Source organism: Ambystoma mexicanum, chromosome 2q (assembly GCF_040938575.1).
Source record: "Ambystoma mexicanum isolate Mex_15411 chromosome 2q, UKY_AmexF1_1, whole genome shotgun sequence".
NCBI lineage: Eukaryota > Metazoa > Chordata > Amphibia > Caudata > Ambystomatidae > Ambystoma > Ambystoma mexicanum.
In genome coordinates this window covers 769,028,709-769,100,797 of record NC_090924.1, presented here as the reverse complement: position 1 = coordinate 769,100,797, position 72,089 = coordinate 769,028,709, and positions in this window count along the sequence as shown.

Genomic DNA, 72,089 nt, shown 5'->3' with positions numbered 1-72,089 from the left:
TTTGCATGCTTAGGGAAAATGAAATTTGGGCAAGATTTCCAGCGGTGGGTTAAGTTGTTATATACCAACCCTTCTGCGAGTGTGCTGACGAATGGCCTTATTTCTGAACCGTTTGAACTTCATCGTGGAACAAGGCAGGGTTGCCCTCTTTCACCGCTCCTTTTTATTATATCTATAGAACCTCTAGCGGTGAGTTTAAGGGCGGATGTACGCCTTCAGCCGGTAATTGGAAATGGTCGGAATAATTTGGTTTGGTTATATGCTGATGATTTGTTGATTGCCCTTCAAGACCCGGCTGTTGGTATTTCTTATTTGATGCAAGACATTCAATCTTTTTCCGTGATGTCGGGATATAAGATTAACTGGAGTAAATCTGAGATCCTTCCAATCAATGGGTTGTGTCAACGACATACATGTGTTCAATTTCAATTTAAGTGGTGTGCTGAAAAGTTGAAATATCTTGGCATATGGATTGGAGCAGATATTGTGAAGTTACCTGCCATTAACTTTGCTCAGATTCCTCCGACGCTAAAATCAGATTTGATGAGGTGGAGTCTCTTGAAGTTGTCGACATGGGGCAGAATCAACTGTTTGAAAATGAATCTGACTCCTCGGATAAATTACTTCCTGAGCATGCTCCCCATTAGGGTTCCAGGAACTTTCTTTAAGGAGATTAATGGGATTATGCAGAAGTTCATTTGGAATGGGAAGCCTCCAAGACTTGCAATCTGGAAACTTCAACTCCCATTGAAATTGGGGGGAATGAATTTGCCTAATTTCTCAGACTACCACTTATCTTTTTCCACTCGACATTTATGCAAAGTTGTTGACTCTGGAGATGTACAATCTGAGCATTTTGACCTCTTATCTTGGGAATGCAGTGCTGTTTCCCAATTAGACCCGAGAGCTCTGCTAACCACTCGAAGGAACAAATCAAGAAAAATCAGTGCCCTTACTTCGTTCTTACAAGACTGCTGGTGTGAACTCTCAACCCGTTTGGGTGCAGATCCATATTTGCATCCAGATGCTTCCTTATGGAATAATCCAGCCTTGATGTATCAGGGCAAAACTCTGTTTTGGATGGAATGGTTTGTGGCGGGTATCAAATACATTGGAGATTTGTTTGATGGGGAAAACTGGTTATCGTTCGCTCAACTTGGCCAGAGGTATGATATGACGGAATGCTCATTTGCTGAATATCGAAAGTTGAAGATTATTATTTCGGCTTGCATTGAGGAGCCACATTTAACTGCTCAGAGTCCAGCCTGGGCAGCTATAACTGTATGCCTCGGTGCATCTCACCCTGCTTCTACTATGTGTAGTATCATAAAAGCTACTCGGAAAGGTGATCCGAGATTACCTGCTCTGTGGGCGGAGGACCTTGGGGAAGATGTGAACTTCAGGTGTTGGCGAAGGTGCTGTGGAAACACTCGACTGGTGAGTTTGGACTGGTCCCTCAGAGCTTCTCAAACGAAGTTGTTGTTTAGGGCCTATTGGACGCCGGAGAAACTATTCAGGAGACAACTTTTGGACAATAATCTTTGCTGGAAATGTAAGTGTTCTAGAGGAACTCTGAGTCATTTGATTTGGTCCTGTCCTAAAACGATGCAGTTCTGGGAAAAGGTATGTGAGAGATTAAGTTTGGTCTTAAACATTGCAATCCCCATGAATGCCTCATTGTTGATTTTAGGCGATGATTCTCTTCTGGAGGAAGTTGACTTTGGTAAGAAGGTTTGGCTGCTACGTGCATGTATGGTCGCTAAAAAATTCATTTTGAGGTCCTGGAAATCGAGTAATTCTTTCAACATTGATGATTGGGTGGAGGAGCTTCTTACAATTTCGACATATGAAAGAGCTATTTACAAACTTTCTGATGACATTGACAAGTTTTGGGACATCTGGGGCTGTTTTCTTGACACCTATGGGTAAAAACTGAACTTTGATCTGGGACTATGTATGTACATCCTTGTGCACTGCTGTGTGTATGTCATTTATAGGATGTCCATTGGTTGTTTTATAATTGAATTATTGTATGGTTCATGTAATTTAATTTCTTGGTCCTTCTCTCCTACATTGGCTCTCTTTTTTCCTATCTCTTTCCTTTCCTTTTTTCTCTCTCTTCTTCTTCTACCGGTTCTATTTTTAGTACGCTGATGATTATTTTTAAATTGGTTGTGATACGTTGCTTATTTATTGATTGGCTGTATGTTTATTGGATTGTTCATGTTCATGGTTGTTTATGTAAAATAAAAACACAAGACAGATAAAAAAACCTATGAAATTCAGTGAAAAAACTTTGTTAAAGGGAAGTTATGGTTCAAAGTAAAACCGAAAAACCCCTGAAACTCGGCAGTTATGGTAAGATAAGCAACCATAACTCGCGACGCCACCGTGCACTGCTAACACTAACACCCAGGACATCAAAGATGACATCACAAATGTCATTGATGACATCACTGATGACATCACATGTGCATTTACCTTTCATGAAAAGTCTGTACAAGGCATTCTTAGTGTAATGTTAATAAAAAAAGTGTCAAAGATTATTGGAATAAATATCAAGTGCTAATCAGCGCATTAAGCTATGCATTGATATAAATAGCATTCTATTATTAACTTCAATCCAGTATACTAAGGTACTCATGTAGAAACATAGGCATTGTGTGCAGCATACATAATGGAGGTGCAATATTCATAAGCTTGCCATGTTGAATATCGAAATGATAACTGTTTTCATATTAGAGTTTTGCGTACAGTGAAACTTGTGATAAGTAGGTAATAAAACCCACTTACTACATAATTGCATTATTGTACACAAATCTCAAAGAGACAACACCACATACAAATATGAATATATACAAGGGAATTGAAGTAGGAAAAAGAAACAGCATTAGTAGCAGAAAGTGTTCATAACCTAACTGATTACCTTTATGGAGAGAAATGATTGCTCTGTTTCAAAGCTGTTACTTACCTATCTATATATATCACATGATGTGTCTGGACCCTAAGGAAAATAGTGTGAGTACAACATATAAAAATATGAGCATATACAGGGAAAGTACAGTAATAAAAAAACATCAAAAGTAACAGAAAGTGCTGATAAATCTACTGATAATTTTAATGCACAAAAAGGATTGCTGTCTTTCAAGGTTGTGACTTCTCCTATTTATATGTTTCATATGATATGACTGGACCATAAGGGAATTATTCTAAGAACATACTTGAAAGATAAGTCTACGAATATAGTAATTTACAATTTTTAGTTCCTGACTGTTACTGAAGAAAATCATGTGGCCTAGATATGTCAGGAAAGGAAAAAAAGGGAGAGCCAGCCATGTGATGTCATCAGTGATGTCATAAATGACATTTGTGATGTCATCTTTGATGTCCTGGGTGTTAGTGTTAGCAGTGCACGGTGGCGGCGCGAGTTATGGTTGCTTATCTTACCATAACTGCCGAATTTCAGGGGTTTTTCGGTTTTACTTTGAACCATAACGTCCCTTTAACAAAGTTTTTTCACTGAATTTCATAGGTTTTTAGTAGCGCAACTTAACCATAACGTCCCTTTAACAAAGTTTTTTTTACTGAATTTCATAGGTTTTTAGTAGCGCAACTTAACCATAACGTCCCTTTAACAAAGTTTTTTTACTGAATTTCATAGGTTTTTATTAGCGCAACTTAACCATAACGTCCCTTTAACAAAGTTTTTTCACTGAATTTCATAGTTTTTTAGTAGCACAACTTAACAATAATAACTTTGACTTTATGTACATATAATATGGAACATACTGAACCCTTTCTACTGAATTTGACTGTCCGCAAACATGTTTGGACAACAGTACCACCACCTAAAAACTCTGGGGAGGTATGTGTAATAGTTATATCATAACATAGGAACATTTAACAAATTCACAAAGCAGCACACATACAAAGTATATGTAGTAATACTTAAAAAATGTTACCCATATATGTAACACACTAACCATTCATGTAAATACAATATGTTTTAAAATGGAATATATCAAAAGAAGATAAAGTGGCTTCCACCATATTTACCTCACAGACGCTCCACAACCAACAGCAAGACCAGACGTATACACTACTGATTACATATCTAACCAGACATAGTAAGTGCACTTCTTTTTACTCATATATTTATAAACTTTCTATATTAGAAAAAAAAACATATTACTTTTTTGTTTTCTCACAGAAATGTGTAGTACTCTCGACTGGCTAGAGGAGCATTTCCCACGAGAGGAAATGTTAGAAAATAGTCCACCTAATGGTACACATTTTACTATATAAACCAATTAATAAATATTATTTTGTATACATTTAACATATACATTTTTTTTTAATTACAGACCATACAAAAATTCCGAGCATCTCACAACAACAATCAGAGGATATCACTCTACAGCAGATTAATCAAAAAATGGACGACCTTATGCAAAATTTTATGGATTTGAAAAACTTTGTGGAAAATTATGTGAAACCCCCAACAGCACACCATTGTCCAACCTGCACTTGTCCCCCCTCACCCTATCCCACGCAGTTAACCCCAAACCCTGTCTATGGACCAAAGCATTTTCGATGAGATTTCCTTCCCCTCTTCACCTGATCCCAGTTATCTAGAAATCCCTAATTCTCCTGTTTTTGTTTCCGTTTCTGCCCCACCTTCCCAGTCATAATTGTATATATATATGAAATAAAGTTACTTTTCTTATATTGTGTTGTAATTACTTTCATTTCCTTGTGATAAAACCAATTTAGGTGTCCACGGACACCGCGGTTGTTCGGAAATGTTCGTAAAGAAACGAAAATGTAACTGTCCTGTGGACACTACATCTGTCCGTAATGTTCTCATGCAAGTTCAAAATGTTCTAAGAACACTCGTAGTGTCCAGAAATGTTCGTAAAGAAACAAAAATTAAAGTGTTCTAAAGAACACTATATCTGTCCGTAATGTTTGCTATCAACTTAAAACTGTCCTAAGAACACACGCGGTGTCCTGAAATGTTCGTTTCACGTGTGACGCACTTTTAATTACTTCAGAACCCGAACAGTGTCCGTAGGACATCAATGCGCATGCGCTAACCAATCTCTGTGCACTTGGTGTCCTGCGGACAGGCGCTTCCTTCGCAGACTAGTTCGCAAACAGATCATATGACCGCGCCCACGCTCATCGTGTGTCCTGAAATGCGGACACTGTTCGTGTCCCCAAACAATTTAAAAGTACATTTTCAGTTAATTCATAATATTTTTCAATAAAATCTCACCATGCCACAAGTCCCACATAGCAATCTTAAGTTTCTATATACCTTTTGAAACTTTCCGATCCTTTTTTTGTGTTCGATCTGTCCGCGCACAGTGCGCATGTCCGCGGACCGCGCACAAGCACCCCTATAAAAGACCACGCCCAAGAGCTTATTCCCATTGTGTTTCTGGCTATTCTTCAGAACACAGTGATTTTTGCTGCCACCTGCAGACTACACCATCATCGACATGGCATCCTTGGCTGCTGAACTGCCACTTAGTGCTGCACCTGCTTCAGCACCACCACCACCCCCTCCACCACCACCACCTCCCCAAGGGCCTGAAGAGGGGAACAGGACTGAGGATGCAGAGGAGGAAGAAGAGGATGAGAATGAGGTAGAGGAAATCCCTACTACCCGCACTAGGCGTGAGTCTTGGGTGTGGCGGCTATTTACCATTCATGGGAATGGTCCTAAGGCTTGTGCGAATCATGTTACCTGCAATGAGTGCAAAATGATACTCAGTCGCGGGAAGCACGGTAACTACAGCTTTGGGACCACTACTATGAAGCGAGACCTGAGGTCATTTCACTCTGGGGCTATTCGCAGGGTTGTACCTTGCGAAGAACGTAGCAGGTTGATTTCCTCTACTTGATCCTCTGTTTCTGATCCTGTCACCACAAGGACCACCTCTGTGGGACAGCGTCTTTCTCAAGCTGCCTCACAGGCCATACAGAATGCTGATAACCCTTACCTTTCGAGGGTCACAGTTGTATGTATGTACTGTGACACAGTACTCTTTCGAGGGTCACAGTTGTATGTATGTACTGTGACACAGTACTCTGCAGGGGGGAGCGACTTCGGAGTGCTTTTGAGACTATCGTCTCAGAGCACGAGAAGACCTGCTCACTACCCAAATAAAATCCACTCTACATCTTCCTCTCTCAGCTCGCCCTTTCTTATCCCTGTGGTTGGTGTCCCCCCCTTTACCCTCCTTTACCCTCCTCTCCTAGTGTGTCCTGTCTGAAAAACCAAAATAATACAAAATTACAAAAATCAAAAAAAAATAAGGCTCTTTTCAGAGCCGCCTTTCCCAGTTAAAAAATAGAAGCGAAAATAAATGAAGCATGGCTCTTTGTATTTTTTAGAAGTCCGCGGACAGTTCGCGAACATTAAAAAAATTGGGTTGCTACTCCATCACAAACATTGTAATTTTCTCTGGAAAGAAGTGGTGGCTCTGAAAAGAGCCTTTGGGTGGTGTTTGTAAGTCAAAAATTGTAAATGCTTAACATCTACTTCAAAATCGTTGTTGTAATTCCAAAAAAGGTCGCAATGCATTTTGTACATTTCTCAGAAAAATCTGATTGCCAGCATAAGTAAGATGGACTCCATCTCTGCGAAAAATGTATGTACTACAAAACATAATATTTTCATTGTGAAAAGAAGACATGCCAAAATCTCTTAGAAAGCCACAAACAGCCTTATTAACATTGCGCCTTGCTTATTTGTGGACCAAATGAAGAAGAACGAAGCCACATTTCTCTCTGCGCAATCCGTGAAAATATCACTTGAGAATTAGGAAACATGTCCATAACCTTCCTCAGTCCTTCTTTCATAGCAAATTGCAAAAAAATTCCAGTCACATGTCCTAAACTGTTCCCTCCACAATGAATTACAATTATGTCTGGATGTTGCTCTGTCTCCAAAGTAGCACAGAGGGGTAGCAAGTCCAACCACTTCATTCGACGTACTCCATGCCAGTGTACTTCCACATGTGGGAATCCAAGATCTACAGCTACTCCACAGCTTTCTGCATGCACCTTCAACCAATGTATCCACGAATCTCCTAAAATCCAAACAATCTGTTTTCTGAAACACACAGCCATAGCTATCTTTTGTTCTCTCAGCAAAAAGAGTATCTGAGAAAATCTCTCCTGGCACAACACACCCACAAACTTTCCTGACCAATCCCTTTCAGTGCTTATTCTCATTTGCATGACTTCTGAACCCAAAAATCCCCGGATGTAACTCCCGATGTCCGGGAACTACCGCCATGTCCGCGGACATATCGTAACATGAACAGCCCTTCTACCATTTCCACTACACTCTCTCTGCCATTCCCTCATTGGATGTACCTCAAAAATCACATGACCATGCACCAATCACATTCAAGACCTCTACATCTAACTGCATCATCATAGATCAGCACTGCAAATGTACTCTGAATCTCTCTGAGTACAAGTGTCATATCATTGGCAAGCAGCATCTAACAGAAATACTGTACAAGTCTTCAAGATTTCTACTTGCAGCTCCATGCATATCCATATGCATGAACACAAACTTCAGGTATGCATATTTTCTGTATAGTAGATGACATAGCTCTCAACCATTTTTGTTTTACAGGCGGGTGAAATCACCCGATTTTGTTTTTGGCGGGTGAGACGCCCATTGGAATGAATGGCCGTGCAGGAGGCTTGGCGGGTGAGTCTGCCCTTTACAAGGCTTGTGACACCCGCCAAAAGCGTGTGAGTTGAGAGCTATGGTAGATGAACACATTTTCAAACAGACTTTTACCTTGTAAAATCTGTAAAATTAATTTACTGTACTTTTTTCAATTTCCTAAAATCAACTATCACTTATACACCTTTATACTTTTTACTTTCTTTATACACACACACTCAAATCATGTTAAACTAACATTTTTTAAATGAAATATATAGACTACATATATTCAAACAAAATTGCATGCAAACACAATCTATGTTTAAATCTTTATAAAAATACTTATACAATTTCATATTTTTTGTTTTTATTTATTTATTTACTTAATTACTTTAAATTAAACATGACATTGAGGCGCTATTACCTAGAACAGTTTACTTACAGAAATAGTGGTATTCACTAATATATTATAAATTTCACAAGACATAGTAAAGATATTTTATTTTTGCTACAGTTAGTCATTCAATACAATTTGTTCATTAAGAACATGTTATATGTACTGAACTGATGCAATGTATCTTATGTAAATAAATTAGTTTAATGGTTTTACAGAAGGCACTGAGGATTTCAATTAAAAAAATCAATATCTAAATTAAAAACAGTGCTATATACAAACAAAGTTACTAATTTGAAGCTTTTACAGTTGCAGTGAAGACCAGTTTCCTGAAAAGAAGCAGCCGAATTCGAAGAAGAAAGAAAAACTAAGAAGTTACCTGTTAATTAAAAAAAAAAAGTAAGTAAAATATCACCATAATATTTATATTATTAATCAAATATACTATAACATTAATACGAGCTATTTTGGTTTCTTAAAATAGAGATTTTGTACCATTTTGTCCAAAAATTTCCATGTCTTAAACAGCGATTTACAACCAGAATGGCCCACAAATTTCTATTTTTGGACACACAAATTAGCCAACTGAACCACTACAATTTTCATATTATAGAACAAACAACTGTTTTAATTGTATACATTAGATTTACTATTTGTACTTTTCCACACCACTAGCTTACTTTTTTTTTGTCATCTGAAACCCAGTTTAGTAACACATAAATTCAAGAATACCTATCCCTACTAGTTTTAGTTCCCAATGCACAATCACACACCATTACATACATCTTTATCATCTTACTCAAACACTCATACACACAGCACACATACATTCCAGAACACCCCAACCCATATCTTCTTTATTTTTTTTCAACAGACCCTAAAGAATGCCTACCAAAAGACAACTCCGTAGAAAGCAACGCAAAATTAGAGCAAATGAAAATAAAGGTGTCCAACATAAGCATCCATCTCTAGCAGAATTTGGAAAAAAAGTTGAAACAAAACAGCTAATACAATCATTTAGTGAAACACAAGAAGTTTCAAGTACAACAACTTCGCTTCCTCTATCAAAATGTAAAACAAACCAAAAAACAATTAACTGAAAATCAGCTATCAGTACAGATAAAACTACTTCTTCAAATTTTAATATAGTGCAAAGTAAGCATACCAAGAAAAGTATTTTAGCCAAAATATACCGTCACAAAGTCCTTCAAAATCTTATAAAAACAGGAGAGAAATCAGGTTCAAAGCTTAAAACCTATCGTAGGAAATTAATCTTAGAAGCATTGATGGACAGTGCAATTCTTCTCAAAAGAAATGTATTTATTTTACTGTTGAACAAAATGAAACCACTAACAAAACTAATAACTAAATTACAAAAAAGACTTCTCAATAAGCGAAATGTCAACAGAAAGAACTTCTTAAGTATCTGCGGAGGTGAATGGAATCACACTACGAGCACAGAACCATATTTTAAAGAAGAAGCGTACAAACAAAAGCAAACGAATACAATTGCCATAAATAGCAGTGGTCGAGGTTATGAAAAAGTGAATAATACCATAATGGAACAAGAAGTACTCCTTACAAAAATATGCCCTGAAAACTTAGAATTACCCCTCCATTCAACTGAATCAGAACATCTAGTGTACAAATGGCCATGCACGTCAATGTGTAACATTCCCAAACAATGTTTCAAATTTTTACACCAATTCCTCAATAAATATGTAAAAAGCAAAGACAAAATCAAAATTAAATTACTGCAAAATATAGATACCTGTCCAGTGCGCAAGTACACAGGACTACAAGGACATTCATTGGCCTGCATTACAGGACCTACTTGTAAAACCACTTTCCATGATATCAAAAGGATATCAACACATCATTCAACTATAAGAAATCTAGTCTATAAACTGTACTATGCTAAAAGTCCCGCTTTAGCACTAGCAAAGTTAAATAACATCCTTCTACATGGTACAACAAAAGACCTACTTGAAGAAATTCACTATATCCAGAAAAAATATTTTGGAAGTGAAAGCCATTTACAGAATGAAATAGCTTTAAACCAATTAAGCAACAATTCTACACATGGCAACATTTTGCTAAACACATACAAAAAAGAAATACTAAAATTTAAAAGTACATCAGCTGAAGTACCAAACCATGTATGTGTATGTTGCCGTAGAATTTTTTATAAAAGTAACAAAAAAACTGTGGACCTATCATACAAAATAGAAGACAATGAAGATTCTAAATGGTTTGAATTAGCTCTCTACCTTCTAGCAGAAAACAAATATGAAATAACTGAGCCCTTAATACTTTGCAGTTATTGCACTACAAAACTTGACAACAACCAAACTCCTTCACGTTCTATCACAAATAATTTGGAATTATACCCAGTACCAAAACCTCTACAACAACTTAATTTATATGAGAGCATCATAATTCAAACAGTACACCCATTTCAAGCAATAATACGCCTTCAACCAAAAACAGCAAAATTACCTCCCTCTGAATTGGTAAAAGGCATTCGTGGAAAAGTAGTTCATTTACCATTAAATCTAAAAGAAAATGTGCATACTCTAGGAGTGCAACGTCCAATGCAGCAATCTTTAATTATATTAGTAAATGGAGTACCTACAAAAGACAAAAAAATATGGCAACAGCTGGTAGATTTATATAAAGTTAGACAAGCCTTCCAATATCTTAAAGAGAATAATGAATATTACAAAGAAATTAATATTGAAGAAAACTTGAAAGATACAACTGAAATAATTCAAGAAACACAAGAAGCTGGTCAATTTGAGCTACTAGATCCTGCTACAATATCAAATACTTTAGACCATTATACAATTCATCCTTTGCACTGTAATGACACCGTACAAGATGTACTGGAAACTTACCAAATGCGTCAAACAAAAGGATCGCCAATCAGTATATGGGAAAAAAGTATAGAAGCATGTGCTTTTCCTCTACTCTTTCCTACTGGCAAAGGAGGAAGGTATGATGATAGACCTATTCAAATATCAGCTTCAGAATACCGCTCATTACGGATGTATTCTGAAAATCCCAGATTTAGACATAATGTAGAATACATATTGCACCTACTCTTTGAAAGTGAACTAGCAACTTTATGTTACGGAGTTGCACACATTAAAATCAGGATCACACTTTCAAAATATGACAGCTACACAATTATTAGAGAAAGTGCAACAAAAGGATGAGGTTTTACAATCAAATATTACAAATCTATTAGCAAATATGCGTGGTACTAAAGAGTACTGGTTTCGACGTCATGGAGATGTACGTTGTATGATCAGAAACCTTGGCCCACCCACTTGGTTTGTTACATTAAGTTGTGCAGAATATGCATGGGAAGATTTACATGATTTCCTACGCATATCAAATAAAAACAAAACAAACATAGATATTCTAACACCTGGAGAACTTTGTTCTTTGGATCCTGTTAATGTTTCAAGATATTTTCACCATCGCTTCATTGCTATGCTACATTTTATTTCTAATAAAACTGTTCCTCCCCTTGGAGAAGTGCAACACTTCTTTTGGAGAAAAGAATACCAAGCCAGAGGAACACCACATATCCACATGCTTTTATGGATTAAAGATGCTCCTAAATTTGGTCAAGACAGTGATGCCACTGTTTTACAGTTTATTGAAAAATATGTCACTTGTGAAATTCCATCAGAAGCCACAAATAGTGATCTTCGTGCACAAATTTTATAATTTCAAAGACACAAATGTGGAAAATATTGTCGTCGCAAATACAAAAACAAAGGCAAATACTACACCAAATGCCGATTTGGTTTCCCTAGACCAGTTTCAAATACAGGTCAAGTAAACAACCTCATGTCTTCAGTTAGACATAGTGTTAAAGGAAAGTCACCTAAAAATACATATTACATAAAAAGAAAAGAAGAAGAAAAATATATCAATGATTATAATGCAATCATTGCCCACTTATGGAATGCAAACATAGATGTGCAGTACAATGCAGACAATTCTACTGCAGTTGCATGATATGTCACAGCATACTTAACTAAAGCAGAAAAGACAGAGCTCCAAGACCTCTGGAATTACCTGTCATCAGATAAAACAGTATCTCAGAAATTATACAGCTTGGCATAAAAATGCTCACCCATAGAGAATGTGGATCTTATGAAGCAGCTGATCGTTTAACTGGTACTTCATTGTATGGTAAATCTGAAAATATAGTACGGCTAAGTCTTGGTCCAGCTAAATCTAGAAAAAGAGTTCTAAAATCATATGAAGATATAGAAACAATAGCCAAACATGATCCCAACAGCCAAGACATTTTAAAAAACAATTTATTGGACACATACTACCCAAACAGAAGTAATACTTTGGAAAACATGTATCTATACCAAATAGCCCAAAACTACACATACAAAAATAATATGAAACCTGATGAAAAAAAAGGTAAATATAGAGTGACAGACTGTGAAGGCAGCTTAGTTAAACTCGCTAAACCAAATTTAATTAATCATATCAAATTGTCATTGAAGACTCCTCAACATAAAGAAGTATATTACATGTCCCTGCTACAACTCTTCAAACCATGGAGAAAAGAAGAAAAATTACTAGATAACTATGACTCATATGAGGATGCTTTCAAAGCAAATGAAAGCACTATAACTGATGTAAACTTTACACAGTACAAAACAATGTTGCACAATGAACAGCAACATGAAGAAGAACTCCAAGCCCAACTAGATAAGGATACTCCTGACAGTAGTCAACCTTCTGTAACAGGAAGCCAAGAACCACTGGGAGAACCACTAATAACAAATGAGGCAGAATTAGCTATGATAGAAGTATAAAACACCATGTGTCAGTATGAAGATAAGGAAAACTTAACTATACTACAATCAAAACTAAACAATGAGCAAAGTAGCATTTTTCAAGAAGTAACAAAATAAATTGCACATGGTGTAAAACATGAAAATAAAGAATGTTCCTGCCATAATTATAAACCTATACTACTGTACGTCAGTGGTGAAGCTGGTTCTGGCAAAACATTCCTAATCAAAATCATTAGTAAGTTCCTTCAACAGTTGACAAACAACAAACTGTCAGCTGTTGTCACTGCCCCCACAGGTTTAGCTGCCTACAACATAGGTGGTGTTATATTACACCGATTACTACTATTACCAGTAGAACACCAAAACAAATTAGACTATTACAAACTTTCTGCAGAAGCTGAAATGGAATTACGCAGAGTATTGAAACAAATGAAAATGCTACTAATAGATGAAGTGAGCATGGTCTCCAACCTGATGTTAGTTTTGATTCACCTCAGATTACAAGAAGTGCTCAAAACAGACTATGAAGAGCTCTTTGCAGGAAAACACATTATTGTTTTTGGAGATCTGCTTCAATTAACACCAGTAAAAGGTGAACCTATTTTTAAAACTTTAGGGCACAAACTCTGCTGTAAAACTGTTGGCAGCATTGGAAATGTCAACCTTTGGCAACATTTCCAATACAGAGAATTAACAGAAAACATGCGCCAATCTGCAGATCTAACTTATGCCAACATTTTAAAAAGTTTGAGAGTTGGTATACTTTCTAAAGAAGCAGAAGCAACATTGAAAACCCGGCACATTAATGCACTTTATGGCGATAATGCATGTGCTACAGATGTTATGGAACAATTAGCCCTAAAAAAATGTCAATTGTATGGCCTTAATGCCAACTCTTGCAAGCTGTTTCAAATTCAATGAAATCATGCTAAGTAAAGAAATGCAACCAATAATGGAAATTAGCACCACAGACAACTAGATGTACATGGTATGACACTACCCATGTGTGACCAAGCCACAACAAGACTAAATAATTTAGAAAAATCAATCTCAAACACAGCAGGCTTAGGAAAGATGTTAAAATTATCCTTAAATTGCAGAGTAATGCTTAAACGTAACCTTGACGTGGACCAAGGACTAGTTAATGGAGCACTGGGTACAGTTGTTGGCTTTCAAACATACCCACTTGACAACAAAATTCAGTTTGTCAATATACTCTTTGACAAACTTTCAGAAGTAAAACGGATAGGACGCTCAACAGCTAGATTCCTTCTCTTCAAAGATATGTATGTACGCAGAGAACAATTTTCTCTAACTCTTGCATACGCAGTCACGATTCATAAATCACAAGGGCCCTCATTACGACCCTGGCGGAAAGTGACTGACCGGACCGCCACAGCGTAAATAGCGTTTCCGCCATTGCACGACGGAGCAAAGTGCGGCCCATTCCGACCCATCGGGCACGAGCACCACGGCATGGCGGAAGTGCAAAGTCCGCGATGGCGGAAATGACCCCAAAACGGCCCACACCGCCGCCGTACGGCGCCCTAGGTGCAATACCGCCACCCATCTTAGCGGACACCGCAGTGAGCGCCAACCGGAAAGTACGGTGACCGTAAATATACGGAAACGGAAGTAAAAACATGGGCCCGGAACGGGAAACATTCCGCCGTACACCTATAAAACCACAAAATCCACACAACCACTAAAAACACTACCCTGAGACACACCCCAACCCGTCATCCACCCTAGCGAAACCAAGAAAAATGGGATAAGTAGCGAAGAAAGCGTGCGACCGCAAGCGGCAGGTCCACTTCTCCCGTGAGGAACTCACCGTGCTAACAGAGACCCTCCAGGAGAATGCCGCCGCCGTCTTCTCCACGCAAATGACCAGGACGGCACTTGCGAACAAGAAGGCCATATGGGCTCTGGTGGCACAGCGGGTAAGTGCGGTGGGGACCGCACCCCGCAACCCACAGCAATGCAGAAAGCGATGGGACGACCTGCGGATACGCGTCCGTAGCATACTTTCTGCCAACCGCAACATTGCCACAGCCACCGGGGGAGGATCGGAATCACCCATCAAGTTGACCCCCTGGGAAGAAATCTGTGCCTCCACCATTGGAATGGAGAGCATAGAGGGAGTCGGAGGGATGGAGAAAGGAGTGCAGACATCCGAAGAATCAGGTAGGTGGCCCAAATGAAACAAAGCTAAATCCACAATGTCCAATCATGTGAAGTACCATGTGTCCACATAGTGCAACAGAAACACATGTCCAGGAGAACGTCCACACACATTGGCCTGATAGCGCACTTTAAAACTCACAATAAATACATAAATAATTAAAAACCCCAAAAACACCCACTACACGTGCAGCAGGCACACCCTAACTGCAGGCTGCCAAACAACTGCACCCTCACTCCACACACAAATGAAAGCACCTCCAAGGCCCCGACCCAAATCACCCTCAGGTACCACCCCAATGCATGTGATACAATGCCATTCCAATTCCCACAGACCCATTAATAACCCTCGCCCTCCTTTACTCCACCACAGGGTCCGATCCAAACGACGAGCTTCAGGACACCCCTACCAGCACACCTGCAAAGAGGGCCAAGACCAACGGCCAAAGACCCTCCACCTCAGCTGCACACATCAAGACACGGCAGCAGCACAAATCAGGTGGCAGCACAGAGGAGGGAACATCAACAGGCACCCCAGCAGCCAGCATGCCCACAACAGCAGCACCACAGGTCCCCCCAATGGATGCCACAGAAGGCACTGCCTCTGGTGGCAGCAGCACCATAGGTGACACCCCATTGATGGCAGCATGCTCCGACACAGAAGACGGGGATGTCGAAGTCAGATCCATCCATGACCTGTCCCAATCCCCCTGTCTGTCCCATCCCGTACAACATGAGGATACCACGCAGGGGCACCCACAAGACGACGACTGGCCATCCCCCACAAGCCCTGTGGCAGGGCAACATGAGGCGAACAGCCACTCTGTGACACCACCGCAAATGGCCATGGCCCAGCAGAGGCAACAGTCCCTCGACCAGTTAATCGTGCAACAGCAGCAACTGGCCACGCTCCTCAAGGACCATGCCGATGAATGTGGGGGCACTAAGGCAGACATAGAAACATCAACTGAGACACTTAGGGCAGAAATGGAGAGAAGTACAGAGACACTAAGGGCACAAATGGAGAGTAGCACCGAGAGCCTGAGAGTCCAAATGGAGAGAAGCACCGAGAGCCTGAGAGTCCAAATGGAGAGAAGCACCGAGAGCCTGAGAGTCCAAATGGAGAGAAGCACCGAGAGCCTGAGAGTCCAAATGGAGAGAAGCACTGAGAGCCTGAGGGGGGAACTGCATGCGACGTCCAAAGACGTATGTGCCGAACTTGCCGCAGTGCGCCGTGTGCTCACTGAGCTCTCACAAACCCTTAGGGACATGCATGGACGTGAGCAGGCAGAGACATCATCCGTTGCAAGTTCCGTCCAGGGCAGCCCCCAACGTAGATCTGGGAGGAACCTGCGCTCCACAGGCAGGGGTGCCCCTGATACCCGCAGAGGGGGCTTGCAATAGCGACTGCCCACTGACAATGAGCATCTTTGGACACTGGTGTTCGGGGGGGAGGTAGGAGGGTGGAGGGGGTGTGTTGGGCTCACTTGGGTGGCGGGTCGATAGGGTGTTTAACATGATATCACATATGCCATAAACAATGCACGATCAACCAATGAGATGTGTGGACAATGATCTTTGTGTACTAGGCCATCATAGGCGTACAGTCCATATTGTGCATGTACCAGACACACACAGTGCCACGAGTACCGTGTCCATGTGTCAGCCACCAGGCGTGAGTGCTAGAAGCATGCATCAATGAGATGTTGACGAATGTCACGGCCCTCCTGTGCCTCGCAGACTCCTTGAGGTGCTGCCACATCCCCACCCTCATCATGACCATCTTCAGGTGCTTGCAGTTCTGCGTCAGGGGGCATGGGCACATTTCTACGTACGCACATGTTGTGGAGCATGACACATGCCATGACCATCTTTGCAACCCTCTCATGGCGGTACAGGAGTGCCCCGCCAGACCTGCTGAGGCAGCGGAAACGAGTCTTCAGTAGGCCGAATGCCTGTTCAATGACTACACGGGTACGTGAGTGGGCATGGTTGTAGTCCTCCTCATGCTGGTCCCGTGGGTTCCGGACTGGTGTGAGGAGCCATCTCTTCAGTGGATATCCAGCATCACCTGTATGTGGACGATAAACGTATAATGTGGAATGCCATTGCTACGTACGCACACACCCCCCCCCCTTCCTGCCAGGTCATTGCCGAATCACATACCCCACATCATCATGCATGAAATGAGACTCACCGAGTAGCCAGGATATGTTCCCTGCGTGTCGCTCCATGTAGCGTGGTATTGTAGAGTTCCTCAAGACCATAGAATCATGGGTTGATCCAGGGAATCGGGCACAACAATGTGTAATGATCCTGTTGGAGTCACACACCATTTGTACATTCAGAGAATTAAATTGTTTTCGGTTGCGGTACTGGCCCTCCATGGCATGTGGGACGACCAATTCCACATGGGTGCAGTCGATGGCACCAAGGCAACCCGGTATGCCGCCAAGTGCATGGAATCCCACTTTTGTGTTGGTAATTTCCTGCTCCGAGCGTGGTAGAGAGATGTAGTCGTCTGCGTGCTGCAGGAGGGCATCGAGCACTTGCAATAGTGTCCGTGAGAACAGTGGCTGAGAAATGCCATGCAACTGTCCGACTGTGTGCTGGTAGGTGCCTGTGGCCAGGAAGTGGAGTACAGACACCACCTTCAGTAGGGGTGGGATGGCGGTTGGGCTATCTATCATGCTGACAAGGTCAGCCTGTGTCATGTCCACAATGGCGGCTATGTTGTCCCGGTCCAAACGGTAGAGGGTGTGGATCTGCTCATCAGTGAGGTTGAACGGATGTGCTCGGAGGCGTGGGATTGCGGGCTGCCTGCGTGGTGGTAGTGGCTGTGCTGGCGGCCCTTGCTGGCCCTGCCTTGGCCTCCTCCTCCTCCTGCGTCTCCTCCGTGCGGCTGGTTGTAGTTGGTGTTCGTCTTCTTCTTGGAGTTGGAGTACTTGCAGTGCTATCAGGTCCCCCAGGGCCAACATCGCGAGTCCTGCCGGTAGCATTTCGGAGTGGGTGTGGTTGTGGGAGGAGACTGGGTGTGCAATTTATGTGTTTTCAGGCTGTATGGCCTCCACCTGTGGTGATTCATTCCACCTGTGCAAGCTGCTCTCCCCTTTGGCCGAGCACGTCCCGCACACAACGCTGCAATTCGAGGAATGGCATCTTGCTATTGCAATCATGTATTTGTACCCGATGGCCGTGTAACATTGGTTGATATGTTCATTCGGCTATGGTCCCATTGTTTCACATACAATCTTTGCAGTCGCGAACAGACTTGTGAAGGGTCAGTGGAACGTAGTACTCGAGTAACGGTGGGCCCTCATGCATCACTGTACCGAGTTGCACCGACGGGCGGGGCGTCCCATTTGTGAGTGAAGGCAGTTGCCATTTTCACACACAGCCGCACTAGATGGATTAATTTGTGATTTCAAGCGGCCACAGATGCCTTTTCGACGTGATGTTGCAAATGAGGAATTCGAAGGGCGGCGCTTTCGGTTATCAGCTAGCGGCGAGGAGATGCCCACAGGTCTGACTGCAAATATAACGTTCTATTGTTCAATGTCCTTGAGACAGGGGCCATGGCGAGGATGCAATGATTGATATGAATAGTTTGGGATGCGCAATAGCGACGTGGGCGATGAGGCCGGACGTTCCCAAATACATGTTACTTCACAACACTGGAATTACGGGCTGGGGCACTGTGGATTTTGCAGGCTGCATAACGCACAGACTCAATGGATATTTCTAATGTTATGTGAGTAAATATTCAGGCGTTTTAATACCGGGATGAGGGAATGATGAATGGATGCATGGGCAGATGATTTGATACAGAGTTTGCCATGTACAGGGCTTCTTGGAATCTGTCCGCCTCCCCTGCGCTATGTGATGCAGGGCTGCCATAGTGGGACCATCGTCTATCTGGCCTTGTTGAGCCCTCCCTGTCTCGACGCGCCTTCAGACACTTGTGTCCATGCACGTTAACAATCCCATCAGATGGATTCTGTTTTCACAGACGCATGCACAGGTACACTCGTTTGTGATGGTGTTTACACCTCGATATAGATAGTTATGAGTCGCAAGTGGTTTTGGGGTGGTGATGATCCTTTGGAGTGGGCTAGCATGCATATGGCTGTGGATTTAGTGTGATCATTGAAGTGAGTTGTTCGAATGTAGTTCTGATGGCCATTCTGTTCTTTTTCTTTTCTTTTGGTTGACAGGTATCTCCTCCCCTTTTGCCACTGCCATCTGTATGCCACTCCTGCAGATGGCTTTTACTCCCGACACCTGCTGCTTCGTGTTAATCAGTGGAGCAGCATTACGATCTTATGGGACGATCGCCAATGGGCCACATGCCCTTACGCAGTACTAGTGGCTCGGAGCAACATTTCGGCCTTTCAGCTGGACTAGTGCCTCCCCATTGGGACGGCCCTGCGGTTCTGTGCGCTTCCATGTTGCCTTTTCGTACGTGAATGTGGCTCTGTGTACCATGATGGAACAGGGCGTCACACAAGTAGTAGCTGGTCATTTCTTGCGGATGCAGCCCACAATGGTGAAATGTGTTTTGGAGTTCATGGCCTAATGGCTGTATGGGCTTGGTGATTTTGTTGTGCATTAAATTTCTATTCTGATATGGGCCGTGTAGCGTTCTTCTTTGCAAGTGATGTGGCATATTCCTATTTGGGGAGCGATGTATTGTGAGGAGATCTGCATTGGGTTCCAGCTTCGGAGTATAGTTGCGTGGTACTGTGCTGGGCGCGTTTGCCTACGAAGCCCAGTGAGGTCAGGGATGAGGGCTGCCAATATGACTGTTTGAATGATGTCATGCTCAGGGGCGGGGGATTAGGTTTTGTGTAACAGATGCCGGTCAGCCAGGTGGACTGGTGGAATGATGTGATTTTCGGAATATTGCTGGTCACAGGTGCCTGTGTTTGCGTGCGTTTCTTGGTGGGGGACTGTGGTCATGTCCATTGGAATGGCTTCTGTATTCGTGCCATCTGTGCCCTGCAGCTCCCATTGGCCCCTCTTGTGATTCTTTTGTTCGTTGGCATGCATGGGTGACTTGTACATTTCACTGGTTGCATTGTGACTTCATTGCACCTACGGGGAGTTGTACTTTGTGGGCAGGGAGCGGTGTACAGGCACTCAGTGGGGCCGTTTACGGTTGATTCGCGATGCCGTACTTCTCACCATGGCGGAATGGTACTTTCCGCCGTGCTTGATGGCGTTAGGTACATGTCCGCTAGGGTCGGAATTCGCGTACCCTTGCGCCATGGTGGTATTTACGGTTTGGCATGGCGCGCGCGCGCGCGTACTTGGTGCAGTTAGCGTTGGCGTTCACTACGGTGTCGCTAATGGCATCGTACTTTGCGGTGACGGGTCATAGTCGCACCGAGCGCTATTCGATGGCGGTATTGCATTTCCGCCATCGTTTTTCGATTTCCGCCAGGGTCATAATGAGGGCCAAGGTCTTACCCTAGACAAAGCAATGATAGATATTGGTAACACAGTCTTTAAAGAAGGCATGAGCTACGTAGCACTATCACGCTTACGTACACTTGACGGTCTATTTCTAATCAACTTTGATGCAAGTAAAGTAAACGCTGATATTCCTTGCATTTTAGAATATAATAGACTTCGCTCACTATACACTCCCCATCTAAACACATATTCTGTTCCACAAAAACTAAAACGTTGTAAAAGAAAACTAAATCAAACAGAAATGCAACAGGACGTCACTGCAAATCCTCCAAAGAGAGTAAAAGAAACTAATACTTCATCAAGTACCACAAACAAAAAAGAATCAATTAGAGAAAGTAAACCAGGTAATTCTTTAAAGAAGGAAGACAAACTCCAAAAAAAGCAGTTAGATACAGAACTACCTGGACCATTTAAATTCTCAAATATAGTTGGTGTAAGTTGCTATGCAAATGTAGCAATGAATATTCTATTTCAATTACCACCAATTGTTGACAACATTTACTCACACAGTACAGACCCATTGTGTTTGCAAATGTTAGTACTTCACAGAAATGCAGCAAACAATCCTGACAACACATATAGGCCCTCATTACGACCCTGGCGGAAAGTGACTGACCGGACCGCCACAGCGTAAATAGCGTTTCCGCCATTGCACGATGGAGCAAAGTGCGGCCCATTCCGACCCATCGGGCACGAGCACCACGGCATGGCGGAAGTGCAAAGTCCGCGATGGCGGAAATGACCCCAAAACGGCCCACACCGCCGCCGTACGGCGCCCTAGGTGCAATACCGCCACCCATCTTAGCGGACACCGCAGTGAGCGCCAACCGGAAAGTACGGTGACCGTAAATATACGGAAACGGAAGTAAAAACATGGGCCCGGAACGGGAAACATCCCGCCGTACACCTATAAAACCACAAAATCCACATAACCACTAAAAACACTACCCTGAAACAGACCCCAACCCGTCATCCACCCTAGCGAAACCAAGAAAAATGGGAAAAGTAGCGAAGAAAGCGTGCGACCGCAAGCGGCAGGTCCACTTCTCCCGTGAGGAACTCACCGTGCTAACAGAGACCCTCCAAGAGAATGCTGCCGTCGTCTTCTCCACGCAAATGACCAGGACGGCACTTGCGAACAAGAAGGCCATATGGGCTCTGGTGGCACAGCGGGTAAGTGCGGTGGGGACCGCACCCCGCAACCCACAGCAATGCAGAAAGCGATGGGACGACCTGCGGATACGCGTCCGTAGCATACTTTCTGCCAACCGCAACATTGCCACAGCCACCGGGGGAGGATCGGAATCACCCATCAAGTTGACCCCCTGGGAAGAAATCTGTGCCTCCACCATTGGAATGGAGAGCATAGAGGGAGTCGGAGGGATGGAGAAAGGAGTGCAGACATCCGAAGAATCTGGTAGGTGGCCCAAATGAAACAAAGCTACATCCACAATGTCCATTCATGTGAAGTACCATGTGTCCACATAGTGCAACAGAAACACATGTCCAGGAGAACGTCCACACACATTGGCCTGATAGCGCACTTTAAAACTCACAATAAATACATAAATAATTAAAAACCCCTAAAACACCCACTACACGTGCAGCAGGCACACCCTAACTGCAGGCTGCCAAACAACTGCACCCTCACTCCACACACAAATGAAAGCACCTCCAAGGCCCCGACCCAAATCACCCTCAGGTACCACCCCAATCCATGTGATACAATGCCATTCCAATTCCCACAGACCCATTAATAACCCTCGCCCTCCTTTACTCCACCACAGGGTCCGATCCAAACGACGAGCATCAGGACACCCCTACCAGCACACCTGCAAAGAGGGCCAAGACCAACGGCCAAAGACCCTCCACCTCAGCTGCACGCATCAAGACACGGCAGCAACACAAATCAGGTGGCAGCACAGAGGAGGGAACATCAACAGGCACCCCAGCAGCCAGCATGCCCACAACACCACCACCACAGGTCCCCCCAATGGATGCCACAGAAGGCACTGCCTCTGGTGGCAGCAGCACCATAGGTGACACCCCATTGATGGCAGCATGCTCCGACACAGAAGACGGGGATGTCGAAGTCAGATCCATCCATGACCTGTCCCAATCCCCCTGTCTGTCCCATCCCGTACAACATGAGGATACCACGCAGGGGCACCCACAAGACGACGACTGGCCATCCCCCACAAGCCCTGTGGCAAGGCAACATGAGGTCACCAGCCCCTCTGTGACACCACCGCAAATGGCCATGGCCCAGCAGAGGCAACAGTCCCTCGACCAGTTAATCGTGCAACAGCAGCAACTGGCCACGCTCCTCAAGGACCATGCCGATGAATGTGGGGGCACTAAGGCAGACATAGAAACATCAACTGAGACACTTAGGGCAGAAATGGAGAGAAGTACAGAGACACTAAGGGCACAAATGGAGAGTAGCACCGAGAGCCTGAGAGTCCAAATGGAGAGTAGCACCGAGAGCCTGAGAGTCCAAATGGAGAGTAGCACCGAGAGCCTGAGAGTCCAAATGGAGAGAAGCACCGAGAGCCTGAGGGGGGAACTGCATGCGACGTCCAAAGACGTATGTGCCGAACTTGCCGCAGTGCGCCGTGTGCTCACTGAGCTCTCACAAACCCTTAGGGACATGCATGGACGTGAGCAGGCAGAGACATCATCCGTTGCAAGTTCCGTCCAGGGCAGCCCCCAACGTAGATCTGGGAGGAACCTGCGCTCCACAGGCAGGGGTGCCCCTGATACCCGCAGAGGGGGCTTGCAATAGCGACTGCCCACTGACAATGAGCATCTTTGGACACTGGTGTTCGGGGGGGAGGTAGGAGGGTGGAGGGGGTGTTTTGGGCTCACTTGGGTGGCGGGTCGATAGGGTGTTCAACATGATATCACATATGCCATAAACAATGCACGATCAACCAATGAGATGTGTGGACAATGATCTTTGTGTACTAGGCCATCATAGGCGTACAGTCCATATTGTGCATGTACCAGACACACACAGTGCCACGAGTACCGTGTCCATGTATCAGCCACCAGGCGTGAGTGCTAGAAGCATGCATCAATGAGATGCTGATGAATGTCACGGCCCTCCGGTGCCTCGCAGACTCCTTGAGGTGCTGCCACATCCCCACCCTCATCATGACCATCTTCAGGTGCTTGCAGTTCTGCGTCAGGGGGCATGGGCACATTTCTACGTACGCACATGTTGTGGAGCATGACACATGCCATGACCATCTTTGCAACGTTCTCATGGCGGTACAGGAGTGCCCCGCCAGACTTGCTGAGGCAGCGGAAACGAGTCTTCAGTAGGCCGAATGCCTGTTCAATGACTACACGGGTACGTGAGTGGGCATGGTTGTAGTCCTCCTCATGCTGGTCCCGTGGGTTCCGGACTGGTGTGAGGAGCCATCTCTTCAGTGGATATCCAGCATCACCTGTATGTGGACGATAAACGTATGATGTGGAATGCCATTGCTACGTACGCACACACCCCCCCCCCTTCCTGCCAGGTCATTGCCGAATCACATACCCCACATCATCATGCATGAAATGAGACTCACCGAGTAGCCAGGATATGTTCCCTGCGTGTCGCTCCATGTAGCGTGGTATTGTAGAGTTCCTCAAGACCATAGAATCATGGGTTGATCCAGGGAATCGGGCACAACAATGTGTAATGATCCTGTTGGAGTCACACACCATTTGTACATTCAGGGAATGAAATTGTTTTCGGTTGCGGTACTGGGCCTCCACGGCATGTGGGACGACCAATTCCACATGGGTGCAGTCGATGGCACCAATGCAACCCGGTATGCCGCCAAGTGCATGGAATCCCACTTTTGTGTTGGTAATTTCCTGCTCCGAGGGTGGTAGAGAGATGTAGTCGTCTGCGTGCTGCAGGAGGGCATCAAGCACTTGCATTAGTGTCCGTGAGAACAGTGGCTGAGAAATGCCATGCAACTGTCCGACTGTGTGCTGGTAGGTGCCTGTGGCCAGGAAGTGGAGTACAGACACCACCTTCAGTAGGGGTGGGATGGCGGTTGGGCTATCTATCATGCTGACAAGGTCAGCCTGTGTCATGTCCACAATGGCGGCTATGGTGTCCCGGTCCAAACGGTAGAGGGTGTGGATCTGCTCATCAGTGAGGTTGAACGGATGTGCTCGGAGGCGTGGGATTGCGGGCTGCCTGCGTGGTGGTAGTGGCTGTGCTGGCGGCCCTTGCTGGCCCTGCCTTGGCCTCCTCCTCCTCCTGCGTCTCCTCCGTGCGGCCGGTTGTAGTTGGTGTTCGTCTTCTTCTTGGAGTTGGAGTACTTGCAGTGCTATCAGGTCCCCCAGGGCCAACATCGCGAGTCCTGCCGGTAGCATTTCGGAGTGGGTGTGGTTGTGGGAGGAGACTGGGTGTGCAATTTATGTGTTTTCAGGCTGTATGGCCTCCACCTGTGGTGATTCATTCCACCTGTGCAAGCTGCTCTCCCCTTTGGCCGAGCACGTCCCGCACACAACGCTGCAATTCGAGTAATGGCATCTTGCAATTGCAATCATGTATTTGTACCCGATGGCCGTGTAACATTTGTTGATATGTACATTCGGCTATGGTCCCATTGTTTCACATACAATCTTTGCAGTCGCGAACAGACTTGTGAAGGGTCAGTGGAACGTAGTACTCGAGTAACGGTGGGCCCTCATGCATCACTGTACCGAGTTGCACCGACGGGCGGGGCGTCCCATTTGTGGGTGAAGGCAGTTGCCATTTTCACACACAGCCGCACTAGATGGATTAATTTGTGATTTCAAACGGCCACAGATGCCTTTTCGACGTGATGTTGCAAATGAGGAATTCGAAGGGCGGCGCTTTCGGTTTTCAGCTAGCGGCGAGGAGATGCCCACAGGTCTGACTGCAAATATAACGTTCTATTGTTCAATGTCCTTGAGACAGGGGCCATGGCGAGGATGCAATGATTGATATGAATAGTTTGGGATGCGCAATAGCGACGTGGGCGATGAGGCCGGACGTTCCCAAATACATGTTACTTCACAACACTGGAATTACGGGCTGGGGCACTGTGGATTTTGCAGGCTGCATAACGCACAGACTCAATGGATATTTCTAATGTTATGTGAGTAAATATTCAGGCGTTTTTATACCGGGATGAGGGAATAATGAATGGATGCATGGGCAGATGATTTGATACAGAGTTTGCCATGTACAGGGCTTCTTGGAATCTGTCCGCCTCCCCTGCGCTATGTGATGCAGGGCTGCCATAGTGGGACCATCGTCTATCTGGCCTTGTTGAGCCCTCCCTGTCTCGACGCGCCTTCAGACACTTGTGTCCATGCACGTTAACATTCCCATCTGATGGATTCTGTTTTCACAGACGCATGCACAGGTACACTCGTTTGTGATGGTGTTTACACCTCGATATAGATGGTTATGAGTCGCAAGTGGTTTTGGGGTGGTGATGATCCTTTGGAGTGGGCTAGCATGCATATGGCTGTGGATTTAGTGTGATCATTGAAGTGAGTTGTTCGAATGTAGTTCTGATGGCCATTCTGTTCTTTTTCTTTTCTTTTGGTTGACAGGTATCTCCTCCCCTTTTGCCACTGCCATCTGTATGCCACTCCTGCAGATGGCTTTTACTCCCGACACCTGCTGCTTCGTGTTAATCAGTGGAGCAGCATTACGATCTTATGGGACGATCGCCAATGGGCCACATGCCCTTACGCAGTACTAGTGGCTCGGAGCAACATTTCGGCCTTTCAGCTGGACTAGTGCCTCCCCATTGGGACGGCCCTGCAGTTCTGTGCGCTTCCATGTTGCCTTTTCGTACGTGAATGTGGCTCTGTGTACCATGATGGAACAGGGCGTCACACAAGTAGTAGCTGGTCATTTCTTGCGGATGCAGCCCACAATGGTGAAATGTGTTTTGGAGTTCATGGCCTAATGGCTGTATGGACTTGGTGATTTTGTTGTGCATTAAATTTCTATTCTGATATGGGCCGTGTAGCGTTCTTCTTTGCAAGTGATGTGGCATATTCCTATTTGGGGAGCGATGTATTGTGAGGAGATCTGCATTGGGTTCCAGCTTCGGAGTTTAGTTGCGTGGTACTGTGCTGGGCGCGTTTGCCTACGAAGCCCAGTGAGGTCAGGGATGGGGGCTGCCAATATGACTGTTTGAATGTTGTCATGCTCAGGGGCGGGGGATTGGGTTTTGTGTAACAGATGCCGGTCAGCCAGGTGGACTGGTGGAATGATGTGATTTTCGGAATATTGCTGGTCACAGGTGCCTGTGTTTGCGTGCGTTTCTTGGTGGGGGACTGTGGTCATGTCCATTGGAATGGCTTCTGTATTCGTGCCATCTGTGCCCTGCAGCTCCCATTGGCCCCTCTTGTGATTCTTTTGTTCGTTGGCATGCATGGGTGACTTGTACATTTCACTGGTTGCATTGTGACTTCATTGCACCTACGGGGAGTTGTACTTTGTGGGCAGGGAGCGGTGTACAGGCACTCAGTGGGGCCGTTTACGGTTGATTCGCGATGCCGTACTTCTCACCATGGCGGAATGGTACTTTCCGCTGTGCTTGATGGCGTTAGGTACATGTCCGCTAGGGTCGGAATTCGCGTACCCTTGCGCCATGGTGGTATTTACGGTTTGGCATGGCGCGCGCGCGCGCACTTGGTGCAGTTAGCGTTGGCGTTCACTACGGTGTCGCTAATGGCTTCGTACTTTGCGGTGACGGGTCATAGTCGCACCGAGCGCTATTCGATGGCGGTATTGCATTTCCGCCATCGTTTTTCGATTTCCGCCAGGGTCGTAATGAGGCCCATAGTGTTTTTGGAATAAGACGACAATTGGACTACTGTGCTGGAATGGTGAAATTCACTATAAACTCACAGGAAGATCCACAAGAATTTCTAATGTACTTACTACAAGTACTGGAAAACAAAAACATACCTATAAATGAAATCTTTCAGATTTCATACATGTGGAAACATACATGCACTCTCTGCAACAATGTGACACAAGAAGAAATCCCCAATGAACGCTTCATATATATATCAATACCAAATTGTGAATCCATTCCATTTCAGCAACTTGTACAAAATGCAAACCATGGTAGATTATGCTCTACCTGCAATTCAGATAATTGCTCCACGTTAGTAATACAAACACATAGTAAATACGTAATACTAATGCTTCTACGTTACAATGCAGATGGTACCAAAAACAACTGCAAGCTGACTGGATTCACACATGGTCAAATATCACTTGGTAAGAAAACCTTCACAACAATAGGTATAATCTACCACGCAGGAGCCACAACCAATTCAGGGCACTACACTGCATATATAAAAAAGAAATGTGGATGGTTTAAATGTAATGATAGTACCATTACTCTAAAGCAGAGATTACCAGCAAATCTTACAAATGCTTATTTGATGTTCTTAAAACCAAAATTTGATAAATAAACTGTATTTAAACCTTTAAGTAAATTTGTGTTACAAAAATATAAACTGTTATAATACTCCAAAAGCTATCTAACTGCTCAAAGATTCTACAACAACTAATCAGATAAATGAATACCACTAAATAAGACCAAAAAATACACAGTTAGAATACGCCAATTGGTATCTAACTGTCCCAAAATTATAAATTTGTGTTAAAATAATATAAACTGTTAGAATACTCCAAAAGCTATCTAACAGCTCAAAGATTCTACAACAACTAATCAGATAAATGAATACCACTAAATTAGGCCAAAAAATACACAGTTAGAATACGCCAATTGGTATCTAACTGTCCCAAAATTTAACAATATCCAAATAGATAAATCAAAACCACTAAAATATATTAAAAAAATAGACAGTTAGAATACGCCAATTGGTATCTAACTGTTCCAAAATTTTATAATATCAAAACAAATGAAGAATCTGTTACTGCTCCAAAAAAAATACAACAAAGCAAAGTATAAAGCATTAGCCATAAACAACAAGTGAACACTGAAAACAAACAAACAAATAAACTGTAGCATAACAGAAAAAGGTTTTTTTTCAATCCAACATGGATTTTTTTTTCTCCCACAGACCCAATGATTTTAGCAACAAATACAGAAACTGAGCAAATTGCACAGTACTCTGATTTGTACTCTACTAAATATGAGGGTCGAAAAAAAATAAAAGTATATTGCTTATACAATGTAATAAGTCATTACAAAATACTAATACTAACATGCAATTTTCTTTTATCACAGAAATGAAGAAGAAAAACATGGACTCCCATTACTAGACCAAACAGTAAGTATACAATAATAAGGACAACCATAGCAGCATATCACATCCATAGTATCTAATACCTTTGTTCCTTATACATTTGTTTTTCACCCAAAGTTATAAGCAAATATGAATGTGATATGCTGCGGTGGTTGTTGCCAGGTCATCGAGTCTTGGGTGCATGGCCAAATGGCCATGCACCCAAGACTCTATGCCTGGCAACAACCACCGCAGCATATCACATCCATAGAGTCAAACATTTCAACTATGATCTATGGGAAACTTTTAATGTCCGCGAACAATGTAAGTGTTCTTAGAACACTTTGAACTTGCCAGCGAACAATACGGACACCGTTTTCAGGACACCCCCTACGAACATTTCAGAACAACACGATAGTTCTTAGAACACTTTCAACTTAACAACGAACAATATGGACAGCGTCCTAAGGACACCCCCTACGAACATTCCAGGACACCGGGAGTGTTCTTAGAAGCGTCTTCAGAACACCACCATCTTGTTTCTTTGCGAACATTTCAGGACACCGCAAGTGTTCTCATACATGCCAACATTCTGTGACCAAAAATCTGTAGGAATCTTAAAGTTTCAAAAATAGTCAGGCGAGGAGGTAATGATAGGAAAAGGGAGCGTCAGCAGCCCATTGTCATTGAATGAGCCCGCCGCCGCGGGTGCATTCGATGACAATGAGGCGCCTGCCACACCTTCTGCCATCACGCCAGCTCGGTGGAGCCCTTGAAAGACTCGCCGGAGTTGACGTGGTAGGGGGCTAATGGCGCCTTTTGTGAAAGGCACTCCTGCGGAGGGGCGCCCTTAGCCCACCGCCGTGGGCGCCTTTTACATCAAAGGCCTGCATGCTGCGCCTTCTCCCGCTATGCCAGCTCGGGGAAGTCCTTGAAAGACTCCCCCGAGTTGGCGTGGTGGGGGGCTAATCGCGCCTTTTGCCAAAGGCACCCGCGGCGGAGGGGCGCTTTTAGCCCACCGCCGTGGGTGCCTTTGACATTAACAGCCTGCATGCCGTGTCTTCTCCCGCTACGGCAGCTCGGGGAAGTCCTTGAAAGACTCCCCCGAGTTGGCGTGGTAGGGGGCTAATGGCGCCTTTTGGCAAAGGCACCCGCGGCAGAGGGGCGCTTTAGCCCACCGCCGTCGGCGCTTTTGACATTAAAAGCCTGCATGCCGCTCATTCTCCCGGTACGCCAGCTCGGGGGAGCTCTTGAAAGACTCCCCCGAGCTGGCGAGGGCAAAAAAAAAATGTAAAAAAAAAAGAAATTTTTTTTTAGTTTTTTTTTTTTACAAATAAAAATCGGTATTTGGTGTCAAAAAATCAGTAGGCGGTAGGACTGCTTAAAAAGCGGTATCCTACCGCCTAAATCGGTAGGATTGGCAAGTATGTGTTCTTAGGACACATTCAACTTGACAAAGAACAATACGGACAGCGTCCTCAGGACACCCCCTATGAACACTCCCCGGACACCGCGAGTGTTCTTAGAAGCGTCTTCAGAACACCCCCATTTTGTTTATTTGCAAACATTTCAGGACACCGCAAGTGTTCTTAGGACACATTCAACTTGACAGAGAACAATACGGACAGTGTCCTCAGGACACCCCCTACGAACACTCCCCAGACACCGCGAGTGTTCTTAGAAGCCTCTTCAGAACACCACCATCTTGTTTATTTGCGAACATTTCAGTACACCGCGAGTGTTCCTAGGACACATTCAACTTGACAGAGAACAATACGGACAGCGTCCTCAGGACACCCCCTACGAACACTCCCCGGACACCGCGAGTGTTCTTAGAAGCGTCTTCAGAACACCCCCATTTTGTTTATTTGCGAACATTTCAGGACACCGCGAGTGTTCTTAGGACACATTCAACTTGACAGAGAACAATACGGACAGCGTCCTCAGGACACCCCCTACGAACACTCCCCGGACACCGCGAGTGTTCTTAGAAGCGTCTTCAGAACACCCCCATTTTGTTTATTTGCGAACATTTCAGGACACCGCGAGTGTTCTTAGAACACATTCAACTTGACAGAGAACAATAAGGACAGCGTCCTCAGAGCAACCTCTACAAACATTTCAGGACACCGGGAGTGTTCTCAAAAACGTCTTCAGAACACCCCCATTTTGTTTATTTGCGAACATTTCAGGACACTGCGCGTGTTCTTAGAACACATTCAACTTGACAGAGAACAATACGGACAGCGTCCTCAGGACACCACCTACGAACACTCCCCGGACACCGCGAGTGTTCTTAGAACAGTTTCACTTTGCTTGCGAACAAAACGGACACATATTGACTCCTTAGAACACCCCCTAGTCAGTTTATTTAGAACATTTCAGAACACCTGTGATGGCCGCAAACAAATCGAACACAAAAAGAACGTCTAACACATAAAAAACACAACTTTCATCCTATCTCATACACTCCCACCCTCCCCAAACACTCCTACACACCAACACACTCTACAAAATACACATTTTGAACAAAGTTTCACCGCGCTGTCCGGGGACGTCCGCGAATCCAAGATGGCCGGCGCTACCGAAAAATCTGACGCGCTTCACGCTCCACGCCGTCCAATCAGCGAACACTTTGCATGTCCGCGAACATCACGCAAGACGATTGGCCAATCAGGACACTTTCCGTGGAGCGAACTGGGAAGTGTATCCGCAAACCGAACACAGATATCACTAATTTTTTTTTACCTACTTTTTGGTCATTTTAAAAAAACTACTGGACGGATTTTCACCAAATTTGCAAAAGCACGCTTTCGGGACCAAGCCGCTGCTCCTGGTCCAAATTTGGTGGAAATCCGTCCAGCGGTTTGGGCTGTAGGCGCGAGCAAAATTTTTTTTCCCATTGACTCTATGGAGAGTGAGTATAATGTATACAAATATGAGCATATAGAGGGAAGGTAGAGTAATAAAAATAAAACTATGAGAAAGTGCTGATAACCACAATGATTATCTTCATGCACAGAAAGGATTGCTCTCTTTCAAGCCTGTATCTTCCGCTATGTATATATTTCATATGATGTGACTGGACCCTAAGTCTACAAATATAGTACCTTTTCAATTTTTACTTCCTGACTGTTACTGAAGAAAACTATGTGGCTTCGATATGTCAGTAAAGGATAAAAAGGGAGAGCCAGCCATGTGATGTCATCGGTGATGTCATCAATGACATTTGTGATGTCATCTTTGATGTCCTGGGTGTTAGTGTTAGCAGTGCACGGTGGCGCGAGTTATGGTTGCTTATGTTACCATAACTGGCAAATTTCAGGGGTTTTTCGGTTTTACATTGAGCCATAACGTCCCTTTAACAAAGTTTTTTCTCTGAATTTCATAGGTTTTTAGTAGCGCAACTTAACCATAACGTCCCTTTAACAAAGTTTTTTTAATATCACGCAAACAATATACAAACATGCCGTGCAAAAACCAACTTCTACAGATGGCTTTACACAGAATGTTGCAAAGTAAGAATTTATGCTCGTTCACAGTGAAGGTCAGCTGCTTCCACAACTTCTACAGATGGCTTTACACAGAATGTTGCAAAGTAAGAATTTATGCTCGTTCACAGTGAAGGTCAGCTGCTTCCATTTTTTTCTCGGGCCCCGGAGAGGCTCACGAAGCGGACTATAAGGTTGTATTGTGTTTTGACCTTGACAGACAGAGATTGTGATGAAAGACTTCTCTTGAAAGAGTGTTGCTAAAACGTAAGAGAAGATGAAGATGAAATTTCTGAAACGAAACCACTTTTATATATTATATCACTATGCGAAAGATCGTTGGCACACGCGGAGTCGTATTTTGGGACTGCACCACTCGTAGACAATGGAAATTGCAATTATACTGTAAGTAACCCTTTAGATTACTTTATACCAAATATAATTACAATAGCGTAGCATTAAAGACCGCTCAAGTTGAACTTGTTCGTTGAAAGTGGCATAATGTTTTCTACCGCGCACTATCACCGCCGAATTGATCCCCTGGCGTTTAGAGGGCTCTGGAAAAGGCAGACGACACAGGGTGGGTTAATAGAAATAATTTAACCGGTCTATAGGCGGTCAAGCGCTCTACTCGCTGTGCCACTTCACTGTAGCCTGTCAAGTGGCACAGCGAGTACAGCGCTCGCTTTGACATCCGTGCACAGCTTGCTAACGCAAGTTTGAATCCCGGCAAGGCCAAACTCAGCCTTTCATCCTTCCGTGGTCGATAAATGAGCACCACACACCGTGGTTAATAATAAGCACTGCTTACATACCTCACGGTTCTTAGCGCTATATCAATGGGAAAATATTATTATTTTATTAACATACTCTGTTGCACTATCTTCGATAGCAAATATTTTCACGCCCTAATAAATAAAATGATGATTTTTAATGAAGATCGGCTGGTGAGACTAATTTATGTTTTTTAAAACAGGTACGTGGCCCCATTTTGCCTATGTCACGATTTACAGACTCCAGCGGATGGGGTCTTCAACTGCCAGGTGCAGGTCCAAATATGCAACTTCATGACCCTCACCATTTTATGGGACAATCGCCAAGGACCAATATGCCCTTACGCAGTACTAGCGGCTACAAACAACATACCAACCAATAGGGTAGTCTAATGGCTCGTTGTTGGAGCAACCTTCCGATTATCAGAGCGACCATTTACTGCTTTTATCATAAACCAACACCCTATCTACCACAAAGGAACAACGCGTGGCTCCAAATAAACTTTTGCTGATCGACAGCAGAGACAATAGCAAATCGCTGAATATTCACTAAACATTTCATGTGAAATAAATGTACTTTACCAAATGTACAATCCTGCTGTTTACTTTTAAACCACAGTTTCATATTCCGAATTATGGCGCACTGAGTTGTAAGCTGATCTAACACTCTCTGTACCGCACAGGAACATCGCGTGTCTCAACATGAACTTTTGCGGATCGACAACAAAGACGAATGCAAATTGCTGAATATTCTCTAAACATTTGATGTCAAATAAATGTACTTTACAACATTTACAATCTTGCTCTTTGCTTTTAAATCACAGTTTCATATTCCGAATTGTGGTGCGCTGTGTTGTGACATAATGTGTGTTGTCTTCCGGGTTCTGTGTAAAGTCGCGTAGTATGATATGATATGATATGGCATTTGTAACGCGCCTATACACAGGTGTTTCAAGGCGCGACGAGGCAGGGAGGGGAGGAAACAAGGGGAGACAGACAACGATCCTACTAGGCCAGGTGTCATTCAGATCGCGCAAGTGCAGGGGTGGGGGAGGGGGAAAAGTGCAGGGGGAAGGGGAGGGGGGAAGTGCAGTACAAGGTAAGTGGCGTAAGGTAATAAATAAATAGGGCCAGCTGGTGGCAAGTGCAAGGTAAGTGCAGAACAAGTGCTGGAAAAGGGGGGGGGCTGTAGGGATACAGAGACAGTCCCGCAGTGCAGAGGGGATTCTAGGGCATCAGTGCAAGTGGAGAGTGGCTGGGCCCAGGACCGAGGCCGTTAAGAGTGGTCCAGTTGCAGAATCAGTGCAGTTTCAGTGAAGAATATTAGCTGTTCAGCAGGGGAGAGGGAGAGAGAAAGCAGAAGCAAATAGGAAGGTTTTGAGGTGCTTCCGGAACCGGAGATGGTTCTCCTCAAGTTTCAGGGAGGCAGGAAGGCTGTTCCAGAGGGAGGCCCCTGCCGCGGAGAGAGATCTACCCCCAGCTCGTTGCTTCGAGAAGCGGCTGACCCTGAGGGAGTTGGAGGCGGATGAGCGAAGGGCTCGGGAAGGAAGATATTTGGGAAGAGAGAGTTGAAGGTATTTAGGACCAAGGCCCCAGAAGGCCTTGTGGACAATGCAGAGGGTTTTGAACTTTATCCTCGCAGCCACTGGGAGCCAGTGTAGAGATTTCAGTCCTGGAGAGATACGGTCCCTGGGCTTGAGGCCAAGGACAAGTCTCGCAGTTCTGTTCTGGATGAGTTGCAGAGGGCGGAGAGTGGAGGCAGGCAGATTATGATAGAGGCTGTTACAGTAATCCAGCTTCGAGAGAACCAGGGCTCGGGAGACAGTGAGCTTCTGGGGGAAGGAGAGGAAGGGAAGAATACCTCTGAGGAGGTGCAGCTGGTAGTGTGAATTCTTGGCGACGTCAGAAATATGAGGAGAGAAGGAGAGTGTGGAGTCGAAGATGACCCCAAGGTACTGGAGACGACTGGGCGCGTTTCATTACGCACCCTGTAACGTCACGGAGAGAGGCGGGGAATATGAATGCTTTGATAATATCAGGCTTAGGGGCGGGAGATATGATTTAGTGTCGCAAAAGCAAGTCAGCCAGGTCAATAGCGCCAGTCATAGGATTATCACATAATGTCGGCGCACACCAGCCGGATTTATCGTTTCTTTAGTGGCCAAAAAGTCGGTTGACGCCCCTAGGAAATTGTACTATTAGCGGACAAAAGGAGTGCTCTTAAAACACTTTCACCCTGACAACGAACAATACAAACAACGTTCTCAGAACACCCCCATTTTGTGTAATTGCAACCATTTCGGGACTCTGCGAGTGTTCTTAGAACACATTCAACTAGACAGATTACAATACGGACAGCGTCCTGAGGACACCCCCAGTTTGTGTATTTACGAACAATTACGTACACCGCGAGTGTTCATAGCTCATTTTTACCTTCCTTTCGAACAAAAATGACACATACTCCGTCCTCTAAACACCCCACCATTTAGTTTATTTACAAAATGTCAGAACAGCCGTGTTCTCCGCGGACAAATCGAACGCAACAAAAAGGGCTAGCACATAAAAAAACAAAACATTGAACCTATCTCGTACTCCCCCACCCTCCCCAAACACTCTTACACACCAACACACGGCACTAAATACAATTTTTTATCCACGTTTCACTGCGCTGTAGGCGGTCGACTGCGAATACAAGATGGCGGGCGCCACAGAAAATCTGACGCGCTCCACGCCCCTCGCCGTCCAATCAGCAAACACGTCGCATGTCCGCGGACATGACGCAAGGCCATGGGCCAATCGGGGTGCTGTCCGCGGAGCGAACAGGGAAGTCCGTCCACGAAGCGAACGCAGATATCACTAATTTTTTTGCCTTACATTTTGGTCATTTTTAAAAAAACTACTCGACGGATTTACACCAAATTTACAAAAGCACGCTTTTGGGACCAGGCCGCCGCTCCTGCCGCAAATTTGGTGTAAATCCGTCCAGCGGTTCGGGCTGTAGCCGTGCGCAAAGTTTTTTCCCATTCAGTCTATGGGAAAAAAAAAGTTTTGGGACCCCCCTATAACTTTTTCCCCCCTGGACGAATCTTCACCAAACTTTGCAAAACAATTCAGAGTGACCCAACTACTTTTTTTGCAAAGTTTGGTGAGGATCCGTCCAGGGAGAGCGAAGTTATAAGCCGCCCAAAAAGTGCTCTTCCTATGGAAACAGCAACTTAACCATAACTACATGGCCACTACCGTGGCCATGCAATATATATATATATATATATATACACATATATATGCAGAAGTTCTGCTGTATTGACAACAAAAGATGAGGAGCAATCTTCAGTGTCACCACGATGTACAAAACCAGGAATCAGAGTCCACAAAAGTAGAAAAACATAATTTGAATAGTGCATCATGCACATTTTAAAAGCCATACGTGTAAAATTCCCATAGGCAAAGATTGCCGAAAATTCATGGAAAAAACGTTGTTAAAGGGACGTTATGGTTAAGTTACACTAATCTATGAAATTCAATGAAAAAATGCTGTTAAAGGGATGTTATGGTAACCAGTAAAACAGAAAAACCTCAGAAATTAGCCAGTTATGGTAAGGTAAGCAACCACAACTCGCGCCACCAGTGTGCACTGCTAAGACAAAAACCCAGGACATCAAAGATGGCATCACAAATGTGATGTGGAATAATGAGGGCTCCGGACCATTATCCCCCATTCCAGCCCCTGCAATGGGGGATGAAGACCATTAGCACCCTGGGTTCCCAAAGTGGGAACCCGGTGTGATAAAAAAAATAAAGGATTTTTCTTCCTACACCGGGACACCTGAAGCATGCCCTTTCCATGGCAGCCTGCAGAAGGCAAAGAGAGAACCCTATGACTACATTACCACAAGCACATTTTTTTCCCTTTCAAACCTATTCCACTTTCAAATAACTTTACCACTTAGCTGGTCCCAGTTGAACATGGCCACTTTAACCCCATTTGTCGTCCCTCGTGGTCATGGCCAGTAGGCAGATTATCCAGGTCATTACCTTATGCCATGACCCATGCAATCTGGCCACTGCCCATGGCCACAGGCTATACCTCAGTCACCAAAAGTATATCACTATTGTTTGTACCAACATTATGACACTTGTCAAAATAAAATACGGGCACATTTGCAAAACCATGCTTTAAGGTCCTTGCCAATGCTCATTACATGAGTTTGCTGGAAATCTGCCCATGTTTTATTTTGTCAAAAGTGTCAACATGTATGTACATACAATAGTCATATAACTTAGCCCCCACTTGACAAAACCCATTAAGACTTTACACAAACATTCAAGGTTGGGCCTATAATCTTTCTGGAAACCTTTGTCCACATTCGTCAAATGCCATTTAAAAATGTTGAGACCCCCCTCTTATTTAGCCCGCTCTTGACAAAATCCCACCAAACTTTATAAAATGTATACCCAGATCTCAAATGTTTTTGCAAACTTTTGTGTAGATTCGTCAAATGGCACCAGATTTATAAGCCTTTAAAAGATTTTGTGACCCCTCTCTAATTTTGCCCCCTCTTGACAGAATCCCACCAAACTTTCCAAAACCATTCATAATTAGGTGTAGAATAGAATTCATGCAGTTTCATTGAGTGGCGCCAAAGTTATAAGCCATCCAAAAACTGCTTTTTACCAACCCTGTAACGCAGAAATAGGCATATATGTCCCCGAAAATCTGAAGTGTTCGCGAATATCACAGGACTGTACCCGAGTATCTGGAGTGTTCGCAGACTTCAAGGATTAAAACCACCCATTTTTTGTTGTCTTAAAGCCAAAAACCCATTGCATTCTCATCACCCCTCACCTCCCCAGAGATTGTTTGATAAGTTTGACAAGTGCAATGTTGTGTTTTTTAATATGTTTTTACCCCGATGTCTGCGGACACCGGCAGCTGTCCGTGAAGCCAACATGGCGGGCATTTGCAAAAATCTGACGCACCTCACGCTTTTCACCATCTAGGCCAATCAAATGTCCGTCCACGGACCAAACATGGAAGTGGGTCTGCGGACCGAACCCAGTTATCACTAATTTTTTGTACTTGCTTTTAGCCCGTTTTAAAGACGACAACTATACGGATTTTACACCAAATTTATAAAAGTACACTTTTGGGAAAAAATAAAAGGTTGGGACCCCATCTATAACTTTACCCTCCCTTTACGAAATCTCAACAAATGTACCAAAAAGGTTTAGTGTGGGCCATAGTCATTTTGTGCAAAGTTTGGTAAGGATTTGTCCAGGGGGAGCGAAGTTATAAGCCACCCAAAAAGTGCTCTTCCTATGAGTTCAGCAACTTAACCATGACTATACGGCCGCTACCGCAGGCCGTTTAATATATATATAAATACATATTACACACCCCGCGGTAGCAGCCGTGTTATTATGGTTAAGTTGCTAAACTCATTGGAAGAGCACTTTTCTGGCGGCTTATAACTTCGCTCCCCCTGGACGGATCCTCACCAAACTTTGCAAAAAAAGTATATGGACGGCTCTGAATGTTTTCACCAAGTTGGGCAATGTTTCGTGCGGGGGGGGGGAATTATAGAGGGGGTCCCAAAAATGTATTTTTTCCCATAGACTGAATGGGGAAATACTTTGTGCACGTCTACAGGTCGAACGGCTGGATGGATTTTCACCAAATTTGTGCCAAGTGCGGGGACTTGGGCCAGAAAGCATCCTTTTGTGTGGTTTTGGTGGAAATCAGAGCAGTAAATTCTTTGCAAAACACTGAAATGTACGTCCCAAAAAATGTGTGCTATCTGGGTCTCCGCAGACAGAAGTGTCATTGGATCGCGGTAGGGCGTGGTGTCAGAGAAGTTTGGACGCGGCCGGTGGTTGGCTGGAGGGAAGCATGCTGTGTGTCAACCTTTTTTGGGAAAGCCGCCATGGTGTATCGGAGGACAGTGCGGTGGCGGAAGGATCTGGGGAATGTACCGTACTCATTGTGTTGGTGGCAATAAGGGAGGGAATGGCTGGGGGAGTGAGAAGTGGTTTATATGTGACATATGTAGGGTGGTATTTTCTGTGTTGATTGGAGGCAGCTGTCATAACAGCCCCGTAGCTACTGCCACAACCTGTTTGCAGCAAACTCTTTTTGTGGTGAGTGGTGGCATGTCATTTGCAAATGGGGAGTGAATTGCACATCACATAGGTTGGGTGGGAGCGCGGGTGGTGGTGCACTGCGGATGGAATGCGGTAGTTGGGCACATGGAGGCATGCATGGGTGAACGAAGGTGCGGTGGGTCTGTGAAGGATTACACTATTGGGTGCATGGCCGAAGCCCGTAGCCAGTAGGCTGTAGGGCATGCACTGAGGAGCATAGGGCTGTAACATATACACCACAGGAAGGCATGTTTGAGTCTGCATCCGGTACAGGGTGGTGCTTGCATAGTGCAGTGTGAGCAGATTGGTTGTAGCAGCGTTAGTGCTGCAAACTGATTGTGGTAGGTTGGCAGTAACACTGTACTTTCTGATTGGGAGTGGGTACGCCTATAGTATGTGAATGAAAGTGTAGAGGAGTGCATGAGAGAGTGTTTTCTTTCCACATTGTGTTAACTGTTGCAACTTGTTGCTACATAGCTACATGGTGGTGCGCAGGTTGGGTAGGACTGCTGGTGGCAGTCGTGTGTATGTCGATGGTCGTAGTTGGTGAAATGCATGGTGGCATTACATTGCTGTAGGTGTGTTCAAGGCCTATGCTGTCTGCAGAATTGTTGAACTAGGCTGAATGTTGTGAACATGTTGTGGTTAGTGACACAATACTTTGTGAATGGCTGTGGGTAGAGGTGGTGGAGAATGTGGTATGTTTGTGCATTTTGTTAAGTGGGACCTGTATTCGTGATTGGGTGTTTTATGGTGTGGGGGAGTTGGGGTGAAGTGCTGCTACCTACGTGTGGCATGTTTGTGCAAAATGGTAGCTTCCCACATGGCCATTATGTTAACTGTTGCCATTTGTTGCTGTGTAGCACCATGACGGTGTACAGGTTGGGTAAGTCAGTTGGTGGCAGTGGTGTCTATGTGGATTGTAGCAGTTGCTGATATGGAGATATGCATGGTGGCATTACGTTGCCGTGAGTGTGTTCAAGGCCTAGACTATTTGATTCATGGCTGAAGGCCATAGGCCGTAGACCATGCATTCAGGCCTTGAGGACACGCACGGCAGTAATGCATTTTTCAATGTGCATGAGAGGGTGGTGACATGTAAGGAATGGTGTGGAGCACATTTAGGCCGTTTTGCAAACAGATTGTGGGTAGGTTGGCAGTGGCACAATACTTTGTGAATGGTAGTGGGTACGCCCATAGTATGTGATGGAAAGTGTACAGGGATGCAGGAGAGAGTGTCTTGTTTGTACATTATGGTAACTGTTGCAATTTGTTACTGCATACCTCCATGGCGGTGCCCTATGTTTTGTATGTGTCTGCAGTGAAAAGTCACTCTGTGTGGGCACTGGGTGCAATGGATGTATACTGTCAGTATGTTACAGGGTATGGTTGAAGGGCAGCTTATATCTGCTTGGATAGTGGATAGTGTGCTGTGTGCACAATGCTTGCAGCATGTTGTGTTTACGTTGCCATCCTTTGTAAGTGGAAGTGGGTAAGACAATAGTATGTGAATGAAAGGGCATAGGGGTGCCGGAGACAGTGCAATGTTTATACATTATGGTAACAGTTGTATGTAATGATGTGTATGTCCATTGTAGTGTCGAGGTTGATTAGGAGTGCTGGTGCCAGTGGTGCATATGGGGCCTCAATACCTTCAACTCTCTCTTCCTAAATATCTCCCTTCTCGAGCTCTTTGTTCATCCGCCTCCAAATCCCTCATGGTCAGTCGCTTCTCCAAGCAACGAGTTTGTGGGAGATCTCTTTCCTCGGCTGGGGCGTCCCTCTATAACAGCCTCCCTGCCTCCCTTAAACTGGAGGAGAATCCATCTCCGGTTCTGGAAGTTCCCCAAAACCTTTCTCTTTGCTTCTGCTTTTTCTCCTCCCCTCCTCTGCTTACCTCCTGGTTGTAACTGGAACTGCACTGGCTACCTGGACACCCTCTGATCTCGTGACCTTGTCCTCCGCCACCAGCGTTTCACACCTGCACTGCCCACCTGGCAACCCCCACACTTGGGGACTGTCTCTGTATCCCTACCGTCCACCTCCCAGCCCTTGACACCTGATGTCTGCACTTACCATGCGCTTGCAATATGCTAGCCGCTACTTACTTATTGTTATCATCTTGCCATGTACTGTACTGTACTGTACTTCCCACTCATTTGCGCAATTTGAAAGACACCTGGCCTAGTAGGATCGTTGTCCGTCCTCCCTTTGTTCCCCTCCCTTGCCTCATCGTGCCTTGAAACAGTTGTGTATAGGCACGTTATAAATGCCATATATCATATCATATCATATATCATATGTGCATAGTGGTAGTTGGTGATATGCGGACATGCATTGTTGAATTACAGTGGGGGGAATGTGTGCAAGGAGCAGACCCACTGGAGCATTGCAGATTTGGCAGTGTATGAGGCACAGGATGGTGATCATTGGAGAATGCGTTTGTAGCACTTTGTCGACGTGCTACAGCAGCACAAGTGATTTGCAAAGCGTGTATTGTGCATTCTATGGTTGTGGTGATAGTTGGAACATGCTACAGTATTTGGTAAGCGGCAGGAGATGGTGCGTGAGAAGTTGGGTAGTGAGGCCACAGGGTGCAGTGCGTATGTAATGTGAGTATGGAACTGGGTATGGTTGAAGGGCAATTTATATGTGGTTGGTTACTCTGCTGTGTGCAGATTTATAGAAGTAGGCCCAATGTTGTGAAGGTGGTGTGCATAGGTTGGCAGTGACACAATAGCGTGTGAATGGAAGTGAGTAGGGGTGGTGCAGGCTGCGCTATGTATGTGGCTTCTTCTAAGTATGACATGTTTTCGTGAATGTGTGTTTTATGGTTTGGGGAGAGGGGTAGAACTGCTGCTACGTATCTAACGTTTGTGCATAATTTTAGGTGTCCTCATGGTCGCTTGCTTGGATGTGTAGTGTTGCGGTGGGTGTGGAAAGGGTTGCAATGTTGTGTACATACCTAAAGGTGTGCTGGGGGTGTGTTAGGATGTTTGTGGATGCTGCAATAGTGCCTTCTTTAGCAGAAATTTCTGGTGGAGGGGCTTTGCAATCAAACAGAACGTGTACTGAGAGTGTTTAACTGTAAAAAAGGAGTGGTGTATAAAAAAGACAGTGTGCAATGGAGAGGTTTTGTATGTGATTGGTACATGCGTGTTGTGAAATGTGACTGCACCCAATCTGGGGAGTGCTACAGAGAGTGACCGTGCAAAGGGAAGAAGTATTGTCAGAGCTTTACTGGGCCGTGGCCCTCACTGTAGATGGGAAAGCGCATGTGCACATCATCCCATTATGAGCAGGGTGGAAATGGAAATGGAATTGTGGGAAATAGGCAATTAGGAGTTTAGGGCGTGGTTCATAGGAAGGGGCGTTACCATTTCATCACAATACTGTGTCGTGAGGGTGGGTGACATGGAGAGACGCACAGTGCTTATCGTCGGTGATACCTTTGTGCGCCATCTGCACAGGTGCTGCGTACAAAGAGGCATTGCTGGTAATTTCGGGTTGCAAGGAGTGGATGCTTTCTGGGCCTGTCAGGGTGACTGCAGTTTCGGCAGGATGGTTCGCCTTTGCAGATATGTGGCGTCTGTCACAAACGTGGACTGTGTCATGGTGCACTATGGAAGTGCACATTTGGGTTACATGTCGTGAGGATGTTTAATCCGTCTACTGATGAGGTTGTTGACCGCAGTGATGCCTATTTTTCCTACTGCTATGGTGGTTTTCTCATGCATAACACCAAGAGCAGTGTGGATCCATGACAGTGTCATTTGTACCCAGCTAGCCGTCAGAAGGTGTGTTATAAACAGAATTATGCGTTAGTTTATGCAGACTGCTGGCATGTTCTCCACCCACTATGAGATCATGAGGTCGCAAAATATGCAGTGGTTCCCTAGAAATGGCATTTATTTGAGCGCCATTGGCAATGCTGTTTTCTTTCACAATGTGCTAGAAGCATTGACCAGAATGTTGTAAAAATGTGAGGACAGGCAAACAGAAACTCATATAAAGAGAAAATACAAAAAAAAATTGCTCGCATGCACGTAAAAAAAAAACAATGAATAGAATTTTTAAAAAGATTGGAAGACTGAATCCCCTGCCTAGATTCATATTGTTTAGAAGCCCCCCCCCACCACCTCACCACCTTCACTATTACGAAAAGGAAGTGGATTACGCGGTACTTTCAGGATGGCACGTGTCACATCCTGGGTGGCTATGTGGATGTATGCGGATGGAGAAATCGTGCATACTTTCATTGAACTTTGTAGTAGACGTGCTTTGGAAGGGCACGACATTTGTACTGCAAATGTGTAACGGTACATTTCAAGTGTTGTTTAGCAGTGACAGTGTTCGATGATGGCGGCTTTAATGCAATTGGTGGATGCGTGTGTGCCTATTTACCAGTAACCTAATGAAGTAGAGCTGCAAAGAAGATAGTGCAAAGGGAAGAAGGACTGTTCCAGTTTTACAGGGGTGAGGTCCACACGCTCCTTTGAAAGGCGCACATGGCAAACTCTGCCCTTTACACCACTGTGCCCAATTGCCATGGCAGTGTGGGGATTCGCCAATCAGGTAGTGTGGGTGTGGTTACTAGGAAGGGGAGGTGAAATGGTTGCACATTATACTTGCATACTGAGGGTGGCTGACATGACGAAACATATTGTGTTGCCTGTAGGTGATCCCTTTGTAATAGATGTGCACAACTATGCTCTGCAAAGAAACTTTGATGGCAATTTTGGTGTGGAAGAAGTGGGCGCATTGTGGAATGATGTACATGAGTACCATTTCTTCGATATGTATGAACTTTGCAAAGACCTTGCCACGTTTCCAGTCGTGGATGTTATCATAATTCATTACGGCGGCATGCATATGGGTTACCTGCCTTGCTTACATTTGTTCCGTAGACTGAGGAGGTTGCTGGTTATCGTGAGGACACTTATTCCCACCGCCAAGGTGTTTTTCTCATCTATAATACAGCGAAGAGTATGGCCTACTGCTCATGGATGTTGTTCCGAGCCAGACGAAGGAAGGTGTCTCATCAACAGAAGCATGTAAATTTTTCTGTCCGTTCGTGGAATGTTCTCCTGCAACAATGACCTTATTACTTGTGGACATGCAGAATGTTTCCAGGAAAATGGCATTTTGTTGTCATCCATTGGCAAAGCAGTTTTGTTTGCAGGATGCGGTGAAGAGTTTACTGAACCAATGTGCCTAGAAGAAAACACAAAAGCTACTGAAAACAGACAAAAAAGATGTTTTTGTAGAAGCATATACACACAAAAAAAGAAAGACTCTTTTAAGAGTAGCCCCTTACTACGAACTCCCCCTGCCCTGGTTGCACATTATTCCCCCACCCCCGCACGCAGCACAAAAGTCACATGCAGGGATTTTGCGGGTGGCGGTCATGAAAATTGAACTGTGGGGATTTTCCAATGAGTTGCTTAGGATGTGCGGCAATAAAAGAGGGACTCCTGCTGCACTGGGGACCGGTCTTCGATGTACTTGGGGACCTGCACGTGCCACATTGGATGCTGCTCACCATGCTTGCCTATCGAAATGGGACTGTAGCGATTGTCCTATCATGTGCTGCTCAGGGTGTGCATCCGAGGAAAGTGCGCCAATAGGAAGAAGGACTCCTCTGGATTTACTGGGGCGCGGCCCTGGCGGTACTTGGAGAAAGGCACGTGCCACATTCTGCGTTTGTGAGCATGCTGGCCAATAGACATGGGAGTATGCCTTTTGGCCAATCAGGTGGTTAGGGTGTACGTTACAGAAAAGAGCACCAATAGGGACAAGGAGACCTCCTGCTTCACCGGGGCGCCTCCCTCGCTGTGATTGGGGAAAGGCACGTGCCACATTTTGACCTTACCCCCATGTTGGCCAATGGAAATGGGACCATGGCCTTGGGCCAAACAGGTGCTCTGGGTGTGGGTCACAGGAAAGGGAGGCTTTCACTTTTCCATAACTTTGTGTACTGCGACTGGCAAACAGGGCAAAATGCACAGTTTTTGTCGTGGGTGATTACTTTGTGGAAGATCTGTGCGTGTATGCCCTCCAAGAAGACTTGTCTAGCAATTTAGGTTTGGAGGGAGTGGACGTTTTGTGGAGTGGTATGGAATCGTGCTGTTTCGGCAGACTGCTTCTAGAAAGTCGACGCGTGGCCTCTTCGGCAACTGTACATGTTGTGATCATGCACTTTGGAGGCTTCTTTTCGGGTTAGATGCCTAGTTATCGTGTGTTCAGTCAACTGAAGATTTTGATGAAAGCAGTGCAGCGCATTTTTCCGACTGCCAAGGTGCTTTTCTCATGTATACTGCTAAGAATCGCGTGGCATTATTCCAATGCTTCCTGTCGCCAGCCAGAAGTCGGAAGGGGTCTCATCAACAGAAGCATGTGTGACTTCTTGAGTGGTGCTGGGATGTTCTCCTGTGAGAATGAGAACATTGGTTCCCGATACATACATCTTTTCAAGGGAAATGGCATGTCTTTGTCGGCCAGTGGCAATGAAATGTTCATTCACAATCTACACACTGCACTGAAGACCCTACTGTAAGAATGTGAGCTGAATTTGAAAACACACATTTACACATGAAAACCCCCAAAAAAGTGTTTCTAGGGAAGCAACTTTAAAAAAATAAATAAAAAATAAGGTTCTTTTAAGAGCCACCACAACCAACGACATGCGCTCCCCTGGCAGAAAGTTATTCCTCCACTCTCGCATGCGTGCAGCATGAAAAGTCTGCAAATATAGCGATAGCTGCAGGGCGGCACATGGTACATACAGATAACGCCAATAGAAATGGGTCTGTGAAGGCTACGGGATTGGGCAATAAAGTTTGTGGGTGTGGTGTGTACGGACCGACAGTGCTACATTGTGTATTTGTCCACAGAAATGCTGAGGGTGCTGTTATGGCTGTGTGTTTTACGAGGCACACCGTGCAGATTTTAGGGTATGCCAACATGCATTCAGTGAAAGTGAATGCAAAACACTGTGCACTCGCTACTCATTTACTAATCTATGATGTGCATGTGTAGTGCTATGGACTAGGTACAATGAAGTGCCTGATCTTGGTTTGTGTGTGTGATATGCATTCATGACAATATTATTGTTGTTCACTGTGCATGGAACATTGCACAGCATGTTACACGAGTTTCAGTGCTGTTTGCGATGAAGGAGGCACTTGCCCAGTTCATGCGTTTTTATCTGATCTCTTGCATAACTTTCTATCGCAGTATGCAGCTACCGATGTGGCTGCATCATTTTCTATTTGGTCCGTCAATGGAGACAGCGCGGTACATTCTAAAGAGGTCTATTTGTGCATTTCTTTTTCATGTGCCAATGGCATACTTCGCCCATGGCATTATGAAATTTCACAGCACAAATACTTTTACCTAGCTACAACGTTCATCTTACTGTGCCGGCTATATTTATTTCTGCACACCCCATCTAAATTGCCCTGGTGCCTTTCTTGCAAGTAGTGATATTTTCTTGTAATAAGTGTTGCGCTGTGACGCTCTTGAAAATGCTCTGCAACACGTAAAGAAATCTCTTTGCACAGCGTACTCCTTTCTAACAGACTGAACTACAGTGTTCTGCACAATGCCACGCCTCCCGCCCTGCATGCGTGCATTGGCAATTCCGTCGTTCATCTGTGAAAGGTGCTTTCTTTTTTTACCTTTTTTCGTTCCCCAGTGCATCTTTATTTATTATCGTGTTCTCACACACACCACAGAAGGAAAGCTAGGAAAGGTCAGGTAGAAAAGGGGCAGCACCTACCTAGATACTATAGGGGACGTGCTGGGAGACAAAATTATTGGGTGGGCCTCACCTATATAGGAGGCACTCATTGTAATGCTCCTGTAACGACTGTTGAAATGCACTTCCAAGTACCTTCCCTGTGTACAGTAGCGCATTGCACTACATGCAAAATACAAAGCCCTTTGCCGGCTAAGGGTCTGTAGCACAGCATATGCTTTGGGAAGGTTGTTTTACAGCTCCGCTGCCCTACAGGAGTGCCCCTTTTGTTACCCGCAGCAGATGTGGCAAAGGCTGTACATGAAAGTACCTAATGTCATTCTAAGAAAGGCGGTAGTCGGCCCACTGCTCCTTTGTCCTTTAATTTGAGTTGTCGTCACATGCAGTACAAACACTTTATGATATGCCATTACTGTTAGCGGTACCATTCATGGTTATACATATGATATGAGATGTTATGATATGATATTTTTATTTGTATCACGCTCGTACACAGGTGTTTCAGAGCGTGACTAGGCAAGGGAGGGGAACAGGGGAGAACAACACAACACAACAACTATTTTACTAGGCCCAGTGACATTGAGAACGTGCAAGTGCATGTGAAAGGGAAAAGGGGAGAAAGTGCATGGAAGGAGGAGAGTGGAAAGTGCGGAGCAGAGGAGAGCAGATAAATAATAATAAATAGAAAATGCACATACATTGTGCAATACAAGAATGTTTACAACACTGCCAACCACAGCTTCTTTACGTATACCACAGCCATTTATTCTGTGCAACCCATGCAGATACAGCACTTTTGGAACCACTAGTAAGATTGTTTGCGCTCTGCATATTCTGCTGTTTCCTAGGTTGCCTTTACATGCACTAGTATGTGCGTAAGGAAGGTGCACCAGCTTTGCAATTTTGCCACTTTACTACAAACTGTCGCACATGCAGTTACATGTTTTCTTCAACTGTATAACCGGCACACGACCTGTTCATACTTTCCGTCACACTGCTGTGTACATACACAATGTATCAGTTTCACGGGTCATGGAAAGGGAAGCAGCAGATAAATCAAAGTAATGCCACATTCAACACGCCCACGTCACAGTGCAGGTTGCTGTTCTTTGTTTACCAGTGGCCATTATACATTTAGGAGTACTTAAGCCACACATTACTAAGTTTGCAGAGCCACCCACAAAGTGGACAGCAATACTTTAAATGCGGTAGCCTACTGCATGAATACGCATGGCTGGAGACAGGGGCAGTGTTATCAGCATTCAGTGCATGACCTATGCATGGGTCTAGGTGTGGAACGTAAACACGTGCGCTTCCACAACTACTTAAAAGTGCATTTGAAGATGCAGACATGCGGTCACTAATGGAGTCCTACGGATGTTTGCCGTCTAATTGCACATACGCCAACCAGATGAAGTCTACATATGTTACTAAAAATCTTTTTCCTTTACTGAAAAAACAACCCTAAAGCAATGTTATGCTTAAAGTGCCCTACTAAAAACCTATGAAATTCACTAACAAAAAAGGTTGTTAAAGGGACGTTATGGTTAAGTTGCACTACTATAAAACCTGTGAAATTCAATGGAAAAACATTGTTACAGGAACGTTATGGTTACAGGTAAAACCGAAAACCCCTCAAAATTCGACAGTTATGGTAAGCTAAGCAACCATAACTCGTGCCACCAGTGTGCACTGCAAGGACTAACACCCATGACATCAAAGATGCCATCACAAATCTCATTCATGACATCACTTATGACATCACACGTGCATTTAGTTTTAATAGGAAGCCTCCACAAAGGATTGTTATTGTAATGGTGGGAGAAAACTATCAAAGAATAATGGAAGAACTATCATGAGAGAAGTAGGTCATGGAGGAATGCATTGCTGTACACACCATTGTATTACACACTTCTTCACTGTACATGAAGGAACTGATGTGCAAACGTAGCCATTGTTTGCACCATACCTCATGGAAGTGTAACCTTCAAAAGCTTTCAATGTTACATAGTGAAATCCTGAATGCATTTGTTTTAGAGTGTCGGGTACTGTGAAGCATGTAAGAAGTAGCTACCATTGCCTTTATAACTACATAATTGCACTACTGCACAGAAACCATAACGACACCACAATGCATACAAACATGACCATATACAAGTGAATTAAAGTAAGCTAAAAAGGAGCAGTATTACCAGAAAATGTTCATAACATAACTGATTATCTTCATGCACAGAAACCAGTGCTGTGTTTTATGCTTTCCTATTCCCCTATATGTATATGTATCATATGATGTGAGTGAACCGTAAAGAAAGTAGTGTAAGAACATATGAGAAGGGTGCCGTACACAAATATAGAACCTTTTGAATAGTTTGTTCCTGGCTGTTAGTGAAGAAAAGCACCTGCCCTACTTATGGTAGTGAAGAAAACAAAGGGAGCCACACATGTGATGCCATCAGTGATATCATGAATGAGATTTGTGATGGCATCTTTGATGTCATGGCTCGTAGTCCTTGCAGTGCACACTGGTGGCACAAGTTCTGGTTGCTTATCTCACCATAACCGTCGACCTTCTGGGTTTTTCAGTTTTACCTGTAACCATAACGTTCCTGTAACAATGTTTTTCCATTGAATTTCACAGGTATTTTAGTAGTGCAACTTAACCATAACATCCATTTAACAATGTTTTCTGTTAGTGATATATATATATATATATATATATATACATACACAAGTGGGGAATTAACTGAAAGTCGAGCAGCACAGTGAACAACAATGGCAACTGTGTTCAATAGTGAAGATAAATAACAGTTCTTCACCAGCGACTTTCATTAATGCAATTGTTAAGTCAATTTTTCTTTAGGGTTATTTAATCGGAACCCCAAGTGATACATCACTAGCAAATTGACATGGCGGGACAAGTTGAAGCAAGACGACAGGGAGCAGCACTAGTACTTCTAAAGGAGGCATTAACCCAATTAACAAAGATGCTTCTACTGTTTTGTCAGCAGGACTGACCACTCAACAGAAAATTGATAAATTAGAAAAACTAAAAAACGAGAAGTAAGTAAGTGGTTGGAAGCAATGACGTTGCAAACTTACTTAGAAGCAAAGAGAAATCCTAGAGGACTCAGAATCCTCACAATACTGGCATACAATGATGTTGATCCAATATTACATGAAGAATGGTCAGAACATACTAATAATTGTTCATTTGGTATGATGGCAACATTGGTTAAATTTGCAAAAAGTGATACGCCAAAGTTAATTACGGAAATTGAAACAATGGAGGAACAATTGTTCAATTCCTCTCAAGTAGATGAATGCAAAAAGAAAATCGGAAGACTGGAAGAAAACCTAGAAAGGTCTGAAAGTGAAATTAAACTATGTAAGCAGCAAAAGTTCCAACAAGATGAACAGGATTATGATCAGGGCCGAATTTACACCTTTGCCAAAAGATTTGATGATCCTATCAAACAAAGATTGAATAACAAGCAAATCCAGCTCCCCAAACCATCTACATTGTCAGAAGACCCCACCAGCTCCGAAGTTGAATCCAGAGATAATGAAGTAAATAAGGACAGTGCGTTTAAGCTTCTTGGAGGAGTTCAAAAGCAAGGGGCAGACCACCAGGAGGAGGAAGAGACAACATCACAAGAAAATCACAAGAAGAGGCAAACGATCAACTTGAGGACCAAACATCAAATCGTATGTCTCGATATGGAAGGGGCCATAGATCCCGGGTGAAAGGCCAACAACAGAAGACCTAAAAGTTCAAATGTTCAATGTGTCGCAGAGGAACATCACTCCTGCAGAACAGTCAGTGTTACAATTGGGACTTTCCTTTTCACCAGTGGCCCTGTTTGACTTTACAGAATTAAGGATAGATCCGTACAAATTTGTGAGAAAGCTCATGTTGGCTAAATTCCACATGACTAAAATTGATAAATCAACATCCAAATAATGCATTGAGAGGAACCAAGCAAGCTCTCTATCAGTGGGAGATCTGACAGTTCTCACTTGTTTGGACAGTATCCAATATGATGACTTGGAAATCACAGATCTGAGTGCGAAGGGCATTTTGGACAAATATGGAATACACACAGATTTAAGTACAGAAAGCTATTTAAGATCTAAACCCACTTTTTGTCCTAATGTTATCAATGAAAACATACATGTCTTTGAAACATTAATACCAACAGAACTTAGTTACAATATCCCAGTGAAACAACAAGATCTCAATCAGGCACTACAACAAGCCATAAAAGAGTTACAGTCCTCTACAGATATAGTGAGTCACCAAGCGGACAAAGGAGGAGGAGCAGTCATCTGGGGCAAAATCTTATACTCGACTGAAGCCACCAAGCATTTATCAAGTACCAATGAATATCAAATAACAATGGAACAGGAACTCTCAGAAACTTAAATAATCTATGATGAACTTCTAAACAATTGGTTAAGAAGAGGTATACTGGACTGAGATGACATTCCTTTTTCTCAGAAATAATCATGCAGTTACACCTATTCCCTATCCAGTACCCAAGATCCGTAAGAACCACTCCAAACCCTGAGGTCACCCTATAGTCTCATTCATGGGATCACTTTGGAAAACACCTCTATATTTTTGGATATGTGCCTACAACCTTTTGTTAAAATTCTCAATTCCTATATCAGAAACACATCTGACTTACTGGTGAAAGTTAACATAAAATGGGAGCAGCAATACATCATGCCATCCCTTGATGTTATTTCCCTCTATACCATAATTCGACACAAATCAGGTCTATTGGCCAGCAAATATTTTATAGACACTAGATCGGTCAGCTACAAACAACAATATGAAATGTTGCTTATAATGTTGGAATTCTGTCTGACTCTGTCTGACATTTTTTAATATATCTATATGTTTTTATAGATTGCATTGAAGATCATTTTAAGATCTACGCCCCTCATCAGGACTGGAAGGGATGATTGTTTATAAATACTATGAAGAGCTACCCCTGTTGAATGTCAGACACATAGGAATCAACAGACAGAAACATGTTGGGTTATATCTAAATGCAACAAATGCATTTTGCATGTGTTGTTGTGTATGTTAAATGTTGTTTTGATACAAATTGGTTGTTTTTTCATTCTGTATTTGTGTACTGTATGTAATCGTCTTGTCAAAAAACCTGGTTTTGGGGTTTTTCTTATGCCTGTGTATTTTGTATCACAGTATTTTGAGTATGAAATCTTTTTATATAATAAAAATAATGTGCTAATTGAATTAATATAGTTGTGTTACACCATTTTAAAGTTCCTTTCAAAAGCCATCATCATAGTGATGTCAAGCTTATGAAATCTGGAGCATTGGCACATGCCAAGGCACACATCCGAAAAGGTGATAGGGTTAAAAAGCTGAGATGTTTAGAATCAAGGCTGATCATTAAAATGGAAACATTAACACCTAAAAGCTATAACAGAGATGAAGAAATGTATGTCTTTTTGAGGTAACAATTCTGAACAGCATCTACCCAATAAGAATGTGTCACCCATTACATCGTGATAGTCCATCCTAGTTGTGATTGACGCTTTTGTCTATATCAGACAGTATATACTAGTAGAACTTAGATTGGACAAGTGCACAATATAATCACTTCCAAGGCCCCCAGCAGAGTAGACAGTGATTGTTCAAGTCACTGGGTTAGTACACTATAACAGTTTCTATTCTGTTGAAACCATTATTGATATTACCATAAAGAGCTTACTAAGCATTTGCAGTTTATATTGTTCCTACTATGTATGACACTATGTTCACAAACTGTAGGATCAACATGTTCATATACTAACTGTCTTACTAATATTAATAAGTCTCTCACTGTATTGATGAATTGAATAGACATATACTCGTCAATTGGCATGATATTTCCAAACAGGAAAAGAAAAACAGAAAACAATATCAACAGTAAAGAGAATACTCATTGTGTCTACAAGAAGTACCTTTAAATGTTGCTGTCTAATTGTAGTTGCTTAAAACACCGGAAACATGCTGAAATTTCATAGCATTCACAGTGTTTTTTATAATAGTTGCACTAAGCACATTACTCATCAAATTGACGTACGGGCATCCGATTGGCAGTGGATATTGTCTTACCCTGGGCAGCAGTGCACCTGGCTTCAGGGTTATACGCACAGGTGTTGCATCTTTCAATAACCCTACATCATGTGGATTTGTAGTCCACAAATGTGAGGGCATGTGCTGTCAATCTTCATCAAAAAATGAGGATGGAGTTACTGCTGCCATTAAAGGTCACTGAACTCTTCGGTACTGTATCACTATGTCACGTATCATGCAAATCGCTAGTATAATTTCCCCCTCTTTGTCGTCATTCTCGAACAGATCATCATCCGTCACCTTGTTAATCTGCACTGCTGGGTCTACACAGAGCACTGTGGGCCACTCACACCCATTCCCTATCAATTCCTAATAGGACAATCCTTCTGTCCAAATCCAGCAACCCCTGTAGGTCCAACAATAATATTGTTCCTGCCACCACTTCGGGTGACACAGCTGGGCGAAAAATGAAATCAGTGGGCACTCATCAGCATTGCTTGGAAATCTGGGGCACCACTTTCACAAGTACCATAATGCCATAGATAAACATGTCCGGGTCTACAGGAATCCCGGGGACTACGACCTCCCTTGTCATTGTGTGGATGATCAACATCACCTTTACAGCACACATCCCAGGTGTGGAACAGACTGCTCCATGATCTGTGAAGGATATGGTCATGTTTAACTTACTGAGCAGATCCCTACTCAGCAAATTGACAGGGGAACATCCAACTCCTCAGTGTATGGAACCCTGGAAATAGCCCCAGAGAATCCCTGCATGTCAAGATATTTTCCAGATAGTGGAAAGTTTCCTTCCATGATACATGATTTAGTGGCACCAGAGTCCACCATAAATTTGAATCGCATATTTTCTATCTCGGCCCCCACCAATGGTTCCTCTTCAGGGTGGATAGTCGTCGACAGGATAGGACACGCGAGTGCTCTCTGTAGGCTGTCCTACTCGGCATATGTACTCATTCCAGGGAAAGAGAAGGGGCTACCTCATATTACTGCTGCTCCCGCAAAGGGAGCGGCAGTCCCACCTGGCACCCTGATTACCAGGGCAATGCTGTTGCTGCGGCAGGTGCCACGCTTGTGTTTCTGGCACTTGGGGATGCTGATTATATGTTTGGTATTGCCACTGTGCATACTCCTGGATCTGATACCCTTGACCCTGTTGCTGGTCCCCTAATCCTTGAGGTCCTTGGGGCCCTTGGCCCTGTTGCTGCAGCCCATAATTATACCCACTGCGGACCTGCTCCTGCACTCCATTGTGAAATGCCCCACCTTAAACAATTTTAACATTGAGACTGTCCGGACCCACCTCCCCTGAGGCCAAACCCTCCTCCTCTTGCTCCTCGAAATCCCACTCTTGCTCGCTTTGGCCCACCTTGCAGCCACTGTGTGCCAGGGTACTGTTGCCCTTGCCCTACTGTCCTTGTCCTCCTTCCGCCCAGAGCACCGCAATAGTGGCACTCACAACTTTCTGGGTGCTCTCTATGCCTTCCACCTGTACGGGCATCAGCACAGGCACCTGAACTGCCACCTTTGCCAATTTTTCCTCCATCAACTTCTCTTCATCTCCCTGACGCCTTTGCACTGTTTCCCTCTCCCACTCCTTGATCCTTTTACAATGATGCACTATTATGCTCTGTATTTCTGGCCATCCCTTTGCCTCAATACCCACAATCTTATTGAGTGCCTTCTGCACTTCCTTCAGCAAACTCCTCTTTACGATAAAATAGAAGAATGGTATTGATTGGTACCATGGCCTTCCTGTCTCTGCTCTCCATTTCTCTTGCATTTTGAGAATAAATCTAGCTGGGTCCTCATCATCCCCCATGAAATACTGTAAATTGGGAGAGTCCGGGAAGGCCATCTGTAGTGCATCCCATAACATTGCTCTAACTCCATTAAATGATGCTCCATCATGTGCATCATCCCCCAGGCTTACTCCCAAGTATCTGGCCTTAACTCACACCTCCCCAGCCTGATCCCCAATTATGGCAACCAATAGGCTCTTAAGACCACCTATTGCCAGGGGCACCCAGGATGTTTGTTTTTCGAATTTGTATATCCACTTGCTCGCCCCTGCTGCGAGCTGTGGGAGACCCTTAATTAAATTATTCTTATCCATTTGGGGCCGGGGCACATAATGTGTCCTCCCTTACCCCTTATGTATGAGGGGCATCAGCATTTTTGCTCTACGTCCCATACCCTTCTTCACAACCCCTCTTTTCTTTACTAATGCGATCCGGCTGGCCCTCTTCCTCAATCTGCCCCCTGCCCATATACCTTCTGCTTGGGGGGTATTTTCAGCTGCCTCTTCATCCCTCCCTTCTTCACTCGGATCTTCTGTGAATGTACCAGCATCCCCTTCCTCCACATTCTCTCACAACACTGCATTCTCCTCTCCCAAGATAATCCACCCACATGGGCTCCTTTCTTTCTCACACCTACACGTCTTATACCTTCAGTATCCATCTTGAGCAGTACTTCCCCTGATTTCTACTCTCCCGATCCTTCTCTCAATGCACTTATGTCCCTCAGTGTGCCTGGGGATGTCTGTATCCTCTGCAGTTCTGCTAGTAATCCTGTCAACCTATCCTCAAACTCCATAGACCTGTGACCGTCGATGCCAGTACTTCAGGTGGGTGGGAGTATGGAGGTGGGGGAGCGGTAGCCCGTGGTGTTACTGATCCTGCAGGGGACTCTACCTCAGTGGGTACATAACTTGGATTAGTGTATCCTTTGCTGGGATATGTTGTCAAGGGATATAATCCCCTACCCCCCACTGGCACCCTACCGTTTCCTTCTTCCTTTCCACACTTCCCATCTCTCTGTCTCTGCACCTCCACTCCATTCCCTTGATCCTCTGCATCTTTGAACATAGGCCAAAGATCAAGAATTTCTTTTTCTCATCTGTAGCTGCTTCCCTTATGTTTTGCTACTAAAAATGTGGACATGTGTTCCCAGATGCTCTTGTTGTGCAACCTCTGCCCTGGCCATGGGCAGAGCATCCCCCTTCCCCCTGTCTCCACGATCCACCGCTAATGATATTTCTCTACCCTGTCATGATACAGTGGCAGGGCCTTGTACATGTGTTCTATTGGTGATCCTCCCCCATGCTAGTGATGTCTATTTCTTACTGACCCCACATAAATCCCTCTAATAGGTGCGTATGCTGCTGCTTGCTTGTAACAACAAAAAACAAGAGAATCAAACCCCACCCTTCTCTCTCACCCTTCCATATGCACCCACGCCGCTCCAGGAAATCAGGCAGCACCACACCACACCGCAACGTACACAATTACAACCCCTTATAGGGCCTACTTTTCACCCAAGAAACACAACTACCATAGATTAAACCAACACACTACACTAACAACCACTACTTGTTCCAGGTCACCACTTACATGAGACCACTATTTTTAATTTCTATATACCTCCTTTAAATATTATTTTGCCTCGTGGTACCACCATCCCTCCCCTTACGAGGAGAGGATACCTGCCTTACCTCATAGTGCCTTACCTTATAATACTTTACCGAACCATTCAACCAATAATGCACATTTTACAAACAATAACCCTACCCCATCCATGTCACATCAATAACCTCGCTCTCCACGTTCTCACACCTTTCACACTTCCCCATACATCTTTCCCCTACTTGTTATCTCTTACAAGAGTCTACTCACATGTGCGTTCTCACCCGAACTCCTCCGTCACAGGGTTCCAAGACCGGCCTGTACTCTCCTCAGTGCTGTGCCCCGCTTCTGAGAGCAGAGAATACTTTTCTTAAAATGGCTCCTGCTAAATCACTCGGAACACATGCTTTTTCGGGGCAGATCGCTGTAGGTGGACGTGGCTCCTTCTGGAGAAGCAGCCTGGAAGCCTCCGCAGGTACGGGGGTGCTGGGATTACATTGGGGTTGCCAATTGAAGGCACGCCCTTGAATGCTCACACCAGAGAGAATGCAACTCACTAGGGAAGAAAGGCCCAAGTTGATCTTTTAAGGATAACAAGTTTAATCTCACACGCATATGAGAGCAACAGCAAAGAACTCTGCTGCTAAGAACGTTCTGCCAAAGAGAGGTACAAGCAGACATTTTTGAAGGTACACAGCATCATAGTGACACAACAACATACAGTAAAAACCTGCACGGCTGATTGGATGGACCCTATACAGGTGCTACCTTTACCCATATGCTGTGCTGCGGGGCTCATCTTCTTCTCATGTTGAAGGTCAGAAAACAAATTAATTATACTCCTACAATACAGCTTGTTTATCACTCATACCGTGCACTTGGCAGGCATTTAGACAGACACACAGGAGTTTCCAGGGCACTCTAACCTACACAAACACATGTTTAACTATAATGTATCCCTCCCAGCACCTCGCAATACAAATCACATAATTGTCGCTTCAAAGATACACCCTGTCCATCCTCTTTGAACATTTCAGGACTTGCTATTTTGGGGTTGGTGGTCAAAGGGCACCTGTTGACATGGAATTCAGGTATTTTAGGGTTTAGTCAGTTATATGGGCTATAACTCGTGGTCACTTGGGAATGGGCCGCAGTCATGCTTAGGCCAAAATGAGGCGCTGGACCCTGATTGTGGCCTTGCAGAGCACATTCCTCTTGGGCGAATGACACATCTTTGCAACACTTTCAAGAACAATTAATACACAGTGTGGCGGGTGCGGATGCAAACTGTCCGCATTGGAGCCCAGGCATCACTGGAGATTTCTGTGGCCTTGTGGATTTGGGCCTAGTGTATGTAATGCCGTATTTACTGTGCAAGACTTCTCTTCTACCTATGATTATTAATACCTACGTACCATAGCAATGCCGCCCGCACTTTGGGCTACACCATATGAATACATTATATGTGGTTATATTAGCATGGGGTCCTGCTAGACAGGAAGGCGTCACCCTCACTGCCCCCCCCCCTACCTCCTGGCTCATCAGAGTGCCTCAAATGCATCTCACCTTACTTTAAAGTGCCTGGGGGGGAGCTGCACTCTTCCCAGCACCAGCCACACTGCCAGTCAAGTCACGTCTCACTGAGACAGAGGCAATAGCATTTCAAAGCCCCTCATTCTGTGTTTACTCCACAGTATATATCTTCACCACATAAACCTGTTTTGTTAACTTTGCAATGCTACCCAGTCTGTGATGTGTCTAATTTGTTGATATGAAAATAGTTTGTTATTGATGCATGCATATTTGCACATTATATTCACAAGATGCTTGTGTAAACCAATGACATCTGTGGTGTAGAGATGTATGGCAGTATACAGGGATGTCTACCTGTGTCGTGCGAGGCAAGACATTATGAGTCAGTTCTATCTTTCAGGATCACTCATGCTGCATTAGGGAACTTGGCATCCTGCACTTACATACATTTCAAATTGAGAATGTAAGGAAACATAGAAGGATCTCTGTATGCCTGATCCTAAGATTAAACATTAAAAAAAAACAAGAAAGACTCTTGGAGATAAGGTGGTGGCAAGCCCCTTTTTCAAGCATAACGATGATTTAATTGCTTTATTAACTCCTTGATTCTGGAAATAAGAAAGTGCTTAAAATGATTGTCAGCAACAAGGAAATGGTGTGTTTAAAAATAAATAAATGGATAAGAGCACGGGTACCACTTTGACACCACCAGACAGCCAAGAGTAAACGCTGGGAGGTTTGGGGGTGGTGGGGTGCTGCTGGAATGCAAGAGCCTCCATGTGCCGCAGGATTAACCCATCCAGATTCAGGAATATAAAGCTTCTATTGGCCATGCAATTATAATGCCCTTGCTCTTGTCTATTGTGCAGGCGACAACTCCCTCGTGGTTGAGTTTTCCAGCATTCTTTGGCACTATTACGCAGCCAGGCAACGGATGGAAAATCTAAACGCTCTTCTCTTCTGCGTTCAGAAATCGTGTCATGAACCGTCACACAAGATACGATGTCTCTGTGTTTACTGGGAGTTACACTGTAGCACATCACCATACACGTCAACGTGATACATTCCATTCTGGAGATGCTAGTCTAACACTGGATTGCACTTTGCATTCTGGGGCTTGTAGTCTTAGATGTTGCTGTTATAAAGTCTGGACTACATGTCCAAGAATGCAATAAAACCAGGATTGGACTAGCATCTCCTGAATGGAATCGATAATGTTGACATGTATGCATCATGGTGCGCCCTGTACCCTGGTTTAACACACTACCATATAGAGGTGAGAGACATATCATACACGGTTACATATGTTAATACAGTAAGCCTAATAATAAAGTAGTATATTGCCCATGTAGCCTATTGTGCGATGCTGTTTGATTGCTGAGTTTACAGTTACCCATCTGAAGCACTCTCTCGTTTCAGCTACCTCAACGGCTAAATGGCTGAGTGTGAGCCGCTAAAATCCCAACATGTGAAACAAAGTAGCTCCTTCTGTTGGTCTTTCATAGCTTTCTGCAGTGGGCACATAAACCAGCTAGTCTATCGTTCCATGTATTGCCCAGTGCCATCTCCAACTGCCAACCAATATGCATCTTGGGTTCCGGGATAACACATCTGGTGCCAGGAGGAGCCCTGGTGTTTTGATAACACACTTTAACCCCAATGTTCATCTCAGCGGCACCAGACACACAGTACTCGGATCCTTCGTGGGACTGCTGATCGCTCCATCTCTATTGCCTGGTAGTGGTGTGCAGAAGCTTCACAGGTGCCTTAAGAAATAGCCTCTCATCCATGTGCAATTATTTACTGTCCCGTATCTTTATTCCAGTGATGTTCCCATTCTTAATCTGGGAAAATGGAAGTTGTACGGTGGGGCATACCTTCGCTCACTGCCGCCAAACCTTTCTACTCTAGTTGTTCTCCACTGAAGAGGCAGGCAACGAGCATAGGTGGAGCTGGGGGACTCTGGCTCATCATACCGCTTCTCCAGCAGTAGAAGGTTCGGTGTGCAGCTGCGGTAGCTGATATGGAGCACATGCCAGAAAACAGCAGGGGGCATCACCTAACACCCTTTACAGAGGTGTCAGAGTTGTACCGACCCTCGGCAGGCGGGGGCTGTGCACCCCAATCATCACTCCTTTCAGCTGCCAGTCACATCTCCTGCTCCGGTCCGTGTCATTGCGCCCTTGCTCGAGCTCATCCTCCTTGATTCCCACCCTGTGTCTGTGATAAGTACCTCCCCACCCCAAACATGCGCCTCCTTTCTCCCCTACCTTGTATACTGAACAAGCAGGCGGCTCCGTACGGTGCCCAAGTGCAGCCCACACGCTATTAAAAGATTCCTATCCTCCTAGCGCCAAAGCACTTAAAAGCGTCCCGACCTCCTAGCAGTAAAGTACCCACTGTGCACATGGTTCAAAAAAGGTAGCAGGCATGGGCATCAGAAGTTGGTGGTCCGTACTGGGTGCAGATCGCAGGGTTTGTTGGATCCTTTCCGTGGTGTCAACTCTCTCAACTCCCATCGGCCTGCTACTGCACCGTGTGGCCAAAAGTGAGGTCCAGGCAAAGCAGACCAAAGCGATATCACCCTGCACACAGACTTTAAAAATAATCCGACAGGAGTTCATCTGACAAAAAGTATTGGTGCATACAAATGAAAATCTACTGTGTATCTACTTAAGTGCAGTCATTTTGATCCTACTTCGGTAGCACGCACAACTCCCTGGCAACAGCAGCAGGCCAGCAGACGTGAGGACGAGGGCCCGTCTGGTGCTTCAGCCATTTAATAGCCAAGCATCAGCAAGTTGCCATGCCATCTCCATACACTGCTCGTGAACATTTTTAAACTACCAATGGTTTAGCGATTAGGTGGCTTCCGCCAACAAAGCGCCAAAACCAACCAGGTTGCAATGTACTGGTAAAGGAATGCATTCAAAATACCATTGGTAGAACGGATCAAAACATCGGACCCAGTGGAATTAAGGGTCACACTGTAGATTAGGTTTCTTCCCAGTCGATGAGGTGCAATCTAGGTTAAAACCCTGGTCCCCAATCTCTTACTAATACACCAGATAGGTGCTCAACCCGCAGTCACCCGATAAACAAGTGAGGAACAGGGCCTGAACGCCTATGTACTGGAAAATGCGCCTATGCTTTACTCACCACCTCTTAGCAGTGAGTTTGTGGTCTTGGTCAGGGCATCAAGGTGGGGGTGCTTTGACCCCCGTTGAATGAGAGCCACCTGCAGGTGAAATGATAAAAAGAGTCTTTGGAAGGTTGTGTCCGGCATGCATCGAAGATTAGTTGGGACCAAAAGAGTGCTGAGATGTGTTGGAGAAATGACTGATTTGGCCAATTAAAAAAGTTATATCGTTATTTAGTTTTTCTTTTATTGTTCACTTATAACCCGTGGAATAGGGATTCGAGCCTGTGTTGCACAGCATTGTCTTGCTTCTAAGACAAACACGTTGCCCCTGAGCTATCCTTCCTCCCCCCTGTAGAAAGTTTGCTTTAACGTAGAGTAGCAGCCCCTTTTTGGGTGATACCAAGACTGACTTGCATATGTTTTTTGCTCTTCTGTAATGGAATAGCAGGCTGAAAGAAATGGTTTGGAGATATGCCTAGATCTATGTCGGATGCAATGATTATTTCAAAGCCTTCAGTCTATCATTCTTCAGTGTTGCTTAAGTCACTCTATTTTACTTTGGACAGGTATTCCTACAAGTGAGAGCCCAGCATGATGTGCCTAGAGACCTTAGCTACTCCTTGCTGATGATGTCAAACCATGTCTAATGTCTCTTGTAGTCTCATGCAGAAGTGATGTAGAAGTGATGTTGAAGTAGCTGTGTGGGCTGGTCTTCCCCTTTTGCTGGGGGACCAAACCTAATGTGCATATGGATTTCAATGCTTGGATAATGAAGGTAAGGAATGAATGTTTCCCAAAGTGATGCCAATGGTTGTGATTGATTCAAAGCCTTGCTTCCATCACTGTTTGTGTTGCGTACATTGCAGAGAGCGGCTCCATGGATTTTCACTGGATATCACCTGCATGAAAGGATGTCAGCACAGACATATACTACTGTGGCGTTAACACCCGATCCAGCAGGCCAGATCGGGTGTGAAGGCCATTAGCACCCCGGGTTACCAAAGCGGCAACCCGGGTTGCTAAAAAAAAGGTCCCGTTGTAGGAAGGAAAAACCTTTACCAACATGGCTGTTCCGAGCATCGAGGAAGGTGCGGCTGCGTCGTTGAGTGCCGACACAGCCGCAGTAATGTAGGTTTGGGGGTGGTGGCATTAAAAATATAAAAAAGGGGACAGGAGGGGGTAGTGGAAGGTGGAGGCGGGGGGAACTGGCCATCAGGGAGCTTGGAACACAGGCTTACACCAGCGGGTTCAAGCCCATGTTCCTAGCCACCTCATTGGCTGGCTCCGCCCCAGCTAGTTGCTAATGTGAAATAATTTTCACATTGACAATGCCGGCATAGATTGCTGAAACAGAGCCCCATTATTTTCTTTGAGCACAAGTAACAGGAAAATGTTTATGACATATCCTTGCGCGGTGTTAGCGCCCTAGCATGTGTTGGAGTATGTCATGTGTTCCAACAGAAACAATTGTACATTCTATGGATTTGTAACCTATTTTTCCTGACATTTATATTACGGAATGTTATGTTATGTTAGGGGGCTTTCATAAATCGCGGCATTCACCTGACGGAATCATGGCCCTATCTCTGGGATGAATGTAGAATTAGAGAGCAATAGTTATTCTAAGCAAGATTAAAAACAAAGATTTTGAGGTGCTTCCGAAAAGCTGATAAATTAGACTCTGTATGACACGCTGGTGGAAGAGACAGCTACAATTTTGCAGCTTTAACCTCAAAGGAGTGTCTTTCTCTTAGGTATTTTGGTACAGCAATCTTTCTATCCTGGTTGAATTTTAGGAGTCGAGTTGATGTGTGCATTTTCAGTTTCTTTGAGCGAGGATTCTAATTTGCATGTTTATGGCTTATAAAGACGAGGCACATACTTTTAATATAATTTGATTTCCCACTGTTAGACAATATAAGGGTCGCAATAGCAGTGTGATGTTATCGTGTTTGTTTTGTTTCAGTAGCATTCATGCTACAGCATTTTGAACTCTCTGTAGTCGTGATAGAAAAGGTTTTGAAAGTCCTAAATATATACTGTTATTAAAATCTATGTGAGAAGATACGACTGATGCAATTGGACTTTTCAGTGTCTGTTTGTTGTCCAAGATATTTTCCATATTATTTATTTGCATTGTGGGCTTTGGGCAGTGGCCATAGGTGTTTGGCCAACATAGGGAAGACCAGATGATATATTTCGCCTCACAATTAAAATCTCAGTTTCATCTGGATTGATCTTTAAGTAATTTGATTCCATTCAACACTTAATAAAGACCAGGTAATCTTAAATCCTGTCGAACAAGTTGGCAACACCCTCCTCCAGACCTACCAAAATCTGGGTGTCATCTGCATAAAATAATGGAGATAAATCCTGATTCATGAATAACCGCTATTAAAGGAAACATATACAAATTAAACAGTAAGGGTGACAATGCAGATCCCTTTGGGACCCCACAATTCAAAGGGAGAGCTTGTGAAGACAAAGGTTGTTGGGATCGCTCTGTCAGGAAGGGCAGAATCTATTTAAGGACTGAGCCATAAAATCCTAGGTTATGGAATCCATGTATAGAATATGGTGGTCGACCGTGTCAAACACTGCGGACAGGTCTAATAAAATCAAGGTACTACATCTACTTTGTTCTGTTTTTTTCCTTTAGATGGTCTAAAACTGAGGTAGTGATTAATGCAGTGCTGCAAAGCGGTCTGGAGCCCAGCTGAGCATTGCTCAATAGTCCAGAGTTCTCAAGTTGTGTTTGGACTTGAGTCACAACCAGTTGTTTAGGTAGGAATGGTAATTGTGAGACGGGGCGGAAGTTCCCCAGGTCTGTGGGATCCAAAGATGGCTTCTTGAGGAAAGATTTGACCTCTAAGCGTTTTGAGCTCAAGGGAAACATTGCAGTGAGGAATGATGCATTCAAGGTGTGTAGTATATGATCTTGAATAAATGGGCACAGATCACGAGCAACTCTAGGTGGTAATATATCAAGTGGGGCACCTGAACACATCGCTGAAGAAAAGAGGCCTATAAGGGCATGACTCTCTAGGATGGTAAAGGATTCATAGATATTATGGGCTGGTGTAACACCCAGGCTCGGACTGGCCTATAGGGCAATAGGGCAATGCCGAACCAAAAACGCAACATGCAAGTGTGGGCCATGTATATGGTCAAAGTGGGGCACATTTTTGGCAAATGTGGCCCATAAAATGCGGGCTGGCAGTTTTGACCATTGTTGCTGAATAAATATTCTTTACATTCCACAATTTGCATCACATTTTATCAGTAAACTCCCCCTGGGGTACTATTCAAACAGTCAGTAACAAAAGGAATGAATTGCCATTTGCAACTGTGTGCCACTTTTGTATTGGTGCCTGAGACAATTCCATGCCCCAGTCCGACCCTGGTAACACCTTGAGCACACTTGGGCTGTAAGAGAAGGACGTCAGTCGTGACATTATTTCAGAAATGTTAAAACTGTTGTCAAGCCATTTCAGGGAAACTATTCAAACCCTATCTATCTATCTATCTATCTATCTATCTATCTATCTATCTATCTATCTATCTATCTATCTATCTATCTATCTATCTATCTATCTATCTATGTTGCTTTTAATCACTTTAGACAATCACCAGATGCAACTGTAAGCACATTTATCCGGAGGATGGCCTCATTTGTACAGTTTTATAGCATATTTCAAGTCTTGCTACTATTATTTGTTTAGAGGCAACTGATCAGTAGTAATAGCCATGTCATGGTGCGTTGCTATGATCTGCGCTTGCAAGTCTTACAGTGCATTGTGTAATTTATTTGGGGGGACAGAGACATGGAGGAACAGTTGTGGATACACGTCTTGATGGTATAAAATGTAAGAAAGGTTTATTGTGAATTTCTTTCTCAAAAGGAAGTTTGAGTCCCCAAGACAAGACATGAAGTCGTGTCTGTAGACTCTGTGCTGTGTGCCAGTGTCTTTAATATGCATACGAAGGTTTAACAACCAGTCACCCAAGAAAGAGGAAAGAGAATGGGTTAATTATTGGTGTATTCCTGCAAGATGACGAAGTTGCATATTCGATCTGTCGCTGTTCCCTCCTCTTTATTAAACAAAGGTTACTAAAAGAAGGAATGTTCTTCCATCTTTTTTCAATGATGGTTATTAAAAGAAAGGGACATATAAAGAGACACACCTTATTGCAGTTGTTCACTTAAGTGCATTTAGTATATAACATAGGGCTGAGTGAAATGTTCACCAGCTGAGAGCAACTGGTGGATTCTGTCTATAATTCCACTACGCTGGCAAAGCAAAATTCCTAGGATGTGGACGTAACAGTGGTTACGATGGGGGGTTATGGTGTACCTTTATAGTTTTTAATGATTTTTGCTTCAGCCACTGGAACATTTCGGCCTATTAGGAAGCTGACATTTTTCTTACATTCTGATTGGCTGATTTGGCGTTCATGTCTTTCACTCAGTGTGCATGCAAAATGTTGGCCTCCCAATTTTCAAAAATCTGTCCATGCCCGACGGCGCCTGGCGGTGAGGGTGATAGAAAAACGCTTACAGTACCATGGGTAGAGGAGCGCCTGCTACCTTTTTGAAATATTTGAAAGAGGAGCGCCTGCTACCTTTTTTGAAATATTTGTAAGAGGAGCGCCTGCTACCTTTTTTGAAATATTTGAAAGGAACTAGGGGTTGGTCACCCTGAGTAACCTGGGGGCAACCAGACGTGGACCCCCCTCTCACTGTGCTCAGAGAGGCTCAGCTTCACCTCACTGATGAGGCCCAACAAGGCTGAAACACGCGTATGGGGTTGCTTTTGGTACTCCTGTTCAGAGAGGAATTGCCATAGCATTTTGGTGCTGGACTGCCCATGTGGGCGGGACAAAGACTGATATGCAAATGGCTATTTCCCATCTGTGAAAGGTACAGTGAGCAAAAAGTGTGTGCTGCAAACTCTCATCTCAGAACAGGTTATCATGCCATGTTCTTTCTAGAGAGAAGCGCCTGCTACCTTTTTGAAAATATTTGAAAGGAACTTGGGGTTGGTCACCCTGAGTTACCTGGGGGCAACCAGATGTGGACTCCTGTGCTCAGAGAGACAAAGCTTCACCTCACTGATGAGGCCCAACAAGGCTGAAACACGTGTATGGGGTTGCTTTTGGTACTCTTGTTCAGAGAGGAATTGCCATAGCATTTCGGTGCTGGACTGCCCTTGAGGGCGGGACAGAGACTGATATGCAAATGGGTATTTCCTATCTGTGAAAGGTACAGTGAGCAAAAAGTGTGTGCTGCAAACTCTCATCTCAGAACAGGTTATCATGCCATGTTATTTCTGGAGAGGAGCGCCTGCTACCTTTTTTGAAACGCTTAGAGTACCATGGGCAGAATGGCAGAGTGGAAAAAGAAAACCAAGGAAGACCATCCTCAGTGCTGAGAGGATCCTTGTGGAAATCTGCTATCATTTTATGACAGTGAGATATTATTCTCAAATAACCATTTGTTTAAGAGTGTTCCATATGAAAAGAGTCCTTTAATTTGTCAGATTTAAAATACAGATGTTGGGAACGACAGAAGAAGGGATCCAATGCATTTTCAGACCTTTGCGGTCCTTCATCATGGATTTCACCTGTTAGAAACATACAATACTTCTGTGGGTGACCCCACAATAAAAATAAAAAGCATCACTAATTAAGTATAATCAAAAGAAACTCCAGTGCACCCGTCCTCCACATGTGTCACACACTTCCAAAGAAAATCTGAAAAGTGTACATATATATTGTGTGGGAGTGAGGGGTCGTTTGGGCCCCCCTGCATACATTCAGCACGATGTAAACCACTTGTTCGTACAATAATGGGGACGCTTCCATTTGCTCACATGCACACTAGCAGTTTCATTGGCAGTGGCAGAGACGAGGTTATTGTGCGGGACACTTGGCTTCCATTTTGTATACCCTCGACTCCATCTTTGGACTAGGCATCACTGTGATAATATGAAAAGGCTTCGCTCCCCTCTGCAGCACCGCACACACCGCGCTTATGGCCCCCACCTTTTCTCACTGTGCTTGAAAGCTTTGCAGCTCTATTCTCACGGCTGAGCCGGAGATAATTGCAACAAATATACCAATGTAACATCTCACTCTTCCTCTGAGATCATTGTCCTATGTGTGAACCGGTTCAAACCATGCCCTGTAGCTCATCCATCTCCACAAACCTGCCCATGCCCCACTGTTGGAAAATGACTGCCACTGCGACCCTGTGTCCCTGCAAGGTATTCCCTTGATGTACCAGACGCATGACCCCATTGTGAATCCCACCCCAGTGTGCCCCCAACTAACACCAGACCTCTGTCACTGTATATTGCACCCTAGAACTAACAAATGTCAGAATTCCTTATAGCCTCTTTAATGTATCTGGACCCACCCTATAGCCAATGTTATCTTATTGACCTGGATCCTAAGCCCGGTACTTCATATAAATCCCAATGAATAATGCTGTGATTATATGTGCACGATTTATAGATCTATGATGAAGTACCCTCTGTTAGTTGTGTCATCTATGACACTGTTTTACTTTATATTGTCATGTAATTGTAATGTTTGCCAGAGCGCTCTCGGGCAGCAGAGTTCTCTGGATGCCAATTTTATATAAACAAAACTTAACTCTCGCAGCCTGTTCTTAGTCTCATTCACCATTGGGGAGTGTCTCATTTATTGGTATTGCACGTGTTAGACGGGGAGTGAGCCTATAAAATATATGAAAAAACTTTGTTAAAAGGACCTTATGGTTAAGTTGCTTTAATAAAAACCTATGAAACTCACTGAAAAAACGTTGTTAAAGGGAAGTTACGGTTACAACTAAAATCGAAAACCCCTAGAAATTTGCCAGTTATTGTAGGCTAAGCACCCATAACTCGTGCTTCCACCGTGCACTGATAAGACTAACACCCAGGACATCAAAGATGACATCACAAAGGTCATTGATGACATCACTGATGACATCACACATGTGGCCCACTTTTTTTTTTCACTGACATATCTAGTCCAGTGATTTGTCCACTGACAATGAGAATTTTAAAATTTGAAAAGGTGATATATATGTAGAAGTTAACCATGTCCTATGTTGTTAAGGTCCTTTACTTAGGGTTTGGTCTCAGCTCATGGTGCATATATATAGGGCGATACGCAAGCCTCAAAAACACAATTCATATGTATACATGATAATAACCAGAAAATGTCAATAGCATTAAAGTTAATTATCATGTAAAACAAATGAATTACTAATTTCTTTTTACATACTTTTTGGTCATTTTAAAAATACTACTGGACGGATTTACAAAAGCATGCTTTTGGGACAAGGCCGCCCCTCCTGCCACAAATCTGGTGAAAATCCAGCGTTTTGCGAGAAAAACGTGAAATGTGTCGGTTTTCCTGAAACGCCTGCCATCTTGGATTCGCTGACTTTCTGTGGTCCGTGGACAGCGTGGTAAAAACATTTTTAAAAAAGCAGCATTGCACTTTTCAAACTCAACAAACAATCTCTGGTGATGTGGGGGGGTGAGGATTGGATTGGATATGGCCATAAGAAGCCAAAGAATTGGTTTTTCACCCCCCGAATGTCCGCGAACACTCCAGATGTCCTGGGGCAGTCCTGTGGTGTCCGTGGACACTTCAGATGTCCTAAGACATCTGTACCTATTTCTGCATTACACGGTTGGGGAAAAGCAGTTTTTGGATGGCTTATAACTTTTGCGCCACTCAATGAAACTGCATGTAATTTTGCAATTTTATTCTAGAATGAGGTTTTGTGGGATTCTGTCAAGAGGGGGAAAAATTAGAGGGGGGTCCCAAAATATTGTAAAAGCATATAAATGTGGTGTCATTTGACGAATCTGCACATTTGGCAAAACAAATTTGGATCTAGATATAAATGGTTTTCTAAAGTTTGGTGGGATTTTCTCAAGGGGGCGAAATTAGAGGGGGGGTGTCAACATTTTTAGATGGCTTATAACTTTGTTGCTATTTGACGAATGTGGACAAAAGTTTTGAGAAAGATAATAGACCCAATCTTCAATGTTTGTGTAAAGACTGAATGATTTTGTCAAGTGGGGGCTAAGTATGTACATACATTTTGATACTTTTTAAAAAATAAAACATGGGCGGATTTCAAGCAAACTCATGAGGAGCACCGGCAAGGACATTAAAGCATGGTTTTGCAAATGAGCCTGTGTTGTATTTTTTGACAAGTGTCATAATGTAGGTAAAAAAAATAGTCATACCTTTGGTGATTGAGGTATAGCCTGTGGCTGTGGGCAGTAGCTAGATTGTCTGGGTCATGGCAGAAGGTCATGATGCGGACAATCTGGCTACTGGTCATGACCGCTAGGGACGAAAAATGGTGTTAAAGTGGCTATGTCTAGTCTATGTGGTAAAGTTATTCGAAGGTAGGATAAGTTTGAAAGGGAAAAAAGTGCTTGTGGTAATATGTTCATAGGGTTTTGCATGCTGCCATGGCAAGGGAAGAAGGGCTGTGTACTGAGCCCCGCCTTCTCTTTCCATGTTGGCTGTACTGGAAAAGGATTTTCGTTCCTACAGCGGGACGCTGCAGGCGTCCCTCTGTAGGAAGGATAATCCTTCCTTCTTATAGCAGGACGCCACAGGCGTCCTGCTATATGAAGAAAAATCTATGTTTTAGCACCCTGGGTTCCCACTATGGGAACCAGGGGTGCTAATGGCCTTTATCCCCCATTTCAGGGGCTGCAATGGACGATAATGGTCCGTAGCCCTCCTTATTTATTTATTTATAACGGGCCAAAGCCCGCAGACATTAGGCTGTGTGGTTACAGTATTTGTTGAGGAAGATGAGGTGGAGGAAGACAGCTAACTCATTGTTCAGAAAGGAACAACCTTTCTGAGAGCATTGTGGTCATTGGATTTGGTGTGGCGGTGCATGGAGGTGGTCCCGTAGGAGTACTGTCAACTGGCACACCCATGATTCGATCTTGGTGCTAAGAGTAGGCACTTCCTCTACCTCATCTTCTTGGTCTTCTTCATTGTCTTTGAAAGTACTGCGCTTTTTTTGTTGTAAAGATCCTCCAGCTGGTGGTGGTGGCTCTTGGGGAGGAGGGATGGTAATAACTGATGCCATTTTTAAGATAAATAGCAATTTTGATACATTTCTTCCAACTATGTACTGTATACTAGATTGGTAATGGATAATGAGTACGAAAAGGTGTAGGAGGTGTGCAAGGGAAATTTTGAAGTTGAAAGTTCCTAGATCAGTAGAAAATGCAGTTCCGAACTGTCTTCGAAGCACGGATCCAATCACGAAGTGCAAACGCCTTCGCGAACACGTCACCATGCCACGCGCAAGCGTATGGTCACGTGCACTGTCCAGTAGGTCTGCGATTAAGTCAGAGGTTCCCAGACATCTACAGATGCAAAATGATTTCAAAAAGTGTATAGACATGTTAAAAATGATTCTACAAGGTGGGAAATGGCAGAGTATTTAGGTGAAAATATTGCTTATTGGCCAAGTATGATTTTAGTAAGTTTTAGGAAAATAGCATGCACTGGTAAAAACCCATGAAATTCACTGAAAAAACGTTGTTAAAGGGACGTTATGGTTAAGTTGCACTACTAAAAACCTATGAAATTCAATGAAAAAACTTTGTTAAAGTGAAGTTATGGTTATAGGTAAAACCGAAAAACCGCAGAAATTTGCCAGTTATGGTAAGCTAAGCAACCATAACTCACACCACCACTGTGCACTGTTTAGACTAACACCCAGGACATCAAAGATGACATCACAAATGTCATTGATGACATCACTGATGACATCACATATCCAGCTCACTTATTTTGGTTCACTGAAAAATCTAGGCCAGGTGGTTTTATTCACTGACAATCAGAATATTAAAATTCAAAAGGTGCTGTACAGCAAAACGTTAACCTTGTCGTATGTTCTTAAAGTACTTTCCTAAGGGTTTGGTCTCAGCTCATGGTGCATATGCATGGGGCAATAGCAGGCCTCAAACACACAATTTATTTGTATACATGAAGATAAACTTTAATGTCATTAGCATTTTCTGATGATGCTGTTTCTTTCTTCCTTACTTTAGTTTCCATGTATGTGCATCTGATTTGTATGCATTGTGGTTATTCATATGTATTGTTCGTACCAGCACAAGTGTTGTAAGTCTAGAATTGTTAGCTAGTTATTACATCCCTTATAAGTTATAACGTCCCTTTATCAACATTTTTTCATTGAATTTTATAGGTTTTTATAAATCCAACTTAACCATAACGTCCCTTTAACAAAGTTTTTTCAGGCAGCTTATAACTTCGCTCCCCATAGGCGAATCCTCTCCAAACTTTGTAAAAAAAAGTATATGGCCCACTCTGAATTTTTTTGAAAAGTTTGGTGAGGTTCTATGCAGTTTTTTCATGACATGGGTAATTGGAGCAGACATTCTTTTTCAATCTCTGTGATAAAGGAAAAGATCACATGTTAGTGTAGGTAGTTTATAATGAGTTATTGCATTGCATAGTAAACATTTCTGTATTTTGTCGACCCTCATAGTTAGTACTTTAGAAGTACTATAGTTCAAACCAGTGTACTGTGCAATTTGCTCAGTTCCTGTGTTTGTTTATTAAATCGTTGGGTCTGTGGGGAAAAAAATCCATGCTGGATTAAAAAAAAAAAAAACTTTCTACAATGTGGTACAATACATTTATTTCATTGATTTCAGTAGGAGGAATTGAATAGGTGTATGGTTTTTGATTTGGAAGTGGTGGTAGTATGGTTACAATTAGATAGCAGTTGGTGTATTCTATTTGTTTACTTCTTTTCCATTTTAGTGGTATTCATCTATCTGTTGGTTTGTTG